Source organism: Camelus dromedarius, chromosome 27 (assembly GCF_036321535.1).
Source record: "Camelus dromedarius isolate mCamDro1 chromosome 27, mCamDro1.pat, whole genome shotgun sequence".
In the NCBI taxonomy this organism is placed as follows: Eukaryota; Metazoa; Chordata; class Mammalia; order Artiodactyla; family Camelidae; genus Camelus; species Camelus dromedarius.
The window spans coordinates 8,237,984-8,298,787 of NC_087462.1; the positions used below are offsets into that span (position 1 = coordinate 8,237,984).

General features: G+C 53.8%; 4 protein-coding genes across 10 annotated transcripts; 1 reads left to right on the forward strand and 3 right to left on the reverse strand.

Moving 5' to 3' along the window:
• Positions 1 to 4,946: 4,946 nt before the first annotated feature.
• PKN1 (protein kinase N1) lies at positions 4,947 to 27,066 on the forward strand. Of its 3 annotated transcripts, none has more exons than XM_064479919.1 (22): positions 4,947 to 5,098; positions 9,619 to 9,922; positions 11,396 to 11,547; positions 13,101 to 13,236; positions 16,076 to 16,221; positions 16,443 to 16,656; positions 17,166 to 17,360; positions 19,203 to 19,312; positions 19,404 to 19,547; positions 21,272 to 21,347; positions 21,430 to 21,571; positions 21,660 to 21,753; positions 23,389 to 23,468; positions 23,544 to 23,619; positions 23,710 to 23,801; positions 24,928 to 25,104; positions 25,276 to 25,338; positions 25,464 to 25,540; positions 25,742 to 25,884; positions 26,145 to 26,252; positions 26,338 to 26,418; positions 26,793 to 27,066. In XM_064479919.1, the coding sequence occupies exons 1-22, from the start codon at positions 5,078 to 5,080 to the stop codon at positions 26,994 to 26,996; spliced, it is 2,835 nt and encodes a 944-aa protein (XP_064335989.1). In that variant the 5' UTR covers positions 4,947 to 5,077; the 3' UTR covers positions 26,997 to 27,066. The 3 variants fall into 3 exon arrangements, with proteins under 3 accessions (XP_064335989.1, XP_064335988.1, XP_064335990.1); XM_064479918.1 differs by lacking the exon at positions 4,947 to 5,098 and adding an exon at positions 8,477 to 8,618; XM_064479920.1 differs by lacking the exons at positions 4,947 to 5,098; positions 9,619 to 9,922 and adding an exon at positions 10,003 to 10,072.
• Positions 27,067 to 27,651: 585 nt separating this feature from the next.
• PTGER1 (prostaglandin E receptor 1) lies at positions 27,652 to 30,638 on the reverse strand. The gene is made up of 3 exons (XM_031437453.2): positions 30,521 to 30,638; positions 28,602 to 29,572; positions 27,652 to 28,002 (listed from the first exon to the last, which is right to left on the reverse strand). The coding sequence occupies exons 2-3, from the start codon at positions 29,550 to 29,552 to the stop codon at positions 27,736 to 27,738; spliced, it is 1,218 nt and encodes a 405-aa protein (XP_031293313.2). The 5' UTR covers positions 29,553 to 29,572; positions 30,521 to 30,638; the 3' UTR covers positions 27,652 to 27,735.
• Positions 30,639 to 32,938: 2,300 nt separating this feature from the next.
• Positions 32,939 to 48,014, reverse strand: GIPC1 (GIPC PDZ domain containing family member 1). 5 transcript variants are annotated; one of them, XM_031437456.2, is made up of 10 exons: positions 43,013 to 43,161; positions 40,756 to 40,810; positions 39,151 to 39,237; positions 36,834 to 37,047; positions 36,093 to 36,413; positions 35,360 to 35,545; positions 35,097 to 35,277; positions 34,254 to 34,366; positions 33,880 to 33,961; positions 32,939 to 33,747 (listed from the first exon to the last, which is right to left on the reverse strand). In XM_031437456.2, exons 5-10 carry the CDS (start codon positions 36,378 to 36,380, stop codon positions 33,596 to 33,598), a joined length of 1,002 nt encoding a protein of 333 aa, XP_031293316.1. In that variant the 5' UTR covers positions 36,381 to 36,413; positions 36,834 to 37,047; positions 39,151 to 39,237; positions 40,756 to 40,810; positions 43,013 to 43,161; the 3' UTR covers positions 32,939 to 33,595. The 5 variants fall into 5 exon arrangements, with proteins under 5 accessions (XP_031293316.1, XP_064335991.1, XP_064335992.1 ...); XM_064479921.1 differs by lacking the exons at positions 36,834 to 37,047; positions 43,013 to 43,161 and adding an exon at positions 47,980 to 48,014; XM_064479922.1 differs by lacking the exons at positions 36,834 to 37,047; positions 43,013 to 43,161 and adding an exon at positions 44,272 to 44,471.
• Positions 48,015 to 52,510: 4,496 nt separating this feature from the next.
• DNAJB1 (DnaJ heat shock protein family (Hsp40) member B1) lies at positions 52,511 to 56,288 on the reverse strand. The gene is made up of 3 exons (XM_031437458.2): positions 55,959 to 56,288; positions 54,193 to 54,773; positions 52,511 to 53,900 (listed from the first exon to the last, which is right to left on the reverse strand). The coding sequence occupies exons 1-3, from the start codon at positions 56,167 to 56,169 to the stop codon at positions 53,670 to 53,672; spliced, it is 1,023 nt and encodes a 340-aa protein (XP_031293318.1). The 5' UTR covers positions 56,170 to 56,288; the 3' UTR covers positions 52,511 to 53,669.
• Between the last annotated feature and the right edge of the window lie 4,516 nt (positions 56,289 to 60,804).

The following is a 60,804-nucleotide window of genomic DNA, read 5'->3' on the forward strand; positions in this document are numbered from 1 at the left end:
GATTCACTTCAGAATTATTTTAAGATATAAAAGATTTTAAAACACCCACTCAAATGGCTAAAAAGGAAAAGCCTCCCAGTACCGAGCCTGGATAGGCTGTGGAGTAACCAGAGTTCTCATCCACTGCTGGCAGGCTTGTAAAATGTGAACACCACTTTGGAAGATAATTTGGCAGTTTGTACTAAGGTAAACCAGGGTATCTCAACCCCAGCCCTCTTGACATTTCGGCTGGATCTTTCTTTGTGGTGGGAACCATCCTGTGCATTGTAGGATGTCATGCAGCATCCTAGGCCTCTAAAAGCCAGTACCCTGCCCCCTAACCCCTCAGTGTCTCCAAAAGGGTCTCCAGACATTGCTAATGTCCCTCCTGGGGGAGGGGATTGAAAAACCATCCCAGATGAGACCTATTGGGTTAAACAGGCACCAACATCATGACGAAGCAGTCCTCCTAGATATAGACTTAAGAATAAACAAAACATTTTTTGACCACAAAAAGATATGAACAGTGAACATTCTTTAGACATAACAGCTCCAAACTGGAAACAACCCAGACGTCCATCTACAAACGAATGGATAAAGAAACTGTGGTCCATTGACACCGTGGAGTACCACTAGAAGTAAAAAGGAATTAACTATTGATACACACGGCATTTTGGATGACTCTCAAAAACAGCGTGTTCCCTGGATATACTAAAAATATATTAAATGTCACTGTATTCTACATGTAAAAAGGGTGAATTGTATGGTGTGTGAATTTTATTTTAATCCAAAACAAAACATGTTGAGCAAAAGAATCCAGACTTTTTTTTTTTTAATCATAAAATGATTCCATGAGGTATGAAGTTCAAGAACAGCAAAATTAATCTTTGGGGATAGAATCTACATGAAGAGGTTACCTGAGAAGGAACACAAGTGAAACTTATGTAGCAAGGGAGTGGGCTGGGTGGTGGCCACAGGGGTTTAGACACATATAAAAATTCATGGAGCTGCACACCAGAAAATTTGTGTACTTTACCATATGTAAGTTGCACCTCAATCAAAATAATGAATAATTAAAAATCAAAGACATAACACATTATCGTTAAAGTGGAAGCCCCCCAAATCCATTCCCATCCACTGCAACAGAAACATCCTAAATAAAAGTAATGACACTAAACATTATTACTGCACCCATATTCTGTGCTTTACAAGAATCAATTCATTTAAGCTCCCCAGCCGCCCTATGCGGTAGGCACCACTGTTATCCCCTTTTACAGATGAAGACACTGAGGCACAGAGCAAGAGAAGAAACTTGCCCAGGGTCTCAGTCTTCATGTGTTGGAGGTACCAGGATTTGAACCCACAGAGCCTGGCCAGCCTCAGCCAGAATGCCAGGCATACTGCAAACACACGCTTCTGTACAGGTCCAAAAACTTGATACACAGTTTCACTTTCTGTTTTTTTAAGTAATTGATAGAAATAATATCAAACTCATTTTTTAGCTTGCTTTTTATCTCCCCTCCACATGATATTTTTGAACTTAATCTTCTTGATACATTTAATTCTTCTGGTGTCAGATGAATCTATTCCCATTTCTTTCAGGGGTGGGGGGGGCCCTACTGATGAAGACTTGGTGTGCAAAGAGCCTTATCTTTTGAGAAACAACCCTCTTTCAGTTCCTCCCCTGCTAAGAATCCAGCAGTAGTTCCCACAGTCCTCAGGGTCAAGTCTGAATTCCACTCCCACCATCTGCAATATCTGGAGCCTTCCCTCTGTTCCAGGTTCATCAGCACTAAAAACCCCAGCCACACTTTATCATGCCGGTTGGCTCATGCATCTGTTCATCCAGCAGCTGTTTCTTGAGTACCTTCTGTCTGCTAGATCCTGTTTTAGGAGCCAGAGACCCAGCAGTGAACAAGACCATGATCCCTGCCCTCCGGGAGCTGACATCTTCCTGGTGAAGTCAGACAGAAAAGAAAATAGTCAAGTCAAATTTATGAAAATTGGCAAGGAAGACAAATCAAACTATGTGACGGGTGGAGTTTGGTAAGGTTGGGTTGGGTCTTGTTTTAGGTGGAGATGCAGCTGGGGAAGACTTTTCCAAGAAGGTGACACTTAAGCCAAGATGGAAATGAAGTGAGAGAGACAGAATGCCAAGATGAGAAGGAAAAGCACTGCAGGCAGTGAGAACAGCTGGTGCAAACGCCCTGAGGTCAGAATAGGCATGTGTGAGGAGCAGTGAGGAGGCCATGCAGCCGGAGTGGAATGAGTCAGGGGATTTGGGTGGGAGATGAGGGCAGAGGAACCAGGGCCTGCCAGGTTCTACCTTACCCACCTCTAGGCCTTTGCCCCTGCTGTTCCTTTCACGAGACACCCTTTTCCACTTTATCTACTTTGCAGTTTCCTAATTTGTCCTTTAATGCCAGCCCTTCTGCCTCCTCTAAAGGGGTCAGCTCTCTCCTCAAGGCACCCACTGGCCTGGGATACCTTTCTCCTGACACCTCACACCACATGTATTCATTCTTTCCATGAAGACTGAGTGAGCTTAGACCAGAATCTGGGAAAATTCAGAGAAGAGTGGTATTTTAAATAAATAAAACAGAGCCATGGGCCAGAGATTACAGGCTTGGAGTTGCTCTGGGAAGGTCTCTCAGAGGAGGGATATTTAAACAGACCTAAATGATCAGCAGAGACCAGCCGAGGGGAGATCTGAGGGAAGGGCATTACAGACCAGGGAACAGCCAGTGCAAAGGCCCTGTGGTTGGAAGTAAGTTGAGGGTATTTGAGGAACAGAGAGAAGGCCAGTGTTGCTAGATTAGGGTGAGGGGACTGAAGAGAGAGGTGGCTAAATAGGTGGGCAGAGACCTAACAGGACCACTTTGTAGACCAGATGAGGGGCAGGTGTTTTTCCTAAGAGTGCCAGAGAGCCAGGAACAGGTTTTCCAGTAGACAAATACGAGGGTGAGCTTGTAATTTAGGGTTTCTAAGGGCCCCATAGAGGATTGGCGAGAGGCCAGAGGAGCTGCAGGGAGGTGCTGGTGCAATTATCATATTTGGATGAGATTATACCATAAGTCCTTGGTCTCCCTGTTTAATGCCTGGAGTGCAACTCTGTTTCCACTGCCACCAAAGTCCCCAGTGGGCATCGATAAATATTCACTGAGTAAATGAATGCCAGAAGGTTGGAGTGAGAATTTGGCAGGGTTCCCCAGCTCCATACGGGGAAGGCAGCCTGGAACCCGGCAGGCAGCATAGGGCCCATCCCTGGATAAGGTGGCCCTGTTCCTGGGCTGACTCAGCCTTGCTTTGCTACATCATCCCCATCTGTAAAATGGGTGGGCTGGAGAATTTGATCATAAACATCCTGACTTCATAATTGGGGTGAGGGGCGTCTCTCTGAGCCTCAGTTTCCTTAACTGTAAATCAAGAGCCAAAGAACTAGCTCAAAGAGTTCTTTACCCCAATGGATAAATATTTGAAGAAATGCCAAGAAGCAGGTGTAGCTTGAGGGAGTGCGCAAGGGGAAGAGGTGGAAGGAGAGGGAAGGTGAAGGCCTCGGACTGTGCAGAGCTTTGTGGACTTTGGGTTTACTCTGGGGAAGGTGGGAGCCAAAGAGGGATCTAGGTAGAGGAGGGATGTGACTTAATTCAGGTGTTCATAGGCGTCCTTGGGCTGTTGTAGGGAAAACAGACTATGAGGCCGAGGGAGGAGCCAAAAGACCTGGGAGGAGGAGACTGCGCTGGTCCAAGTAAACAGTAATGAAGACTGGAGACCTTGGGAGGTTGAGAAGTGGAGGGATTCTGGATTAGGATAATTTCTCCTTCTTCTCTTTCCTTCTCTGTTAACTAGCCGCCGCCCCCCCCCCCAAAGAGTCGCCTAAAGGAAAAAGGGAAACAAAACATCTCGCCCCGGTCTTTGGGACGGTGCAAACCACGCACAGCATCGGGTAACCAAGGTACCTGCAGCCCTCCGCGCTTTGACGGGTCCCAGGAGGGCGCCACAGTGGAGGCGCCACCACGGAGCGCTCCCCGCCCGGCGCCCAAGGGACCGCGGCTTGGCTCAGTCACCGACTTTGAAAGGAAGTGCGGGGTTGACCACGAGATAAAAGCTGTACGCTCCAGAGACTCCGGAGACCCTGGAGAAGATCCTCAAAGGTCTCCACCCTCTGCCTCCGATCTGGCACGAGTCTGCATTTGTAGAGCGCCATCTGCATGCAGCAGCCCCGAAGAGGGGTCCCCATTTTACAGCGGGGAAAACTGAGGCTCAGGCGCCACAGGGCCCACAGCAAGTCCGTGACGGATTTAGGGGTCAAACCCCTTTTCATAACAACGCAAAACATTAAAAATCGCAGCAGCTAACCTTTATTGAGCGCTTACTGTGTTCTCAGCCCTTGGCATGCACTAATTTTATCAACACCTAAGGGGTGGGTGAGTAAAGCCTTCCCGTTTCACAGATGAGGCGCTTCTAGGGTTTGGGGACATGGGGCTCTGGGTTTTGAACCCACGCCTGCTCAGAGTTTGTCTCCAGCCTATGGGGAAGCTCCGGTGCCTTGAATGGGGGATCGTTCTAAGACGCTTGAACTTGCAAACATCAAGGGGGATGAATTGTTTCGGGTTTTTTTTAGAGAGATCCCCGGAGGCTCAAAGGCCTCCACAGCTCCCCGCTTTAACGTGGCTCACTGTTTTCTTCGGGTTCCCGCGCGCTCAAATGGGGGGCCCGTGAGCAGCGGGAAGATCCTGAAAAAGGCAAAGGCGGCGGAAGCAGACGACGTGGTTTCGGCCAAAGAAGGGGGAGTCCGACAGGCAGGACCCCGCAGCCCCGGGGGCCGCCGGGAGCCGCGCCCCCTCGGCCCCGCCCCCTCCCCGGGCGCCGACCTCGGCGGTCACGTGACCCGGCCCGGCAGCCGCTGGGGCCGGAGGGCGCGGCGCGCGGACGCGGCGGCCTGGCCAGGCGGGGCCGAGCGGAGCAGGCCGGAGCGGGCCGTGCGCCGGGGGGGTCGTGCCGCGCCCGCCCCCTCCCCGCCCCGCGCGGGGCGCACGCGCGCTCCTCTCACCGCCCCTCCCTCCGCTCGGGGACCCCTGGCGGGCGGCGCGTGGACATGGCCAGCGACGCTGTGCAGGTAGGCGCACCTGCGTCCGCAGCCGCCCAGCGGCCAGCCGGAGCCGGGAATCCCCCCCCGCGCGCCGCTGGAGCCCCCGGGAACAGGGCAGTCAAGGCGGGGGCCCCCTCAGCCCTGGGTACCCCCTCCCTGGGTCGGCACCGTGGAGCCAGCACAGTCCCCTTCTCGGCAGGTGGAGGTACGCACAGTGGGGGAGCGGGGAGCTCCCGCAGCATCCCCAAGCCCCGCCCTTCCCGGAAAATTAGAAGGGGCGCGGCGGAGGCTCGACTTCGGGTGTCTGTGGCTGGTTGTGCATCCCGGTGCCTGTCGCCCCCGCCACTCACCCCCCACCTCCAGCGTTCGGTTCCAGGCAGGTGCCGCTCCACCTGGGCAGGTGCCTGGCGCGGTGCTCCGGGAGGGGAGGAGGCCTCAACAACAACAAAGCTCCAGCGGGGGGCCTCCCTCCCTCGCCTCCGGACGCTTTACAATGGTCCCGACGCCACCCAGATTGGCACCTGTTGGTGGAAGTGCCCGAGTCACCTCATTAGGTCTGGGGACTGGGGACCCACACAACCAGGTGAAACCTTACTCCAGGTGAAGAGTGTCCAGGTCAACAGGCTGGGGATTCTCTTATACTAGGAATCCTGCCTGGGCATAGATGGCAGGGCTGGGTCACCCCCCTGCACACACACATATACACACAGGCACAGGTGACTGGCAACAATCGGCCTCCCAGCCAGATTCTCTGTGTGCCACCTTGTGGACATCACAGCCCTGGACTCATCTTCCTATCTGTGACAAGCAGGGTCAGGGTGACTTCTGACCTTCTTTGGTTCAGTAACCCAAGTCTGAGACATGTCTTGTACCTCTGGTGTCCCCAATAGTGCCTCATCATCCCTCCATCGTCCTGTGGTTGCTGTGTAACTGGGTTCTCGTCTCCTTCTGCACCTGCCCCCACATCCCCTCTGTGTCTCCCCTGTGACCCCCTGTCCCCCACCCCAGTCCTGCTGATGGCCTGCCAGCCTTGCCGAGGAGCTGGGCGTATCTGGTGTTGCCGATCACACAAGGTCAGACCTTGGGGGCTGGGGAAGGCTGGGGTCCCTGCCTCTACCCCTCAGCCCTGGGAGGGCTGTGTAGGAATCCCCTGGCGCATGCATGCGCTTGGTGTGTAGCAAACATGACCCAGACAGAGGCTGTGATTCCTGGAACGAGGCTGGACCCATGCCCTGGTCCCCTTTCCCATCTCCTGCCTGCTCTCTTCTCTCTTCCCTCTTCCTAGTCATTCCTTTCTCATGGCTGCTTGGGTCTGCTAACCTGTCCTTCTGTCTGTCCCAGTGTGTGCCTGTCTGTTCTGTGTCCGGCAAACGGATGTCCTGTCCAGATTCCGGAAACACCCAAAGCATTGAAATCTCCGGACATGGGGTCTAGGTCCCTGGCCACTCTGGGAAGAGGGGAATTCTGGGAGATGGGCCCTCTCGACTTGGGATCTCTTGCTTCATGGTGGGAGTTGAGGGAGTAGGGATTCTCCAAGGCCAGGCCAGGCTCCTGATTCATGGGTTCATCTTGCTGGCCTTCAGGTGACCCCTGCCCTGGGTAGTAGTGAGTCACCCAAGGGAGAACCCAGGAGGCCGGGCCTCTCTGCTCTGCATATTCTCAAGCCTCAGCTGCCAGAGGAGGTGGGGCTGAGGGAGCCTGCTCCACCTCTCTGCCTGGACTTCCCCCATTTGACCTGGCCCTGCTCCTGGCTGTACCCCTGCTCTGCCTGCTGGGGATGGGGTGGAGCTGGGGGGTGGGTGGTGCCTGGTTGGTAGCAAGTGGTATTAGGTGAGCCTGGATTTAAATTCCAGAGCTGTCACTTCCTCATGGTGTGTGGTAGGCCCAGTGCTTTTGTTTCTCTGAGCCTTGGTTCTGCCATCGGAAAAATGAGGCTAAGAGGGTTTTCATGGTGGGGAAAGGCAGAGACCAGGCCAGCACACTCTGCAGGTGGGGCTGCTGTGAAATCCTTACTGGTGGTCACAGTCAGCAGCTCAGGGTTTGAGTCTCTGTCCTTTAATCCAGGGTTTCTAAGCCTCCACACTATTGACATTTGGGGCTGAATCATTCTTGAGGTGGGGGCTGTCCTGTGCATTGTCGAACCCCGTAGACACCAGTAGCACTGCCAGTTGCCAAAAATGTCTCTGAATGTTGCTGAATGCCCCCCAGAAGTGGCGTGGTGGCGGTGAAACCCCCTCCCCCTTTTGAGAACTGCTGCTGCCATCTGAGCCTCAGTTTCCTCACCTGCAAAGTGGGGCAGAAAAACGGCAGCTGCCCAGGCTAAATGTGAGGGTCAGTCAGTTCGTGGGAATGATGCTTTTGCCCTGAAGTAAATCCTCCCTGGGGGCAGCTGCCTTTGAGGTTGCTCGGGAGCCAGCCATGACTTTCCTCATCTGTGAAATGGCTTCTCACAGTGGCAGCAGATAATGCATGTGGGGGTCTTTATGTCATGCTTGCCACCTAGCCAGCGCTCAGATTCCAGGCACTCCTGTTTGAAATCCCAGTTCTGCCTCCTGCTGGCTGCAGGACCTTGGGCAAGTTATGTCACCACTTCAGGGCTCAGTTTCCTCCTCTTTTTTGGGGGGCGGGGGTAAGGGGGGTAATTAGGTTTATTTATTTGTTTATTTTTCACTTAACGGAGGGACTGGGGATCGAACCCAGGACCTCATGCGTGCTAAGCATGCGCTGTACCACTGAGCTGTCCCCTCCCCCATTCTCAGTTTCCTCCTCTTGAAGATGGGGTGATAATAGCACCTGACTCATGGAGTTGCATTTGTTGACCCGGGGGCAGCTTGTTGTAACCGCCCTTGTTAGTAGGAGTCATACTTGAGCCTTAGCAGGCCGCTGGTATTGGTGGCACTCTCATCGCAACCCTCCAGCGCTGTTTCCTCACCATGTGGGCCTCGGGGAGGTGCCACTGGGCTGGCCAGGGCTTGAGGCCCCTGAGCTGTGGTCAGCAGCAGCCAGAGGCCAAACTTAGCAGAAGCCGGAAGTTGGGACAGGCTGCGTCTGCGGGAAAGAGGCTGGCCTGCCCACGTGAGCACTCATGGGCGTTTACATTCAAGTGTGCACAGGGGTAGGCGTGGGGGTGTGCACACACTTGCCAGCCTGTGTTCCATGCACGTGCCTATAGGTGTATGAGTGTATACACACCCAGGTCCAGCCTGTGTACACCAGGGAGGCTGCTCTTCACGTCCATGGTAGTGGGCTTGTGAGTGTGTGCATGCTGTGTACCCCTTGGGCATTCTCTCGGGACAGGGAGCTGGGGCCATCCCCGGGACACCTCTAGAGAAGCAGGCTCATCCCAGGAGTGGGGGCCAAGAGGAAGGTCCTCTAGATGCCCCCGAGCCCCAGAGCTGGCCTGTCGCGAGAGTTGCTGGGAGCGAGCAGGAAAGAGGAAGTGGCAAGCGAGAGGCCCTGGCCAGGCTGAGGTTCAGGAAGAGGGCGGGGTCCTCAGCCGGGACCCAGGATGGCGGAGGCCGATGCCCCTTTGGACCAGGAGCTGGAGGTGGGGGCTGAGGTCTTGGTGGGGGGTAGGCAGAGGAGGACCCCAGTGGCACAGGCTGGAGGCCCTGCCCTCAGTACCTCTTGGTTTTGGACCTAGAGGAGATGAGATGGTGGCGTTGGAGTTTTTGTTTGAAAGATGAAACTGTTTGGGGCCCATTGGGCTCCCAGCTTAGGGAGATAGAGGAGGAAGAAGACAGGGCTCTGGTCTTCAGGGTCGTGGTTGTAGAGGATGAAAGGAGGGGAGATGGGGACTGTCCCCAGGATATTCTAGCTTGGGGGTACAGCAGAGGTAAGGTGAGGACGGCCCTCAGCACCTCCTTGTGTGAGGGCACAGCAGTGAGGAACAGAGGCCTGCTTTTCGGACCCCAAACTCCCGGTTTGGGGGGACATCAGAGGCCTGTGCTTGATACTTCCTTGTTTAGGGAGCCACAGGGGGAAGATGGAGTCTGCCCTCAGGACCTCCTAATTTTGAGGGAAGGGGTGAGGAGATGGGGGCCTACCCTTGGGACCTCCTAGTTTAGGGGGGCAACAGAGGGGAGAAGGGGGGTCTGCCCTCAGGACCTTATCATTTGAGGGGCAACAGAAGGGGGACGAGTCCTGTCTTTGAGACCCCTTAATTTGAGAGGACAGTAGAAGGGAGATAGAGCCTCTCCTCGGGGACCTGCTAGCTTGGGGGGGCACAGTGGTGGGGCGATGGGGTCTGCCCTCTAGATTCCCACTGTGTAAGGATGGATGAAGGGAGACAGGACTCTACCTATGGCCCCCTAGTCTTAGAGGACAGGGAAGGAAGAAGGCCCTGCCCTTGGGACCTCGCAGTTTGGGGGTGTCAGAAAGCTGGGACAGGGCCTTGTTTCACCTCCCAGTTTGGGGGGCGTGTCAGAGGACACGGAGCAAGCCCTGTGCTGGGAGTTTTCAGTCTGGGAGGAGGCCAGGCCAGGCCTGAGCGAGGTCTGCACTGCAGAGTCCCCCTGGCCCCACTGACCTTGCCCCGTCCCCCGCAGAGCGAGCCGCGCAGCTGGTCCCTGCTGGAGCAGTTGGGCCTGGCGGGCGCGGACCTGGCGGCCCCCGGGGTGCAGCAGCAGCTGGAGCTGGAGCGGGAGCGGCTGCGGCGAGAGATCCGCAAGGAGCTGAAGTTGAAGGAGGGCGCCGAGAACCTGCGGCGGGCCACCACCGACCTGGGCCGCAGCCTGGGCCCCGTGGAGCTGGTGCTGCGGGGCTCCTCACGCCGGCTCGACCTGCTGCACCAGCAGCTTCAGGAGCTGCACGCCCACGTGGTCCTGCCCGACCCTGCAGCTGCCACACACGGTGAGCCAGGCCCCCCCCTCAACCCCGGGATGCGGGACTGCAGGGGTTCCACTGCCCGGGGCGCCCCTGCTGTCTTCCAGAGCAAGGCCAGCCCCATCGCCACTGACCCCTGGGGAGACACACTCGGTCACGACAGCTCCGAGCTGCAAGGTACAGTCAGGCCAAACACCAAAACCAACACCCAGGGAAAGGTACACACGGTCACACCTAGACAACAACAGAGGGCTTATATAGTGTCACACACATTTCTAGGCTCACAGTCACACCACCGCCTGGACAATACCCAAAGACTCTAAAGTTTCTTTAATTTTTATTTATTAAAAAAATTTAAATTTTGGTCAAAAAGCACATAAGATACATCATTTTTAAGTGTAGAGTTCAGTGGTCAGTAGATTCACATTATTGCGCAAGGGGTCTGCAGAACTTCTTCATCTTGCGACCAAAGACCCATACACACGTCACATCAGTAACCAGGGACCCTCACACACAGTCATGCCAGCACTCAGACAACACCCAAGGACCTACACATTATCGTATGAATACCCAGAGGCACTCACACACTCACCACAACACCCAGAGACTTCCATACTGCCACCCAGCACCCGGAGAAACGCACACAGTCACACCAACACAAGGACAACACCCAGAGACTCACACACACTCACGCCAAGCCCCAGAGATTCACACACTCACGGCTGCCCAACCCTTACAGAGGTCCACCAACCCCTCAACAGCCTGAGACTCATGCACACAGTCAGACAAGGCCAAAAGACTCAACATCCTTTACCCCAACACCCATACACCACCTGGGAATGTCAACAACTGGAGACCAACATGGTCACATCAACACTTAGAGATAGAGCTCACCCAACACCCAAGATCTCATACAGTCACATCTGCACCCAGAGTCCATAGAGAGTCACATAGAGCCATGCCAGCATCCAGACACGCATGTCTGGCTGTACCAACACCCAGGCGCTTGGACACAGTTGTACCAGTGCCGGGAGATCTGAACACCCGACAGTCGGGAGCACATGCATCGTCACCCCAGCACCCAGAATCTCACACAGGCATTCTGACACCTCATACTCACGGGTGTACCAGCACCTAGGGAGACTCACACTCACTCAGTTACACCAGCACCCGCAGGTCACAGGTGTAACCACAGCCACAGCCACAGATGCCCACACAGCTGTGTAAGTAGCGGACTTCCGGCCAAAGGTGTATCCAGTCACACCAACACCAAGGACTCGAGCACACCTGGGTGCTTGCAGGACTCTTGCTCTTTCATGCTCGTCCTGCCCCAGCCCTGAGGGGTTTCCCTGGGAGGGCTTGGGTGGTTGGGCCCTCTGGGCCCTGGCCCCCGGCTTTTCCTCCCCCTGGCCCTGGGGATGGATCCCTCAGCTGGGGCAGAGCCTCCTGGGCAGAGGGAGGTGAGGGCCCTGATGACTCTGTCCTACTCACCCCGTCCAGATGCCCCCCAGTCCCCCGGTGCAGGCGGCCCGGCCTGCTCGGCCACCAACCTGAGCCGCGTGGCCGGCCTGGAGAAGCAGCTGGCCATCGAGCTGAAGGTGAAGCAGGGGGCAGAAAACATGATCCAGACGTACAGCAATGGCAGCACCAAGGTGGGGGCAATGCGAGTGCACGTGTCACTGCGTGCACATCCCAGGCTTGGGGGTGGGGGTAGTCCGTGGGACAGAGGGCTGGGGACAGGGGCTGGTGGGTGACTGCAGCAGAACTAGGGTGTGGGCAGCTCGTGGGGTGTGTGGGAAACAGGGTGACTGTGGGTGATGTCAGACGGACACACGGCAGAGACTGTCCCCCCCAGTCTCTCAGTTACCCCCAGAGACTCAAGGGCATCCACAGTCAGGGCAACACGCAGCCTTTCACTGCTGGTGGCGTCTCTCTGACACATGTACACGTGGTCAACCCTGATGCACACACACCATCATCCTCACATCTAGAGGCACACCCACGGTCATGACAACATCTGGAGACACACAGAGTCATATGAGCACCTAGAGCACTGTCATAACATCTGGAGACACAGCAGTAACAACACTCAGAGACACGTGGAGGGTAACCACTGCGGCCACCTCTAGACACACAGAGACACACACCATCATACAACACCCAGGGCACACAGCACAGGCCAACAGTACACCCAGACACACAGACACACAATTACATATACACCCAGAGACCAGACAGACACTCCCCCCAGTTCTGCCAACACCCAGAGATGCTTACATCAACAAGCACATTCAGACCTACAGCTGGAGACCCCTACTCACTGTTGAGGGAGCACCCATGCTTGTGTGCACACACAGGTGTGAGTGTTACGTGGGAGGGCACAGACAATGCAGATTTTTTTTACCTTTTATCGAGGTGTAACATACAGACGTAAAGGGTGGAAGACGTAAGAGTACAGCCTGATGAATTTTTATCTGCATACACACCACCTCACCAGAATTCAGAACATTTCCAGTCACCCAGAAAGCGCCCTCCTGCCCTCTTCGGTCGAGCCCCAGGTTTCTTTCACCACAGATTAGCAGTTCCTGGTTTCAGCACCAAGTAGATGGAAAAAATCTACCACCAGCTTCCGGGGCTTGTATACACACATGGGGTCCTTGGCCAGGCTTAGTCGTCGCTGGGTATTGAGCTGCACACGCAAACATCTGGACCCCCACTTACTGCAGACTTCCTCACCCACCCACCCAGTCCCCCTTGGACTCACCCACGTGGCTACAGGCAGGGCGACACCCACCACGGGGAACACTCACCCACACGTACGCCACTCTGACAGCTGACACAAATACAGGGCCTGCTGGTGCCAGGCACGGCTCTGAGCCCTACACACAGATTAGCTCCTTTAATCCTCAGCCCAGTGGTGGGTGTTGCTAATATTACTCCCACTCCTGCTGATGGGGAAACAGGCCCAGAGCGGTTGAGTGGCTTGCCCGAAGTCACGCAGCTGTTAGGTGGCAGAGCCAGGATTCAAATGCCATGGGCTGCGTCTTCCCTCTACACCTGGGAACACAAAGACACACCTGCAGTCACACCCACACGTGAGCGCTCTGTCACATGGCCGCCCTGGGCCTGCACGGTGTGGACGGCAGGACTGGTGGTCAGCCCCCGTCAGCCCAGCCTTCTCCTCACGGCCCCTTTCTGCCTCCAGGACCGGAAGCTGCTGCTGACGGCCCAGCAGATGCTGCAGGATAGTAAGACCAAGATTGACATCATCCGCATGCAGCTCCGCCGGGCACTGCAGGCCTGCCAGCTGGAGAGCCAGGCGGCCCCGGATGAGGCCCAAGGTGAGTCCTTGCCCTGAAACAGCCCGGCCTGCACTCCACCTTGCAGAGTTCAGTTCCCAGCCCCGTGAAGGGTCCCATTCTGAGGCAGGGAGTTGGGTACTGTGACTCATGATGTGACTAGAACCCCATTCCTGACCTCCGGGCCTCAGTTTCCTCTTTTGTCCCACTCAAGATTTGCACGTGGGCCAAATCTGCTACTGCCTTTTTTTTTTTTCCCCTGCAAATAAATTTTTATTGGCACCCAGCCATGTTCATTCATTTACCAGCATCTGAGGCTGCTTTTGCACTGTGACAGCAGAGCTGAGTAGTAGCAACAGGGCCCGTGTGGTCTGCAAAGCCAAAGACATTTACCTTTTGGCTCTTTATGGGAAAAATGTACGCACTGCTGGACAAGGAGGTTGCCTGGTCACCCCTGTGGTGTAGCACTGTGGGTTCCACAGCATGTGTGTGACTCTGCATGTGTCCCAGTGATGATTGCCTGGGGGGGTGTCAGCCCGATTGTCAGCCTGAATTTGTGACAGGGTCTTGATGTATTGTGTGCAGGGGTGAGTGTGTCTGGGCTACTGATGTGTGTGTCAGTACTAATGTGATGCCGACTGTGGGGACCGGAGGTTGCAGGCATGCCCTGTAACTGTAATACTTTGTGTCACCGTGAGAGAGAGAGGTGTCAGCTGTTGGTGGGTGTTAGTGCACTTGGCTGCTATACCACAATACCACAGACTGGGGGCGCAGACCTTTTAAACAACAGACATTTATTTCTTACAGCTCTAGGAGCTAGGAAGTCCCCAAGATCAAGATGCCAGTCGATCTGGCCTCTGATGAGAGCCCTCTTCTGGGTTTGCAGACAGCTGCCTTCTTGCTGTGTCCTCACTGGCCAAGGGGGCAAGGGAGATCTCTGGGGTCCCTTTTATAAGGACACTGATCTCATTTGTGAAGCGTCCGCCCTCATGACCTAATCACCTCCCAGAGGCCCCACCTCCTAATACCATCATCTTGGGGGTGGGGTTTCAACATCTGAATTTTGCAGGGACACTAGCATGTAGCTGATAGCAATGGGGCCTGTAACTCAGATGACAGTGTATGTGTCACTGTAGGAGGGAGGTGTCAGTGTGACTGTGTGATTGTACCCTGAATGCCTATGTGGGCTCCTCAGTGACAGTGTGTGAAGGTATGATCACATTCTTGTGCCCCTGGGTGACACTGTAACCTTTGGTGACTGCTTGATTTTGTCCCTGTAAGTGTAAAAGTCTTAGTGAGTGGGCACATGTGACAGAAGGCCCGGTGAGTACCACACAGCTGTGGGTGCCTGTGACTCTGACCGAATGCCAGAGTCTGAGTCTGGGTCATTATACAGGACAGCAAGACTGTCCTTGGGATCTCTAGCTATGGATAAGGGTGACTGTAACCTTGTGTCTCTGGGTGACAGGTTTCCTACACCTGTGTGATGATGTATCCTTGTACCTGTCCCTGGGCCATTAGGTGACCGTGGCTGTGTCCTGTGTTGGGGTATGGCTGCATCCCTGTGACTTCATACTGGGTGTGGTGGCCAGCCTGTTTCTCTGTGACACTGGGTCTCTGTGTCTATGGGTATTATTGATGCTGCCCTGCCTGTATGGCAGTGTGATGGCATTTCCTTACCGTCCCTATGCCTTACCCATGTGGCAGTGTGATGGTGTTCCTGTCATTCTTCCTGGGCTGGAGTTAAAGCCCTGGGAGTTTTGCCACCATGTGACTGTGTCCCGTAAGAGTTTGTGTTTCATGACTGTTTCCCTCTGCCCTTGTGACAGTGTCCATTTGCTGGGGGTTGACAAGGCATCTATCTATTTGATATCGGCCTCACCCCCGTGACAGTGTCCCTCTGTGGCAGTGTGATGGCATCTTTGTGAAAGTGTCTGTTTCTCTGCCTGTGGGTAGGTATGTTCCAGTGCCTACACTGGTGACAAAGTGATAATGCCACTGTCACCTTATGAGTGACAGTGTCCCTGTTCCCCCAACTGCATTGTATTTCATGGTGTGGGTGGTCACCATTCATTTACACAGACCCCTACTAGAGGAAATGAGGTTGTTTCCAATCTTTTGCTCTTTGAAAGAAAGCTGTGAATAATTGTGAACATATGTCAAGTGCAGAGGTGTGTCTGTGGAATAAAGCCTCTGAACTGGAATTGCCAAATCGAAGGGTAAATACATGGGGGAGGGTAGAGCTCAGTGGTAGAGAGTGTGTTTAACATGCAGGAGGTCCTGGGTTCAGTCCCCAGTACCTCCATGAAATAAATAAATAAACCTAATTACCTCCTCCCCCTCAAAAAAAAACAAAAAAAACCAAAACGAAAACAAAAAAGTTTTTTTTAAAAAGGGTAAATACAATTGTAATTCTGATCGAAATGGCCGAAGTGCCTCCATTGGAAAGCAACTTGTATTCCCATCAGCAATGAATAAAAGTTACTATTTTTATTAAGTGTCTCTGTGTCTGCGTGACTATATCCTTGTGGCTCTCCAACTGCCATGGTGTTCCTGTGACAGTCCCTGGGGATGAAGTGGGACCCTGAAAACGTATCTGTCCCTAAGCCTGTGTTAACAGTGTGCCCTGGGTGACAGTTTACATCCCTGGGTCCATCCATGTGCGTCACGGTGTCTGGGCAAAAGAGTGACAGCATCAAGGTGGAAGTGTGGCTGTCTGCCCGTGGGTGACGGTGTGGCTGTGTCGCCGTGACCCCCTGCCTTGGGAGAAACTCATGCATGTTGGTGGTGGTCTGTCTGTGGACAGTGCTGCGAGTCTGGAACCGGGCTGGTTGGCCCGAGGCCCAGGGTGGCCTCACTGCCTCGTGTCCCACGCCCACAGGGGGTCCGGACCTGGGGGCCGTGGAGCTGCGCATTGAGGAGCTGCGGCACCACTTCCGAGTCGAGCACGCGGTGGCCGAGGGCGCCAAGAACGTGCTGCGCCTGCTCAGCGCCGCCAAGGCCCCGGACCGCAAGGCGGTCAGCGAGGTGAGGGGCGGGGCGTCCACCCGGAGGGGTGGCTCTTCCCCGAGAGGCGAGCTTCCTTTTCTGGGATCCCAGGGGTGGGACCCAGGTGGTTTGAGGGCTTGGGCTTCGAGCGAGGAGCCGCAGGTAGGAGTAAGCCCGTCCAGGGGAGGGCCCTGGGTCTGCCCTCGGGGAGGGGCATGCCCGATCCCGCCCCCAGCCCGGCCAGGCTCCTCCCACCGCAGGCTCAGGAGAAGCTGACAGAGTCCAACCAGAAGCTGGGGCTGCTTCGGGAGGCGCTGGAGCGGAGGCTGGGGGAGCTGCCCGCCGACCATCCGAAGGGCCGGCTGCTGCGAGAGGAACTTGCTGCGGCCTCGTCCGCTGCCTTCAGTGCCCGCCTGGCCGGGCCCTTCCCCGCCACACACTACAGCACCCTGTGCAAGCCCGCACCGCTCACAGGTAGGTCCCGACGTCCCCACCTGGACCTCACTCTCACAGTTCTGAGCTCCTGACCCCTCCGAGTCCCACAGCCCCTCGACCGCCAACCCTGATCTTCACTCTCTCCAACCCTGGACTTACATCCCACTATTCTCTCCCTTCCCCATTTACCCTAACCCTCTAGCCCTGGGCCACCTTTCCCCAGGCCAGACAGCCCCATGAACACTGGACTTCCTGCCCCACCTTGCCCTCTGGTTCTGGACTCTTGCCCCATCTCCCCGTCCTCACTTTCCCCACCCCTCCCCAAATGGCCCTTTTTTCTCCAGCCAGAGTCCCCCAGCTCGGTCTCACAGTCTTTCTCAGACCCCTCAGCCCTGAACCTCTGATCCCTCAGCCCCAAGCCAGCCAGCTCCACCCTCCTTAGATCCCTCAGCCGCTACCTCCCCAGACCAGCCCTCCTATAGACCCCAGCCCTTGTCAGACCTCTGATCTGATGTGACTCCACAACCATGAGCCTGCCCCTCCCTCAGGGACCCTGGAAGTACGTGTGGTGGGCTGCAGGAACCTTCCAGAGACCATCCCCTGGAACCCCTCACCCTCGGCAGGGGGGCCTGGGACCCCCGACAGCCGTACCCCATTCCTGAGCCGCCCAGCCCGGGGCCTTTACAGCCGAAGTGGAAGCCTCAGTGGCCGGAGCAGCCTCAAAGCGGAGGCCGAGAACACCAGTGAGTGAGCTTCAAGGGCCGGGAGGGATGTCATGGTGTGGGGGGTCCTGGGATGTCCCACGCTTGTAACATTCTAAAAAGCTAGTGCCTCACACCTATTAGGACGGGTACTGTAAAGCAAAACAAAACAGAAGAAAACAAAACAACAGGTGTTACAGAGGACATGGAGAAATTGGAACCCTCCTGCACTTTTGGTGGGGATGTAAAATGTGGAAAATAGTATGGCAGGTCCTCAAATAATTAAACAGAGAATTACCATATGATCCAGCAATCCCACTTTTGAGTAAATACCCAAAAGAGTGGAAAGCAGGGTCTCAAAGAGATAGTGGTACACCCATGTTCATAGCAGTGCTATTCACAATGGTCAAAAGGTAGAAGCAGCCCAGTGTCTATTGACAGATGACTGGATAAGCAAAATGTGGTCCATGCATGCCGTGGAATAATATTCAGCCTTAAAAAGGAAGGAGATTCTGACACATGTCACAACACGGATGAACTTGAGGACATATATGCCAAGTGAAATCAGCCAGTTACAAAAAGACAAGTAGTATATGATTCCACTTATATGAGGGAACTAGAGTGGTCTGCTTAGTAGTGATGGAAAGAATGGTGGTTGCTAGGGGCTGGGCGGGGAGGGAGACTGAGAGTTACTGTTTAATGCTAACAGAGCTTCAGTTTGGGAAGATGAAAAGAGTTCTGGAGATGGATGCACAACAGTGTGAATATACTTCAGACCACTGAGCTGGCCACTTAAAAATGATTACGATGGTAAATTTTATGTTATGTGAATTTTACCACAATGTGAAAAAAAAAAGCACTAATACGTGCATTAAAAAAGAATGAATAAAAGAAGAGTAACAGTAGAGTAACCACCTATGTTACCACCACCCAGGTCAAGAAATAGAATTCCCTGGAAGCCCCCTCATGCCCCCTCCTCAATTCCAGCCCCTTCCTCTGTCCTCGAGGTAGCTACTCTCCTGACTTTGATGGTTATCATTTCCTCACTTTTCTTTGTAGTTTTAGCACCCACATACACATTTCAAAACAATATAGTTTAACTTGCCTGTGTTTGAACTTCATATATGTGGAATCACACAGAACGTATTCCATGGTCATGGCTTATTTCCTCCAACTTTGTCTGGGAGACTTGTCCATATCGTTGCATGAAACTATCATTCGTTCATTCATTTTTACTCCTCTGGGATAGTTCATTGTCTTGGGCTGAGCCATATCAAATTGCTGTCTTTTTTTTTTTTAGGTAAAAAATAGTTGAACATCAGCAATTTCACGGTTTAGCTGATAACACTATCTTACCATGTATATATTAATTTTGTTTTGTTTTTTTCTGGGGGGGAGAGGTAATTAGGTTTATTTATTTATTTGTTTGTTAATTTTTAATGGAGGTACTGGGGATTGAACCCAGGGCCTTGTGCACGCTAAGCACACACTCTACCTCTGAGCTATACTCTCTGCCACTTTGTATATATTAATTCTCCTGTTCACAGACAGTGAGATGTTTCTAGTTTAGGGCATTATAGAAGCATTATATTTATGCATCTCCTGATGTACACTTGCCTGCATTTTTCTAGGGTGAGCACTTAGGAATATATTGCTAGAACTTGCATTTAGAGTAAAAGTGAATTTGGATCCCCCACCTCACACCATACACAAAAATCAACTGAAGGTGGGTTAAAGGCTTTAACGTGAAAGGCAGAACTGTAGAGCTGGGTCAGACAGCACAGTAGACTGTGATGGGTGAAGAGAGGACTTCTTTAATAAGATACGAGCGGTTACCCCCACCAACCCAAATTTCCTGACACCCCACCCCCACCCCTATTCCAGGTGAGGTTAGCACGGTGCTCAAGCTGGATAACACCGTGGTGGGGCAGACCTCCTGGAAGCCATGTGGCCCCCACGCCTGGGACCAGAGCTTCACCCTGGAGCTGGAGAGGGTGAGCTGGATTGAGGGACAACCAGGCTGGCAGGAGGAAGGGCTTGGGGCCTCAGGCATCCCCAGTGATGGCCCTCTTCCTCTCCCCTGAGGCTCGGGAACTGGAGTTGGCTGTTTTCTGGCGGGACCAGCGGGGCCTGTGTGCCCTCAAATTCTTGAAGCTGGAGGATTTCTTGGACAACGAGAGGCACGAGGTGCAGCTGGACATGGAACCACAGGGCTGCCTGGTGGCCGAGGTACAGCCTGACCCCCACCCTCAGAAAATGCTTTTTGTGTCTCCTGCTCCTGGTTTTCTAGAAGGAGAAAACATATTTTCTATTGGTCTCTGAACATTGATAGAAAAGTACATATCATTAGTTACATCAATGCCAACTTAAGCTGGGATTGGTTTTGTTCTGGCACAAGATAGAAAAAAAAAAAAAAAAGAAGAAGAAGAAATAACAAAATTTTGTTCAAGCCAAAAAAGAAAAGCAAAACCCGGCAACATGTCATGGAGATTGGTACCTGGGCCACAATTGGGTAGAGAGAGTCCTTCTGCAGCGATGTTAGTGTTAGGGTCCAGATCAGGGTCGCCCCTCCCTCCCCTGGCACTATAGTCATTCTGGGTTGCAGGGCCCGTCCTGTGCACTGTAGGATGCTGAGCAAAATCCCTGGCCTCCAGCCACAGGATGCCAGTAGCAAGGTCCCCTCCCCCAAGTTGTGACAACCAGTCTCCAAACGTTGCCAGTGTCCTCTGGTTGAGAGCCCACGATCTAAATAACATTGCTAGCTGACCCCTGTCACGTGGCCGGGCCCTGTCCTAAGTACTGTGCTGGCATTAAGTGTTTAATCCTCACAGTGACCCAGTGCAAGTGGGACGGTTATTGGTCACATCTAACAGAGGAGGAAACCGAGGCCCCCTCATTTAACCAAAATCATCCTCACAAATTATTTAAGTTTGCCCCTAACATATAAATGTGACCTATTTTATGTATATATGCATGTGCGTGTGTGTGCGTGTGTCTCCCCGTGTCTAAATACCCAGGCGGAAGTTCCTATATGATCTCATAACCAAGGACCCCTGAAGGAAAGGAGCAGAGTAGGGCTGACTTCCAACGGCAGAGCCATGAAATTAAATTGTTCTTCCATTAGGAAGACCATCCAGAACCCACGTGGAGGATGGTGGTGGGTGGCCCTCGGGCAGATTCTGAGGCAGTCCTGCCTGCCTTCAAGGTTTACTTCTAACATTCTATTTTGTTCTTGTTCCTCCCCCGAAGTGCCATCCAATAGAACTTCCTGCAGTTCTGCCGTCGATGAGCCGATAATAGTTGAGTTCTGTTGTAGATGGAAGTGTTCCATAGCCGTGCCATCCTGTGTACTAGCTGCTAGCCACTCGAACCACCACACAGTTTGGTGACATTAGCACCTTCTAGAAGATTCCTTGGAATTGGGAGAATCCAGCTAGACCAGTGGTATCCCCCCGTGGGTGGGCAGCAGCGTCCCCTGGAGGGCTTGGTGAAACACGAGCTGCTGGGCCCCATCCCCGGTGTTTCTGATTCAGAGGGTCCAGTGGTGGAGGGGGGGATGCGATTGAAAACCTACATTTCCAGCAGGTGCCCAGGTGATGCTGACGCTATTGGGCTGGGACCACATTTTGGGGAATTGGGACACTAGACAAAGTGTAGGACCTGTTTGCTAGAGTTGTACGTACGTCTTGTTGGATCAGACCCGCTGCCCACCCCTGGAGAGGGGCCTGCTTGCCTGCTTCTTGTCTTTCCGAGATGACACTTCAGGAGGTGGCCCTGTTGAAGGATAACTGGGTTTTCTGACCCCTTAACACGTTGCATAGTACTCTGTGGTTGGACGCGATGCCACAGTGATCGGACCCCTGCAACGTTTGCACACCTGTGATCCTGAGGCCCTCCCCACCAAGCTGCCCGGAGGTGGGCAACGGTCCTCACACGCAGGCCCGTCCCCGCAGGTCACCTTCCGCAACCCTGTCATTGAGAGGATACCCCGGCTCCGAAGGCAGAAGAAGATCTTCTCCAAGCAGCAAGGTGAGGGGAGGGACCAGGGCAGGGGAGAGACCAGGGGTCCCGGAAGTGTCCCGGAGGGTGACACCTGCCCCCTTCTCCACAGGGAAGGCGTTTCAGCGCGCTCGGCAGATGAACATTGATGTTGCCACCTGGGTGCGGCTGCTTCGAAGGCTCATCCCCAACGCCTCGGCCACCGGCACCTTCAGCCCCGGGCCTTCTCCAGGACCCGAGGCTCGGTCCTCAGGGTAAGGAGGGAGGACCCTGGGGTTCCGGCTGCCCTGGCTGCTTCCGGGGGTGCTGGGTCTTAGATGCACCCTCCTGCTTGTGCTGCAGCGACGTATCTGTGGAGAAGCTGCACCTCGGGGCTGACTCAGACAGCTCGCCCCAGAAGAGCCCTCTGGGCCCTCCTTCCAGCCCATCAAGTCTGGTGAGCTTCCCCCTTGGCCTGGGCAGTGTCGGGGGACCTCCTTCCCAGCTCAAGACCCAGAGACCACCAGGAACTTCCCTGGGTCACACAGCACATCTCTGCCAGAACCTGGGTCCTATTCTCTATTCTGGATAAAAACGTGAGCTCGGGAGCCACCACCTGGGTGGTCCCTGCTCTACTGCCTCCCAGCTGTGTGACCCACACCAAGCAGCTTCACCTCTCTGTGCTTAGTACACTGTCCTGTAAAACGAGCACGTTTAAGACTCATGTCAATGACATAAGTCAAGATGGTGGTTTTCTCTGGGTGTTAGGGGGCAGCATTGATAGGAGGGGACACAAGAGAGCCTGCCAGGGTGATGGTTACTTTCTGCATTAGATTAAATGAAATGCCTCATAAAATTCAATGAGTTTGATAACAAAAAAAAAAATCCAAAAGTTTAATAACATTGAATGCTGGGGAAAATGCAGGGAAACAGGCAGTCAGTGGGAGGCAAGGGAGTCACTCCGTCTCCTTCAGAGGGTACAGCTGGCTCAGTTAAAGATGGGCAGTGTTGAGGGGTGGGTATAGCTCAGTGGTAGAACACAGGCTTAGCATCACCAGGGTCCTGGGCTCCATCCCCAGTATCTCCATTAAAGATTTTTTTTAAAATGGGCAGTATCTTGACCTGGAAATTCCACTCCTGGACATCTGTGAGGAACATTCACACACATGCACAAAAACACACATGCAGATGTTCACCATGGCAGTTCTGTGTGGGCAAAAAAGTGGAAACAACCTCAAGGTCCATCCTTGGAAGCAGTGCTAAATAAATGACAGGATGGAATAGTACACAGCACTGGAAAATGAGGCTGCTTTCTGTGTGCTGGCGTAGACTGATTTCCAAGACAGATGGTCCACTGGGAGAGGTGAGATTGGAATATGACCAACAATGGGTGCAAGGAAAACAGAGTCTGTGCCTGCACTTTTGCTTGAATGGGCATAGAATACATCCAGGAAGATACTCAGGAAATGAGTAACAGCGGCTGGCTCTGGGGAGGCTGGCTGGGGCAGGAGCAGACCGTGTTTCCTCCTGTACACCTGTTTGCACTGATTGAACCTTTAGAACTGTGTCTATAGTGGAGAGTGATGGACCAGGAGGTAATTTTTTTCCCTCTTAAATTAAAGATTAACTTTGATTCTTTTCAGAGATACATATGCATGTGATATAAAGCGTTAGGTAGTTCCATGGGGCTAGTGCCAATAAAGGGATAAGTAGATAAATGATAAAATATATTTACAGCATAAAATGTGCTGGGAAGAAAATTAAAGCAGAAAAGGGGGACAGGGAGTGTTGGAGGTTCTGTTAGTTAGTTAGTATGGCAGTCAGCTGGCCACCTGTGAAGGTGACATTTGAATAAAGGCCTGAAGGAGGTGAGGGAGGAACCTTACAGGTGTTGGGAAAAGAGAGTTCTTGGTGGCAAGAACAGCCTGTGCAAAGGTCCTGGAGTGGGTACGTGCCTGGTGTGTTCAGGGCACAGTGAATGGAACACTGTGGCTGAAAGGGGATTGAGGGAGGAGGTGAGTGGGAGGAGAGGTGAGGTCAAAGAGGTGACAGGAGCCTTGGTGGCTATTCTGACCTCCTCTCTCCGCCACAGAGTTCCCCGATCCAGGAAAGTACCACCACTCTCGAGCTGCCTTCGCAGACCCAGGAGACCTCAGGCCCCGCCCTGTGCAGGTGATACCCCTCCCCTCTCCGCCACCCACCACCCCTGCCCGCTGTCCCAACCCCACCAGTCTCCTCTTTCCACAGCCCTCTGAGGAAGTCACCCCTGACCCTCGAGGATTTCAAGTTCCTGGCAGTGCTGGGCCGGGGTCACTTTGGGAAGGTGAGGTGGGGGGCAGGGAGTTGGAGGGTCCAGACCCCCAGGGCCTTGGGCTGGCCGCTAAGGCCTCCCCCTACCACCCTGCGGTTCCAGGTGCTGCTCTCTGAATTCCGGCCCAGCGGGGAGCTGTTTGCCATCAAGGCTTTGAAGAAAGGGGACATTGTGGCCCGAGACGAGGTGGAGAGGTGGGGACCCTGCTCAGGCCCTCTGAGCACTTTGGTTTTCTCTTCTGGGAAATGGGAGATAGAGCTGTCCGCTCCTTGCAGCTGCTGTGAGAGTGACTCATAACAGTCTTTCATACTTATTAAACTAGCCCTGACAATAATAATAATGACCCTTAGAAAGCACCCACCATGTGCTTTATATTCAGTAACTCCTTCCTCAGCTCTAAGAGGTAAATACTGTTATTGTCCCCGTTCTGCTGATGGCGCAGAGAGGTGGAGCAAGTTGCCCAAGGTAAGCTGCAGGTCCGCGATTTGAACTTAGGGACTCGAGTTCTGAAGGCTGTGGTATTAATAGTGCCGTTGTACATCCTCTTCTTTGGGTCAGGACCCTGAGTTCAAATCCTAATCTTAAGGAGGTCCCTTCACCATTCAGAACCTCAGCCTCCCATCTATAAAAGAGGAGTAATAATGCCATTCTTGCAGGGTTTCCGGGTGGATTAAATGAGAGGATGCCTATAGAGCATTCTGCAGTGCCTTGCCCCCTGTAGATGCCGAGACTGTCCTCAGTCTTTTTGACACCCTTTTATTAACTAGGAACCCAATTTAGACAGGTAAATAGAGGAATTTATTGCTCTGGATTAGAAAAGGCCAGGGATGGACTACCTTCAGGCATGGCTTTAACCAGGTGCTCAGTTCATGTCTCTCAGTTCTGCTTTCCTCTGTGTGGGCTTTGCTTGCTGTCCCCTCATGGGGGCAGAATGTCCTCCATCCCAATAGTTTAAGGCTCATCTGCCATCTTTAGCCCTTCCTCCTTAATAACTCCAGCAGAAATCCTGAGATTCAGCCCCATTGCCTTGGTTTGCCCTTTCGTGAACCAATTCCTGGTTAGGGAGATTGGGTGCTTCAAAGGGAAGTAACAGCCCCCCAGCGTCTCCCCAAATGGAAGTTGGGGGGCTGTTACTAGGACAATGGATGGATTCTGAGTATCTGTTCAGCAGATTCAGAGATATTAAGCAACTTGCTCAAGGGTGCACAGCCATGTGGGGCCCTTGACAAATATCTGATGATTGCGGACCTCTAGGGCATCGGGGAGTCGGGGTTAGGGAGCTGCCGTGGTCTCTGACCCCCACCTCCTCACCCTGCCCAGCCTGATGTGTGAGAAGCGGATCTTGGCAGCTGTGACCAGTGCAGGACACCCCTTTCTGGTGAACCTGTTTGGCTGTTTCCAGACACCAGAGCACGTGTGCTTCGTGATGGAGTACTCAGCCGGCGGGGACCTGATGCTGCACATCCACAGCGACGTGTTCTCCGAGCCCCGAGCCATGTGAGCCTGCCCCCCCACACACACACACCTCCACCCGCAGGCCCTGCCTCCCCCCAACCCCGGCTCCTGGAACTTGGGGGGACTGGAGGACTTTTGAGGACGTGGGAGCCTTATGTGATCCTCCTCCCTTGCCTGGAGTCCTGGCTCCCTCACACCAGCCTTTCTCCGCAGCTTTTATTCGGCCTGTGTCGTGTTGGGGCTGCAGTTCCTCCATGAACACAAGATTGTCTACAGGTGTGTGTGTGTGTGTGCATGCACATGCTCATGCATGCATGCTCTGCCCACTGGGGGGCCCTCAGGCTTCAGGCAGGGCCCAGATCCCCACTCATCCGTCTCTACATCCCCCCACTCCCTCACAGGGACCTGAAGTTGGACAATTTGCTCCTGGACACCGAGGGCTATGTCAAGATCGCAGACTTTGGCCTCTGCAAGGAGGGTGAGGGGCGGGGCTGGGATCTGAGGGGCTGGCCTCTGGGGTTTAGACAGAAAGGGGAGGGAATAGAGTCCCCAGCCCTACCTGGGTTACCCTGTACTCTGGTCCTACGGCAGGGCTGGCTGGCTGGACCACCTCATGCTGGGCAGGGCTAGAGCTGCCTCCCCTCCCCACCATAACCTCATATGGCTCTGCTGTCCCCAGGGATGGGCTATGGGGACCGGACCAGCACATTCTGCGGGACCCCGGAGTTCCTGGCACCTGAGGTGCTGACGGACACATCGTACACCCGGGCAGTGGACTGGTGGGGGCTGGGCGTGCTGCTCTATGAGATGCTGGTTGGCGAGGTAAAGCAGGCCCAAGGCGGCTCCCTGGTACCGGTGTGTGCCCGGTGGGCGGGGGTTGGGGGGTGATCAAAATTGGTCTCCACCATGTGCTGTCTGGTTGGGGGCAGGTGGCCCTGTCTCCCTGACCTCAGTTTCTGCATCTGTAAATGGGGTACTTACCCTCCCAAGTGAGCCATGTGAAGGCACAGCTGGGGCTCTGGGTGGAGCTGAGTATGGTGCCGCAGAGGGGCCTAATTCACCCCGGCTCTCCCTGTCCGCAGTCCCCGTTCCCAGGGGACGACGAGGAGGAAGTATTTGACAGCATTGTCAATGATGAGGTTCGCTACCCCCGCTTCCTGTCAGCTGAAGCCATTGGCATCATGCGCAGGGTGAGGACTCCCAACTTGGGATGGGCCAGGGGAGTGGCTCTGGGGCCTGCAAGGGGAAAACTGACACGGCACTCCCTTCCCCCAGCTGCTGCGAAGGAATCCAGAGCGGAGGTTGGGGTCCAGCGAGAGGGATGCAGAGGATGTGAAAAAACAGCCTTTCTTCAGGGTGAAGTCCCACCCCCCAGGCCTAGTGGCTTCACCTCCAACATTGTCACCTCTCCTTGATACCTGCCTGCTTCTCCTTCCCCCTCCTTCACCCCCACTGGCCCTCCTACACCCACAGTTGCTCCAGGCTGGCCTGGTCAGGAGCACTGCCTGTGTATGAGCCCAGGATTGCCCGGAAGGGACCCCCAGAGCCTCCCTCCGTCACTCACACTGTGATCCTTCCTGGGTCCCCAGGCCTCCCACTTTCCCCCTCTATCTTGTGACTCCCTTTGTTGACCCCCACAGATCCAGAGCTGGACAGAGAGCAAGGAGCAGACCCCTCCTGCAGTCTGCCCGGAGCCTCCCCTGCTGACCTCCCCTCTCCCTTCCCTGCAGACACTGGGCTGGGATGCCCTGCTGGCCCGGCGCTTGCCGCCGCCTTTCGTACCCACGCTGTCTGGCCGCACTGATGTCAGCAACTTCGACGAGGAATTCACAGGGGAGGCCCCCACGCTGAGCCCACCCCGCGACGCTCGGCCCCTCACCGCCACGGAGCAGGCCGCTTTCCAGGACTTCGACTTCGTGGCCGGGTGCTGCTAGCCCCCTCCCCCCCACCCTTGCCCCGACAGAGCTGTTAGTAGTTTTTAAAGGGCCTTTGGGGTTTTCCCCATCCATGCATCCTCCGTCTCATCTTGTGCACAGTAATGGTAGTGGGGGGCGTGCTTGGAGATGGGTAGAGTTGGGATAGGGGGTGGATGCGATGGGTGGCGAAGGAGTGATGGGGAGATGTCTTGGATTATGGTGAGGGCCATCTGAAGAGGGCCACGTGGTGGTGGGGACTTGGGACTAATACTATGGTGGGGAGCGTAGGCAGGCCGCCATGGGAAGGGGCTCGGAGCTGTGTTGAGGGATGTGGGGAGTTAGAGGCCTGTGGTGGGGCGTAGTTTGGGGGTACGGCCTTGGGATTGTGTTGGGGTAGTCAGGGCCATAGTCAGTGAATGGTTGCGAGAGTCAGTCCTGGCAGCTGCTCAGGCAAGAAGCACCCCTCAACCCCCTCGCTCTGCTCCCAGCAGAGCCCCCGCCCCAGGACTGCGGTCGGGGCGTTGTGCGCATGCTCCTGCGGCTCCGGCACTGCGTCTCTACGCCCCCTCGTGGCAAGTCCAGGAGCCACACCCGAGAGACGCATGGAGCGCCTCTGCCGCCCCCGCGCGGCCATGAGGGTGCTGCATCCCCGACGGGACACACTGCCCTGGGCTTGTCCACAAAAACCTTTATTCCCCGAAGTCTCCACGGTGCGGACCCGAGGCCCGGGGTGGTCTAGTTAAGCCGCCGGGCGCACCTAGAATTGACTGAGGCCACTGTGCCGGGAGCTGCGCAGCGAGCTGGCCTCCCAAACGCTCCTGGTTAGGTCCAGACCCGCGGGACTGCCCTTGGCGCCGGCCCTTGAGGGCAGGAGGCGAAGCAGTTGGCGAAGAACGGCTTGGCGCAGCAGAATGTACACCCAGGGGTCCAAAATCTGGTTCCACGAAGCGAGGCGCACGGCCAAAAACAGCGGCCGCTGCAGGGAGTTGGAGCCCCAACCCGCGATGGCCAGCACCACCAACACCTGCAGGAGAAGAAGGTGTCAGCAGTGGGGTGGTGTAAGGAAGGGGGACCGGCGAAGGGTAAGGGCTGTGATGGATGGGGGCGTGTCTGGAAAGTAAGGTGGCTGTGAGGAGGGACGGAGCGCCACAGTGAGAGTAAACAGGAGTCTAATTGGGAAGGAGCTGTGGAGAGGGAAGAAGCGAGAGAGGCGGGGCTAGAGGGCTTGGCAGAAGCAAAGGCCTTCGGCGGATGTGCGCCCAGGCAAGAAAGAAGTCCTAGGTATCCCAAAGGACAAAGGGGTTAAAGAGAAGAGAAAAGGGGTGGTGTTAGTGGGAGGAGGCTAGGGAATTAAGGCACCTAGACGGGTGGGGTTGGAGGAGAGGCTTGCATGGGTCGGGATGAACTACAGAGACCCCAGGAAGGAGTAGGATAAGGGGACTGGGAGAAGTGGGACATCAGAAAGAGCCAAGGCAAAGCGTGGGTTGGCAGGTGGGGCCTCGAGGGGGCGGAGCCTTGGCTGGGTCAGGGAGAGTACCCAGGTATCGCAGGATGAAAAAGCGTGGGAGGGGCGGAGGAGGGAGCAGGAAGGAACAAGGTTGGAGGGGCGTGTGCGCCCCTCACCAGCAGGGGGCTCCAGCAGAAGCAGGACACCACCATGATGCCCACGAGCTGGCCCACCATCTCCACGTCGTGGGCGCGAGCTCTGCGCGCTGAGCCGCGGCCCAGGGAGCCGCCGGGGACGGCAGAGGCCGAAGCGACGGACGAAGAGGACGAGGCGGAGGCCGAGCGGGGTCCGCGCCCTCCCCAGTGACGGCGGCTGTCAGGGCCGGAGGCCGGGGAGCGCCGTCGAGAGCGGCGGCGCCATCGAGCGCGCAGCAGGGCCAGGCCGCTGAGCGTGTTGCACACAAGCGCGGCGAGCAGCGCGGCTAAGCCGAGGCCGGCGAAGAGGCCAGCGAGCAACGCCTGGCGCCAGCCGCCCCCCGGACCCAGGCCGATGAAGCACCACGTGCCCGGGTACTGCAGCTCGTAGCGGCCCACGCGCGCCAGCGGCAGCAGCGCCACGGCCAAGGCCAAGGCGGCCAGGGCGGCCAGAGCCAGGCGCGCGCGGGCCACCGAGACGCGGGCCGCGTGCAGCAGCGGCCGCGTGACGCCCACGCAGCGCTCCACGGCCATTCCGCAGCCCAGCAACAGCGGACACAGGCCGAAGAAGACCATGCAGCCTCCCAGGAAGTGGCAGGCGCCGCCGGCCGGCGAGCGCCCCGCCGCGTACAGGCGCAGCACCAGCGCGCCCGGGATCACATGGCCAGCCAGGTCGGTGGCCAGCAGGCTGGCGACGAACAGCAGGAAGGTGGCTGCCGAGCGGCGGCGCCGCAGACGGCCCGTTGCCTGCGCCAGCAGCGCCAGCGCCAGCACGTTGGACACGGCGCCCAGCGTCATGGAGAAGATGGGCAGCGCGGGCGACGCGCCCGCCAGGCCCGACGGCGGTCCGGCAGACGCGTTGGGGGCCCCGGGTGCCGTACACGTGGTCGCCTCGCCTGCCAGGCTCAGGTTGAGAGGCCCGCAAGGGCTCATGTCAGGTGCCGGGGGTGGGGCTGGGGAGAGGAGAGGAGGGGATTGTGAGGTCCCACCGCTGGGCGGAGACCAGCCGGTGGTCCCATCTCAGATCATCAGGACCCATTTGACGCCATGGTGTTCTTCTGTGGCCCCTCTGCCCCTGGCAACTCCAGATGACTCTGGCTGTCCCATTCCTGACCCACTTCTCTGCCTCTCACCAGCCCATCTCTTGCTTCTGGCCTCAGTCTGCCCTCATTGCCCCCTTCACTGTCCACCACGGCTCAAGGGCTCCAGCCCCACCTGTCTCTGTCCCCACCTCTGGCCTTACCCACCTGCCTCACACCTTCACCTCCCATCTTGACACCACAGCAAATTCCTGGCCTCTGGCCCCATCTGATACCCACTGACCATCTCTGACCATCACCATGTCACCTTTAACGCAGTCCCATCCTGGATGCTCACAGCCCCACCTCTGCCACCATAGGCACATCTCTCCCCACCACACTGTCTGTTTCCTCATAGCCACATCTCTGTCCCCACAGACCCATCTCTGCCCCCACAGCTTCGTCCCTGTCCCCAGAAACCCATCTCTGTCCCCTTGGCCACATCTCTGTCCCCACAGCCCTTTCCCTGTCCCCAGAGTCCCATCCCTGGACCCCACATTCCCATCTCTGAGCTCTATTGCTGTCTCTCACCCAGGCTCTACCTCTGACCACTGCTGCCTCACCCAGGACACCCATAGTTCCGTTCCTGCCAGCTCCATGTCCCTGCCTTAGAGGCCTCAAGGCTGACCCAGCACCACCCATTCCTTGATACCCCACTGGTGAGGGCTGAGAGGACTGAACTGCCTGCTGGCTCACATGGGAAGGGAGGTTGGACAGACAGATGGGGCTGAGAGTCAAACACAGGACAGACTAAAGAGCCAAGGCCCCATCCTTCCTTGCCTTCCTCCCCCACTAGAAATCCTTGTGCCCCAGCCTTCTTACCCGGCACTGGCTGGGACACAGGGTCCCCATTGCCTGCTGCTTGGCCCCTGCTGCCCCGCTGCGCCGGCTGCCCCGCTGCGCCCCGCTGCGCCCGCGCCCGCTTCGCCCCAGCTCTCCAACAGGCCGCTCCCTCCCTCCCTCCCTCCCTCCCTGGGCGGCTCCTCCGCTCCCTGCCTCCTCCCGCTGCCCGCTCCAGCCTCCAGGGGCTGGTTCATTCAGCACGCTGCCCGCAGGGGGCCTGGGGTGACAGCGACCCCTCTCGCACTCCTGGCAATGGTCAGGGGCCACTCTGGGCCCCAGCTCCCTCATGAGGAAGGGGGGACCTGGGAAGTCGGCCTGGGCCCACATGACCCTCTCCCCCTGGCGGGGTGGGAGCAGCCCCCCCCCCCCCAGGCCTGGGCCTCTCACCCGCCTCATTAATAAAGCGGATAAAATCTAAACACTGGAAAATGTGAGTGTCGCTCAAGGCAGGCTGGGGTGGCTCAGGGGGTGCCGCTTCCCCCACCGGGACTGCCAGGTTGGAGGGCTAGCTCTGGGTAGGGACAGCAGCAGCCACTTGCCCTGCCAGAGCCTTCGTGGGTGGGTCGTGGTGGGCAGTGCCTTGGGTGGATCAGCTTGGGTCAGGCCCAGCCTGCCCAGGAGATCCGCCCATTATTTACACAGGGGCTTAAAGCCCAGGCTAGGGCTGCAGCGAGTCATACCCTGGGAAGAGAGAGGAAGGAGGCTGAAGAGGGGGCAGGGGAACCAGGAGGTCCGGTGACCAGAAGACTCTCTCCTGCATCCTTCTTCAGGACGTGATGAGCGCGTGCATATGCGCGCAGAAGTCCCAAGCCCTCGACAGCCACACCTGAGGACACACAGCTGCAGCCTCACCTCCTGCCCTGAGAAGTAGGGTCACATCCCTGAGGGGCACACGAATACAGTCTCACACCTGAAGATACACAATCATATCCCTTAGCACCCCAAGAACAGCCACCATCACTCCAGTGCAGCGACAGCCACGCCCCTCGGAGCCTTGGGGTCAACCATCGTCACATGGAGACAGTCTCACCCCTAGCACCAGAGGTGCCCAGTTACCGACTCTAACACCCACTTTTCTCAACACCCTGAAATACAGTTCCCTGAGAATGGGACCATCACACCCCTCAGTGCTGGCAAATACAGTCTCACTCAGCACCCTGAGCAAGGCACACGATCCGCTACCGCTGACACAGCCCCTCAGCCACACCCCATATCACCTGCAGATGCCCCCTAATGGTCCAAGACAGGGCCCACAGGTGCACACGCCATACACCTGAGACACAAGAAGTGGCATCCCCTGGACACCCCAAGATCTAGCCACTCAGCACCTCCCCTAGAAACAGCAACACCCAGAGACACACAGCCCTGAACAGCCTGAGATGCGAGCACCGGGCCACACCCTACATGGGTTCTGCCAGTGATATCCACAAACACCCTGGAACCTGAAGGCAGTCGTCAAACCCTGTTCCCCTGCACACAGACCACCAACAAATAGGCCTACCTACTCAACACCAAGACTCACACAGCCACACCCCTTTGCACCCAGAGCTATTAGCACAGACACATGAAGTGTCAGCAGGTGCCCAGGGATGCCCGGAGTAACCCCCGTCCCTGCCCCCAGCCCAGCCGATCCTCCCCACTTCCCCCTCTCAGGGCCCATAACCTGCACGTTGGAAGTGGGGAGCAGGAGCAGGCTGGGCTCAGATCTCCCCTCTCAACTTGCCCCCAAACATTCCTGCGGGGACCTCTGGCCCGGTTCCCCTCGCTCCAATCCTGGCTCTTCCCTCCAGGTCTGGCCAGGGTCCCACCTCCCCCTTTCCTGATCCCGCTCTCAATCCTCAAGGATCAAGTGGGTTGTCAAAACAAGCACGCTGGGTTTATGTCCAGCACAGAGCACGGCGCGCCATAGACGCCGGCAGACCCTGCACATCCAGAGTCAACTGGGGCAGGGTTGCATCAAGGCACTCCCCAAGCCTCAGAGCGTGTCTCCTCCCCAACAGCACTCGTGGGGACAGACCTGAGACTCCATCTTAAGCCCACCCCATCCTGCTTTCCTCATGCCTCCTGGCCCAGGGCTGTCTGCAGTCCTGGGTTGTAATGGGCAATAGCCAACAGCCTCACGCCCACTGTTCACATCAGGCAAGGGGTGGCGGGAAGCCTCTTTCGAGAGAGACCAAGATTTGCACCCTCAATAGGGCTGAGAAGCTCCAGCCTTGCCTGGAAGCCTGGTGGCTTGCAGCCAAGAGCCTCGTCAGGCGGAACGAGTGGGAGGGGGCGGGTGGCTGGGGCCAGCTCCTAATTCAATTTGGAGCCCGAAGAGGATGGATTTCAGCTGCTGCATTCTTTCCCAGCCCCGTCCCACCCTCCTCTCCCACCCCGAAACCACCACACAGGTCCAACAGCAGATAGATTCTTTATGTTCAAGGCGGCAAATTCAGATACAAAAGCCCACCGCCATCATGCCTCCTGCCCCTCGGTCCGGGGCTGGGCTGAGGGAGACACAGGGGGCCAGGGAGGAAGGGAGTTTGGGGGCTTCACAGCAGACTCATGTTTCAAATGCGGAGGTAACAGACTCCACAGTGAGGGGGCTCCTCTGGGGGTGGGGGGTGGTAGAGGGGGAGGGTATTATTGCATTTGCTCAGGGGTAACACCCCCCTGCTGCATTCCCTGCGTCAGGAAACTAGGGAGGTCACGACCCCCAAACAGAATCCGAGGCCCCAGGGAGACAGAGGGACCAGTTTGGCAGCTGATGCGGAAAGTGTTGGGGGTTGGGTGGCCGCCCAATCTGGCTGGTCCCTCCCCGCGCCTGACCCGGCTGAGGTAGGTGGGGAACAGGGCGGAGGTGGGGGGGCTGGGGACCCCGCTGGGAACTGACGAGAGGGTGGTACCGATTGGAGTGGGGCAGAGGCCCGGTCCCCCACCCCAACTGCTCCACATCGTCCTAGGGCTACTGAGCTAGGCCCAAGCTGGACGCTGGGGTCCGGGCTGTGGTGTCCCCACCCCAGAGGTTCCCACCAGGCCTGGCCCAAGTCATCTTGAGGTCCAGCAGGAGGCCTAGTAGCGGCCAACCTTGGCGTCCCCAATGGCCCCCCAGACGTCAAAGACGAACTCGTCCGGGAAGGCAAAGTCACCAAGCCGTTCATCCAGGGCCTCAGCCAGCTCGTCCGGGTTCCTTTTGTCCTTTCCAAGCTCCACCATGGTGGCCGCTGGAGGGTGACGGGGAACAGAATGGAGACACAGATGGCAGAGATACTCAAGAGAGACCCAGCCCCATGGGATCTAGGAGCCCCTTCCCCCAAACTCCCACCCCTCCCCAGACCCAGGTAATCCCCACTCACCCAACTCTGTGTCCCTGATGCCCATGTAACTCTCCAAAAGGTCATCCACCTTCTCAATGGCCTTCTCCTCAAAGGCTGAAGGCTGGGGGGTGGAAGGAGGGACATCAAAATAATGTGAATATAACTGTAAAGTGTATACACTTTCAGTATATAAGCCCACAGTTCATCCTCACCACAACCCTGCAGCTGTCAGTATTATTACCCCCATTTTACAGATGGGAAACTGAGGTCCACTTGCCCAAGACAAGTCCCAGGGCTAGGAGGTGGCAGAGGTAGATTTGCATCCAATGCTCAGAGCCCCTCGGCTAACAGGTGATGCTGCCACCTATGAATTTCACAGGGAAGGGGGGCTGGGGCCTGACTGGAACACTCACCAGATCCTCTACTGTGGCAGGTCCCCGGGATCGGAGCCGGAGGGTCCCACGGCCAGTGCCCAGCTGGGGACCGGAGCCAGGGCGGCCACCCCCTGAACGCATGCTTATCATGTCTGTGGGAGGCAGGGAAGGGGTGAGGGTTGGAGAAGCCCAGTTCCAGCGTGTTCTGGTCAGGAACCCAGAGGGCCCGGCCTCAGGCAACCGTCCACCTTCTCCAAGCTTCAGTAGGCTCTGGGGGAGTTGGGGGCTGCGGTGACCCCAGGAGGGAAGGACTCCTGACTTGGTCTTAGCATGGGTGGAGGAGGCGCAGTCAGGGGCTGGGAATGGAAAAGGCTGGAGGGGGGACTGCAGGGGCCTACTTCTGCTCCCAGGGCCTGAGGGACAGGAAGTGGGTGGGTTCTGGGTCTCCAGCTGCTTTCCCCAAGGCCGAGGGGGTATAGCCACAGACCAGCCCTATCTGCCTGGGGAAGTGTTTTAGAGTCCCCCACCCCCACCCCAGGGGCCTTGGGCCCATTCCTGGGAGTTAATGAAGCCAGGCAGAAAAGTGGGGAGGCTGGCACAGGGCAGCCAAGCCTGGCTTCTGGGAGCTGGGGTGCTGGCCAGGGTTGGGGGCGCTTGGCTGGGCTAATGGCTCCTGGAAGCTGGGTGTGGGGGCAACTTCCTCCTTGCCTCCATCCTCCTCCCAGGCTGGGCAGCCAGCCAGCATCCCCTTCCCAGGGCAGGGTGGAGCGGGCCCTCCCTTTCCACTGTGGCCAGCTGGGCTTGGGGCACCACCTGCTGGTGGCCCTTGGCACTGCAGACTGGACCAAGTCAACAGGGTGACCAAGCCGCACAGCCCCTCACCAAAGGCCTTGCGGGGCTCCGTGAGCTTCAGCGTGAAGGTGCGGCCTCGGGGCAGCTCCTTGAGCAGCCGGGCCACCTCGTAGTGCCGGCAGCCCAGCAGGCTTTGTCCGTTGATAGCCTCGATCATGTCACCCACGCTGATGAGCTGGATGTGGTCGATCACGCTGCCCTCCTTAATTCGCTGTGGGGAGAGGAGCTGTCAGCCCCCGTGCCTCTGCCCTTGGGTCCTTACCCTAAAGATCAGGTGCCCCACCCCCAGGCACCTTGATGAAGGCATAGCCGGCCCCGTTGTCTGTGATAGTGAGCCCCAGCGCCTCCTCTGACTTGAACACCTCCACTTCCTTGCGCTGCCCCTTGACGTGGGCAAAGATGAAGTCCTCCAGCCCGATCTGGCCCCCAAGGAGCTTGTCCATGTCCACTTTGTGGGTGTTGAGGGTGCAGAACATCACCTGCAGGGGTGGGAGACATTCAACCCACATCTCCCTCCTGCGTCCTCTGTTAATCACCACCGGAGGGGGAAGAGAGGAGAGCTGGTAAAGGCCTTAGGGGGTCCCCACCCCAGTGCCTGACCACCCATGGAGCCAGGGCAGGGCCCCCACTAGGATGTCAGCTCTGCTAGGGCTGGACTGCTGTCCTAGCAAAAACTCTGCTGTTTCTAGGGCACAGAGCCTGACACACTGTGGGTGCTCAGAAAATGACTGTGGAATGAATGAAGGGGCACAGATACCCATCCTGCCTACCGAGACCCCTGCATCTACTTCCTGCTCAGTCCCACTGTCACCCTTCTTGTCTCCCTTCCTTTGACCACCAAAGTCCTTGGGGTTGGACCTCCCGATGAATCAAGGAGAAATGAATCTTGCATCTGACCTCCAGCCCCCACAACCCACTGGGGCACAGGCCTCCCACTGCCTGATGGGAATGCAGCATCTGGCTGTGGCCCCCCAGTTCCTCTAGCCCAGCATCACGGACGCCAGTGCCCAGCTCCCCAGTGGGTACCTCGGCAGCTGGCAGCCGGAAGGCCTCAGCGATCTTGCCATACAGCTCCTTGACGTTGGTGAAGCCCTCGATGCGGCCAGTGGGGCTGCCGTGGGCCAGCTGGGTGTGGAACACAAGGCGGGGCCGCAGGGCCGGGGGAGGGGGGGGCAAGCCCATTTGGGGCCCCCCAGCCCCACCTCCGCCCAGGGGCCCCGGCTCCCCCACGCCCAGCCCACCACGGCCTGGCTCAGCCTCTTCATTTTCCACCAGAGGCGGCGCCTTTTTCCGCCGCCCCAGTCCCAGCGGCATGAGCAGCGAGAAGACGGGGCGTGCCCAGGAGATCTGCAGGACAGAAAACTGGGCTCAGGGCCTGGGCCGTGGCCTCAGGCTGCCTCTCCCCTCCAGGTCCAATGAAATATTTAGAAAACAGACTGGCCTCGATTCAAAATCCAGTCCCAGCACTTACATGCCTGCACAGAAGTAATAACAGCAGCTAGTATCTACCACAACCCCATGCTAACTGCTCTGTGATCTGAATCCTAACACCACATCATGGGGACCATAGTATCCTCCCCACAATGCGGTATGTGATGATGTGGATATGCCAGAGTATGTGATCATGCCCATTTAGCAGATGAGAAAACAGTGGCTCATAGAGGTTGTTTCCCTTTATTTTCCTATCGGCTGTACTTATAAGTGCTGTGTACCAAAAATTTCTGATTCTCCTCCTTCAAAACATATAGGCAGATGGCACTTACTGACCTCTTTGTGCCTGGGCAAGCATGTGACTAGTTCTGGCCAATGAGTTGTGAGAGGAAATGACACATGACATTTCTGGGTTGAAGGATTTAATTACTGGAGCAGGTGCCTCTAGAGGTCTACTTCTCCTGGTACGGTGACCAGCCACATCTGATATGGTGGGAGCCCCATCAGGCCTGGCCCTGAGTGACCACGATGAATGGAACTCCCTGCTGAGCTGCAATGGACATGTATCAGGAACAAAAAATAAACCTTTGTTGAGTTTGGCCGCTAAGAGTTCGGGGGATGTTTGTTACTACAACAAAACCTATCCTAACCAATATACTTTTTTCTTTCCTCTCTTTCAATTTCTTTCTTTCCCTCTCTCTTTCTCCCTCCCTCCCTTCAAACAAATATGTTTTGGGGACTTACTATATTTCATGCACCTTCCATAAGACAAGCAAAGTCCCACATTTCCTTACCCACAGTAAATAAAGAGACTGTGATGAGTGGGTAATGGATGAAGAAAACAATCTCACATGGATAAATTCTAAGAGTTTACAAACACACACACATATACACATACACATATGTATACATATGTACGTGTATATATATATGCATGTATGTGTTTAAGTGGATACATATATATACGTGTGTGTGTATATGTTTTCAAAAGCTTTATGAATCATAATTCAAAGCTGTAATTAGTAATTTCAAAAGAGTTTGCTACAAGGTACACCTATGAAGGTGAGAGAAGCGGGGAGGATATAGCTCAGTGGTAGAGTGTATGCTTAACCTGCATGAGGTCCAGGGTTCAATCCCCAGTACCTCCATTAAAAATAAATAAATAAATAAACCTAATTACCTACCCCCCTCAAAACAAAACAAAGCAAAAAGATAGAAAATCTCCATGAATAACTCAAGCATACTATTGAACTCCTGTGCAAAATATATGCTGATAATATTAAAATAGCTTCTGTTATTTAATGATAATAATAAAAAAGGACAAGCAACAAGGTCCTTGACTAGGGCCACCATGAGGAGTTACACAGGAAGTTCACTGTGCAAAAGCACCAGACTCTGGTGCAGTGATGTGTCTGCTGGGAGGAGGTGCTGCCTTTTTCTGATTTACTCCCAGGTGCTACACAGGCTAGCTGGGGCTCTGTCCACGCTGTCCAGAAGCACACAGTCCAGAGAAGATGCACAGTGAGCAAGCAAATGTGTAAATATCTAATATAATTTCTAAGAGTGTATGAAGACAATAAAATGAAATAACTGTTATAGACAAGGTCAAGGAGGGCCTCTCTGAGGAAGTGAAGCTGAACCTGAGGCCTGAATGACAGGAAGAAGTATCCGTAGGTGGATGTGAGGCAAGAACGTTTGGGCAGAGGGAATAGCCAGTGCAAAGGCCCTGAGGTGGGGAAGTGCTTGACATGCTTCAGGAATAGCAAGGAGGCCCGTGTGTTTGGATCAGAGAAAGGGGGTAGCAGGAAGAGGTGACAGGCAGATTGTGCAGGGCCCTGTGGGCCAGAAGGAGGACTTGGGCTTTTGGTCTGAGTGAGGTGGCAGTCATGGGGGATTCTGAGCAGACTCATAGATCAGCTAGAGATCTGTGGCTGGCGTGGAATAAGCAACGGGAGAACAGGCAGAGGGCAGGTAAAAGAGGTGAAGGCGGTCAACTGCGCAGGGCCTTACAGACTCAGAAAGAGTTCAGATTTCACTGTTAAGTTACACATCCTTAAAAAAAAGATGTTTCACAGGGAACTAGACTCAATATCTTGTAGTAACTTGTGGTGAAAAAGAATATGAAAATGAATCTATGTATGTATATATATGACTGAAGCATTATACTGTACACCAGAGATTGACACAACATTGCAAGCTGACTATACTTTGGTAAAAAAAAAAAATATATATATATATATATATAATGTACATATACGTATATATATATACACACACAAATTAAAAAAAATCACACATTCCCAAGTCACAGAAGCTGGCTGCACCCTCCTGTCTGACTCCCAAACCTGAGGTCATAACTTCGATCCTGTCCCCAAAGCAACTCAATGTCCCTGGATCTCAGATGCCTGGTCTGCATGGGGAAAGTCTGTCCACCTGGCCAGCTTGTGGTGAGGATCAAATTATGCCAAATTATATTTTTCTGTGTAAAAGGGACTTCCTGCTAACCCTAACCCTCCCTTTAGACCCCTCTTCCAGGGGGCTGTCCTGGATTCAGTCGAGCCCTTGGGCTTCACCCATCCCCATTCATTCATTCATTCATCTGTTCTCCAATACCTCCTCTAGTGTCACCTGGCCCAGCCCCATCACCACTCACCTAGACTAGTGCAGTTGCCTTCTCTGTGTCTCCTGGCTTCCACCTTTGCCCCCACGGTCTCTTGTTGATACAGCAGCCAGAGTAAGCCTGTAAAACATAAGTCATGTCACATTGGTTCTCTACTCCAACCCTTCCCAGGGCACCTACATCGCTCATTCCCTGTAGCCACATGGCCTCCTCCCTGTTCCTTCAACACACTAGGTAAAGTCCAGCCTCGGGGCCTTTGCACCGGCTGTGCCCTCTGGTATCCACACAACTCTCACTTCTTTCTGGTGGAAAACATATGTCATTCATTCAGCTTGTTTACTGTTTTCTGAAGGGGCAGGGAACTTTGTCTGATTTATTCCTTCCTCTAGTCTTAGTGCAGAGAACAGTGCCTGGCACATAGCAGCTGCTCAATAAATATTTGTGGCATAAATGAATGGATGGGCGAATGATCCTAATATTCACCAGCCCACCAGTCTCTGTGCCCATCTCTGGGGAGACAAAGAAGCACGGGCCGTAGTGCCTGCCCTCAACAGGGTCTTCTTGTCTCCTTCGCAAGAACACAAGCCCCACCTCTGTGGTCCCCCATCCCTCACTTCCCAGCCTCATGCTGGACACAGAGGAGGTGCTTCAGAAGACAGGGAGTGCATCCCTCTCACCTTTTACTGTGGTTTTGTTTCTCACTCCCCTCCTAGTCAATGATACTAAACAACTTTTTGTGATTTATTAACTACTTGGATTTGTCCTTTTGTGAATTGCCTGTTTAAGGCTTTGACCATTTTTTAAAATTGCAGGGTCTGTTTTTAATTGCAGCTCCCATCGTTTTTCTTACTGGTTTGTGGGAACTCTTAATATGTTCTGGGTACTAAAAATAAAATAAATTCTGAAGGAATAAATCATTACTGCTCCGTCAAGTTACTTCACTACACTCAATGATGCTACCAAAAAAAAAGGGGGAAGAGAATAGCTGAATGGTAGAGTTGGCACTTAGCATGCACAAGGTCCTGGGTTCAATCCCCAGCACCTCCGTTAAAACAAACAAACAAACAAACAAACAAACAAACCTAATCCCTCCCACAAATAAAAACAAATAAACAAAAAATCTCAAAAAAAAAACCCCACCAAATCCTCACATCATCGCCTCCCCTGGTTCCCCTTCCACCATCCCCTCATACATCTTAGCAGAATGCTAAGAACATAAATCTGAAACCTGGATTCTCCACTTACTAGCTGTGTGGACTTCAGCAAGTGTCTTAAATTCTCTGAGTTCCAAGGAAATCATGCATGTGTCTGGAAAAGTTCCTGGCACATAATAAGGGTTCTATAAATGCTGGTGATTATTACCACTATTTCCATCCATATCATCCTTCAGTCAGTTGCCAAGATTCAAACTTCCTTCTCTTCCCCAGGGCCCCACATCCTGACCACCAATTCCCAACCTCCTTACTCTGCGTACACTTGATGCCCTGGTTCAGCCTGGCTTTGTGTCGTCACCTAGGGAATGATGGTGGTGAGGGAGGGATGATGGTGGTAAGGAAAGTGGGTGGTGATTAATGAATTTGCCTTCCAGGCCAGAAGAGGCAGAGTGGCGTGGGTTCAAATCCCATTCCTGTCACTTACCAGCTGTGTGGCTGTGAGCAAGTCACTTCACTTGATGGGGCCTCAGTTTCCTCATCTGAAAAACAGGCAGAATTCCTGTCTCTTGGAGTGCTTATGGGAATCCAAAGAGATCACGCAACTAACTCGATTAGCACTTTGCCTAACGTTCGACCTAAGAAAGTTGTTATTATTATTGTCATCATTATTATTGCCTCTTCCCTTGCCCAGAACATCCCAGTCCTCTCTGCATGCTAAGGCCTACTTCAGGCCACCTCCTCCAGGCTGCCTCCCCGGCTTGCCCCAGCCTATTGGAACTGCCCCTGTGGTCCAGACAGCTCAGGCCCATGAAGTTAAAATTACATGTTGCTCTAGCAGAACGCTTGTCTTTCAGTCTTAGGCTGTTATTTAACTTCATGACTCTATTTTAAAATGTAAACCAGATCGCATCACTCTCTGGCCTCAAATCTTACGACATTTTCCCACCTGATGGAGGAAAAACTCTAAACTCCTTCATGTGACCCAAAGACCCCTGCAGAATTGCTGCTTTGGGTGCATCCTGGCCCAGCCACACTATTCCAAGTTTGGTCCAGCCTCAGAGCCTCCTCTGGCTGTGCCCCCTGCCTGATCTTTACAAGGCTGGCTTCTTTTTGTCATTCAGACCTTGGCTCCAAAGTTGCCTCCTCCAAGAGCCCCCTTGCCCATCCCCACGGAACTACCAAGCCATCCTCTCATAGTACTTATCACTCTCTTTAAGTATCTTCTTTATTTACTTGTTAACTTGTCTGTTGCCTGTCTCCCCCTGTTAGAATGGCAGCTCCCCAAGAACAGGGATTTTTGTCTGGTTCACTATTGTATCCTCTGTGCCAAGAAGAGTGCCTGGCACATGGTAGGTGCTCAATACATATGGGTAGCATGAATGAATGTCTTATGCCCCCATTCTGACTATTCGCTGAGCCCTCCTATCCTCAGAACACTCCCACTGTAGAGTTGCTAAGTGCCACCTGCCCACCACATTCCCGGTCTCCCCTCAAACCTGAACACCGGGTGGGAGAAAAGGAGTTTCAGCCCCAGCACAGAGCATGTTGGCGGAATCCCAGCATCCCCACCCATTCTTGCCTGGGAAGGGCCAGAAACTTAATAACCCCACAGCCACACAGAGTTGCAGTGGGGGGAGCAGGAAGGGGAGAAGGGGGGGTCCTGGGAGCTCACATAAGCTGGGGGAGGGGGGCCACCACCCTCAAGCTCCCCTTTTCAGCAGGGTTATTGCTTGGCAGAGGAGGGCGGGAAGCCTCTGATTCAGTCTTGAAAAACCGGCTCCTGGGTGTTACCGGGGAGAACGCCTACTGTCCTCAACCCGGGCTTACCAGGGGGGCCCAGCAGGCACAGGACCCTAGCGTCCTGGCCTTCTGCCCATCTCTCCCGTAGATGTCACTGTCTTCTCAGGACCCAGGTATTCTGGCCTTGGCTTTCCAGCTCAGGGGAGAAGGGACATGGGGGCAGCTTTCTGTTTGAGCACCTGGTGTCTGGTGACCTCTTGGGGGGAAGCAAAGACCAGCAGGTGTGGCCTAGATGGCCTGTCTGGTTGGAGGGGTTGGAGAGGGAGGAGCTAGTCTGAAACACCTGAGCCTTGGAGCCACTGGGCATCTAGTCTAGTGATTGAGACCAGTTCTGGACACCGAGACATGGGTTTGAATCCCAGATCTGCCATTTACTAGCTGTGTGACCTTGGGCAAGTCACTCCACCTCTCTGGGTCTGCTGCTTCACCTCTGAAAGTAGGAGCAGCACCTTCCGTGAGGTGTTTAGACTAAGTGATACACGTGGTAAATATCTGACACGGAAGTGTTCAATAAATGCTAGCCAGGATGATTTTTTTCGTTATTATCATCCGGACCTTAGTCCTCTCCAGGCCCCTCTAGGCCCTGGAGGACCGGGATGTGGCCAGCTCCGGAAAGTTGCCCGGGCAGGGCTCAAAAATACCGACCCCGTGCCTGTCCCCGATGGGACCATAACTGCCCAAAGGTGCAGAGGGCTGGGGTGCGGCTGGAGACCTCGTCCCGGCGGCAGGGGGCGTGTACCCCTGCCCCTCGTAGGAAGGCAGACGACCCGCTGGGAAGGGGCCTGGGGCATCCCCCGGCTCAGCCGAGACCTCCAGTCGCGTCCATGAGGCCGGCCCCACCCTGCAGGATCCTCCGGATCCCCGCGGGTCCGTGATTCCGCGGGTCCACACCCGGGTCCTGCGAGCGGCCGCGATTCACCCTGTCCACGGGGAAAACTCACCTGCGCCGCCACCGCCGCCACCGCCCTGCGCGCGCCCGGCTCGGCCCTCGGCAAACTCTGGCCCGGGCCTCTCCTGCAGCCGCGGCCAGGGGGAGGGGCCAGCGCCGGCGTCCGACCAATCAGGAGCGGCCGCCCAGCGCTCGCGGCCAATCCCGCTCCACGCCGCCCCGCTCCGGGTGGACCAGAAAGAAACATTCCAGAGGGATCCCTGAGCCTCACCCGGCTTCACGGCACTCCCCCGCGCCGCGGGGCATTGGATCTTCCCGCCCCTCCTAAGCCGCGGCGGGCTGTACCACCCCAAGACTGCGGAGGGGGGAGCTGTGGCTGGGCCCCGGCCAATCTCAGGGAAGGAAAGAGGTCAGCGGCCAATGGGAAGCTGGGGCCCCTGGACCACGTGCTGTTGGCCGAGAGTCCGCGTGGGGTGCCCTGGGTGGTGAGGGGCGGGGGACTAGTCGTGGGAGTCAGGTGACCAAGGCTGAGTTTCGGGGAGAGGCTGCAAACTCCCAACGTCCAGAAAAGTGGACCCTTTAGCAGACCCGGCAGGAGGCCAAGGGCTGCCCCCAATCCAGTCCTCCCCGCCCCCAGCCTGCCCCTGCCCCAGCCCGGCCATCCTCGAGGAGGATAAAAAGCTGCATTCATTAGGGGCGGGCGGGGAGTGGGGTCCGAGATGAATAGGAAGGGTCCCGAGTGTCCCTGCGCCCTGGATGTACAATAGACAAGGGCATTCATTCATTCATTCATTCACTCACTCATCAAATATTTACCGTGCCCCTGCTCCGTGCCAGGCTCTATCCTGTCTCTACAGACACATAGACGAGTAAGCTGAATGAATGTGCTCCTGCTAAAGGAAACAGCGCGTGCAAAGACTTGGAGGTCAGACGGAGAGATAAAGCACACTGTAGGAGTACAATATCGCAGGAGCTAGCAAAGCAGTGCGAAAGGGTGCAACGGAGAGGAAGACAGGAGCAAGATGGCCTGTTTGAATATTGGTTGACTAAATTTATTTATTGCGAATATTTATTGAGCACATACTATGTGCTAGATTACAAAGGATACCCAAGCCTCTGCCCTCAGGGAGCTGACCTTTCATGAGTCTGTCTCCTCTATCTGACTGTTCCCCTCACCCCAGTCTGACACAGAGCAGGGTCTCAGTACACGTGTGGATGAAAGAAGTAGGTAATTTCACCATCTCCAGGTTTGGCTTACAACCGGGATTTTTCAGGTGGGAGCAGGTCCAAGAAACAAAGACACAATCATACTTTGCCTAGGCCAGGACACTCAGCTCCCAGGACAGGTGAGATTTCCTTGTTCTAGCAACAAGCCATCCACTCAGGCAGCTGGGGCCGGACCAGGAGTTCGCTGTGTATTCTGGGAATTGTAGTTCTAGGAGACGTCTAACTGCTTGAGCCTCATTGAATGATTAGGTCTTTGTAGCCCCTGCGTAAGCTGCTCCACATTCCAGCCCTGTGAGGGCCTGCAGAGGGACAAAGTGAAAGGGAAGAGTGGGCCCTGGGCTTAACTGATGAGGACTGCCCAGCCGGCCCCACCCAGCTGGCAAACACCAAGACTGCCGCAGCAACAGGCGCAGCTATTGTCCTTCTCTTCCTGTTCTGCTGACCTCTGCCACCCACACTGAGCGATCAGTTGCTTCTGGCTAGGCTAGCGCCCTCGGTGGGACTGTGTCTACTGGCCTGCTTGTGCCTGGCATCTGAGCTGTCTCCTACACACCTGGAGAGGACAGTATGTGGGCCATGGGGACAGCAGAATCCTGAGCAGAATCCACCTGAATCCACCTGTTGACTGATGAGGAAGTGCCCAGGGAGGGGTGAGGGGGTTGCCCAAGGGCACAGAGCAACACTGGACATCTCCTACTTGATTTAATAGCTCAAGAGACATGCCTAAAAACAGGCTAGGAGGCCCAGCTGGTGAGGAGATCAGATTTGAGTGCTACCTCTGCCCCTTTCAGGGTGGGGAGTTCCAGAATGCCAACTAATACATGCAGAAGGAACGGATGAGTTAGAAAATCATCATTTTGCAGCCGCCAGAGGAATGATTGATTGAGGCACTGCCTGTCAATGGGGAAGTGGATATTCAGTCTCAAAGGACCAGATCACAGATAATTTGTACATTTCAGTGGAGGAAAGATCCCTTGGAAAAGGCACAGTGGAGAACCTGGCAGTCACCACCTTAACCAAGTGATCAAAGTTAACATCACCACTGATGGAACAGGCAGTCCTCAGTATGCCCCCTGCTATGCTGTATTACCAAGAAGGACACAAAATCACCTTCGAGGAACTTGGTCCTGCCAAAAGTAACTTGAATCTAATCACAAGGGAAAAACCAGACACATCCTGATGGAGAGATATTCTTTAAAGAAACAAAAACAAGCTGAAGAATTTCTGCCTTTGTCAATAAACCCTATACAGCAAAACAAAACAAAAACAAAAACAAAAAAATGATCTGGACTCTTCAAACAGATCTATGTCATGAAAGGCAAAATCAGTTCTTTACGTAAATGAATGAATGTTCCAAAACACCTATAGCTAACATCATACTTAATTATGCAAATTGAATGACTTCTTCCTTTTATTAAAATTAATTTTACCCATTTCTTTTTGCTATCTTAATGTGGTGGCTAGAAAATTTAAAATCACATATGCATGGTTCTATTGGATAGTGCTGGGTTGTCAAGCCCTTTTCAGTTTCAATAACGATAATGTGTAGACAGAGCTCCCTATGCGCCAGGCACTGTTCTAAGAACTTTAGTAAACCATTCAACTCTCCTAACAACTGTGTGAGGTGGATACAGTGTCAGACATTGCAAACATAGTCTACCACCACTGTGTCAGGTGATGATTCGCTTTGTCCATGTTATTCTTTGTTGGAAGGAAATTTTAAATTTCAGAGTAACAGAACATATACATTTTGTGTTTTGTGCCTGTGAAATTTCATTAAGGAGGCCCTTTCCACCCTTAGATCCCAGAGGTTTTGTTTTTTTAAAAAACCCATTCTGTGTTTTTTCTTTTCCTGTGTCTTTATTCCTTCTCTATTCTACCTCATGTTGTGGGGGAGGATACACTCATATTTCTCCATAATCTGCTCTGCTCACCAGCTCTGTGACCCTGGGTGAGCCCCTTCCCCTATATACCTGCCCAGTTTCCTCTTATGTAAAATGGTGATCATAATAGGACCCACTTCTTAAAGTTCTTATGATTATATTAAGATGAAATGAGCTATTCTGTGTCAAGTGAGCACTCAGTGAACACCAGTTACCATTATTAAACTGTTGAGGGCATAAAGATGAATAAACAGTATTCATAATAGAAACGCGATAGAAATAGATACATATATTAAGCTCTTACTGTGTGCCAGGCCCTGTGCTAGCTGCTTGTCAGGAGTAATTCCACTGGATATTGCCTGTATTCTATAGAGGAGGTGACTGAGGCTCAGAGAGGGGCAGCCACTGGCTCAGAGTTGTACAGCAACTAGTAGGTGTGACGCTTTAGCTCCATCCCAGCACAGGTGATATCTCTCTGCACTTTCCTCAGAGCAGAGCTTGTTCCTGAGATGTGGGGGACAGGTTGGACCCAGGACTAATAGCACTGATGGACACTGTTTTGGCCAGTGATCTTGGAGTTTGATGGCTTGGCTCTTTGTGGCCTGGGGTTGGGCTCCCCCTGTTAGCTTGGCAAGACTAGACTCAGCAGGATGGGCCTGGAGGGAAGGCAGAGGAGATGTCCCTAACTAGGCTGGGTCCTGTGGCCCCAGGTCTCAGCCCCAGTGCCAGCACCTGCCTTTGGCTGCTGGATTTCAGGAGGTCATGAGAGAACCGACTAGTAGTGCTGCTTTCTGGAGGGCCAATGGGCAGTTCTCCTTTCAAAAATACATCTCCAGCCCTTGCCCACCACCTCCTCTGCCCCCACCTGATCCAGCCTCATCACCTTCTGGGCTTGATTTCTCCTGATCTCCCAGCCCCGCCCTGGACCCATCCCTGTCTATTCCCTCCACAGTGGCCAGAGGGCACCTGTGAGCACCCAAGTCAGGTCCCATCCTTTCCCTGCTAAAGACCCCCACCAAGAAGCCATGTGCCCTTCAAATCCTTCCATGAAATATTTCATCTGGAGTCAGGCCTGGCCACATTGCTGTCCAGAATAATCTTTTCCCAAAAAGTTGGACCCCCGGTGAGACAAACTACCTAGATCTTAACTCCAACTTCCAGGCGAAAGCAAATCACCCATGTCCCTCCTGACCCAAACTTTTTCAGCTGGCTTCTCCTCTGCCTCAGGCATGCAGGCCTGCCTCAGCAGGGCCCCAACTCCGGCACTGTCTCATACTGGGCACACCCCACTCTACTCTCTCCTGCTCTCTCTGTTCCAGGCCTCAGGGCCTCATGCTCCTGGCTGGGCTCAGCCTCGCTCCTGGCCTGCCTAGGAGCCTCATCCACGGGGCTGCAGCTCCAATGGCCCATCTGAGCCCTGACAAGCTCCTGTCCCTAGGCCCGCATGCCCAGGGCCTGCCAGACTTCCTCTCTCCAAGTTCTTTGGTCATGGGAAGTACTTTGCCCATTGTAGGTTGAATGGTGGCCCCCCCCAGAAGATATGCCCGTGTCCCTGAACCTATGAGTGTGACCTTATTTGGGGTAAAGGTCTTGCAGAAGTAATTAAATGAAGGATCTCAAGATGAGATCATCCTGGACTAGGGTGGGCCCTCAATCTAACCAGTCTCCTTATAAGAAACAGAAAAGAAGACACCGTGACATAAAGAAGAGATTGGAGTGATACAGCCACGAGCCAAGGGACTGCCAAGGACTGTTGGCAGCCGCCAGAAGCCAGGAGAGGCGTCTGGAACAGATCCTCCCTCATGGCCTAGAGAAGGAACCAACCCTGCCCACACCTTGGATTCGGACTCTGGCCTCCTGAACTGTGAGAATAAATTCCTGTTGTTTTAAGACACCCAGTTTGTCTTACCTTCTTGCGGAAGCCACAGGAAACTGAAACAGAGGTCTGTGTTTTCCGGAAGACTGTGAGCCCCACCCCCACCTCCACCCCCGCCACCACTGCTTTGTCTGCCTCTCGCTGGTCTCCTGGGGCCCAGTGTTGAGCTGGCCCTCAGGAACTGTGCCCAGTGACTAACATGTGAATCGTGAAGTAGGAACAGGACCCTAGGGAAGAGGGGCTCCCCTGGGGCTAGAGAGAATATTCACTTCTTCCAGGTAGGAACTGGAGGAAGTGGGGTGTGGAGAACCCCTTGCCAGGAGGAACCACCAGCAGACCTCAGGGCTGGGTGGTTCTTCCTCTGCACACTCCCTGACATGAGAAGTGACAAGGTAAATACTGCAGGTCTGAATCACTTTGTCAGTCAATTACTCATTCAACAAACACTCACAAGGTCAGTTCTGGGATAAGTGCTGTACTGGGTACTGGTGATGCAGATACTACTAGGACACGGTTGGAGACCTCAAGGAAACTTGAGTTGCTCTGGAGGGGATCCTTCTGGAGTGTTCCCAAGGCTGTCTCTCCTCCCCTCATGACAAAGAGGGAAGTTGTCTGACTGAATAATCCCAGAGTTTGAGAACTCAGAAGAAATCAGACACACTGTCTCCCCCTCTGCCCACCCCCTCCCAGCACCCAAGTGTGGAATCAGCAGACCATGAAAGCATTCTGGTTTGTGGGAGGGAACGCCGCTTTCTGTACTTTAAGGACTAGATTTTAATAGAAAATATAGATGTCTATGATGTCTGTTGTTTGTTTGGGGCTAATTTGAAATGGAAGGTTGGTGTGTTGAAATTTCAAGAGACAGATGATATAGTTCAGGTACTTGAAGTTATACAATAAAATGACGTTCTCCCTCACTTCTCCCCGACAAAGGAAAATTAATACACAGTAAAACTCGCAACGTTTTCAAGCTCCTGCCTCACTCAGGAAGAGCCAAAGTTCTCCAGTGGCCTCCCCACTCCTGCACCACCTGCCTCAACACACCCTGCCTGCGCCTCCCACCCACCTCCTCCTTACTCCGGTCCAGACTCACTGGACTCCTCTGTGTTCCTTAAACTCAGGCACACTCCTGCTTCAGGGCCTTTGCACATGCTGTTCCCGCTGCCTGGAAGGCCCTTTCCTCAGTATTCACAAGACTGTCCCCTTACCTCCTTCAAATTCTTGTTCAAATGTCACCTTCTTAGTGAAGCATTCTCCAACCACATTACTTAAAACTGGACCCAACACTCCCTGCCCACTTGTTTTATTATGTTTCCATCACTCTTGTCACTATCTACCATATTTGATGATTTATTTATTTATTCTTATTTCTTTCTCCCCCCACTCAACTGTCAGCTCTGCTAAGGCAGGAATTTTTGTCAGTTCTGTTCACTGCTGTGTCCCCAGCATCAAGAACAGGACTGGGCACACCATAGGTATTCAATACATGTTTATTGAATGGACGGTACTTATTATGTCTTGGGCACTATGCTGTGTGCTTCAATAATTAACAACTAATGAGAATAACTAATATTTAAGGAGACTTGGGGCAGGTTTTCTCCAAAGTGCATTAGAAATATTTGCTCATGTTAAATGCACACTTGCTAGAAGCCGGGCCTGTGGGAAGTTCTTCTCAGGGGTTAGCTATCTGAGTTCTGGCTCTGGGGGAGTGAGAAGGTGGAAGCGGCTATGATTACCTGTTTCATATGGGGAGAAACTGAGGCTCTGAGAGGAATGCAGTGAGCAGGAATGCAGTGAGCAGACCTTGAACTCCGCACAGCCACCCTCCAGAAGTCAAGTTCTTAAGGCCCTGTTTTTTGGCTTCTCCAATGCCCTTCCTTGCCCGGTTTTCACAACACTTCTATAAAGTCTGTATATTCATTAATCCCATTTTTGAAGGAGGCCAATGGGACTCAGAGAAGTGAAGTCACTTGCTCAAGAACACACAGCAGGAGTGGCAGAGCCAGGAATCAAACCCAGGGTTGCTCAGACCCGGATCCTGATGTTCCACTGCTGCAGCTGAGTGAACAAGTTGTCACAGGACAGTGTGGGAGTGAGCCTGCTTTAGGTACGGCTTCCTCAAGCTGGGTGAGGGCCAGGGCTGGAGCTGAGGGTCTCAGGGGCTTGCCTGGGGATTTGGTTCCTGGAGCTTAGCCGAGAGCACTGACCTGAACTCACCTCAGCCTTTGGGGTTATGAGCTGTGCGCTGAGAAACTTTCACATTAGGATGTAGTGATGATCGCTGATGCAGAGCGTTTGTTCCATGCCAGGCCCTGTTGTGTGTTTATATCTCTGTATCTGTTAGCAAAAATTGCACCTCGGATAAACCTCATTGGCTATGATGCTGCCACTGTGCAAAGCTTTTATCTCTGTATTTGGAAATCCTTACAACCCTAAAAGGACTACTATTATGACTATTTTACAGTTGAAGAAACTGAGGCACAGAGAGGTTAAGTTGCTTGATCAAGGCCACACAGCTAGAAAGTGGTCAAGTTGAGGTTCAAACCTGGAGGTAGGAGCAACAATAGAGGAGGAGGGGCCACCAAACACTGAACTAGATCTTCACACCCAGCTGGGCAGGCTTGGCAGAATGACTGTGTGAAAAAACAGAAATGAGGAAGCTATTTCCATGACATGTGAGAAAAAAAGCAGAGTGTACAGTATGTACCACTGTGTAAAAAAAGAAAAATGTATTCATGCAGCATCTCAGGAAAGGCACAGGAGAAACTGGGAACATTCACTGGGGGTGGACTGGAAAGCAGGGTGGGAGGTAGGATTTTTACTCTGTGCCCTTGAGAATTTGGTTTTGCGATTACACAGCCAAAAATTGAAACTGAAAATTTAGAAATTATGCTATGCTTATATAAGCAGACTTTCTTTGAGGATGCACACACACACACGTTTAATAAAAGGGAAAAATCTCTAACGCCATGGGGTGTGTGCAGCGGTACAGAAGGAAAGGGAGCTGCTGGCCTTGGGGAGGGAGGGGACTGGACTTTCCACCACAGGCAGAATGTAAATTTTGAATTTTATACCGTGTGAATCATGTAAAAATGTGATGCTGCTGGTGCTACCGGCAAAGATGAGGTAGGTCCAAGAGAGGCAGCTCCGCATGCACCGTCGTGGAGGGAACTCTGAAACGGGCTCACACAGGCTGTGCGGGAAAATAAAATAACTGTTAGGGGGAAGGTAAAGAAGTGAGGAGGGAGAGGTCTGCCTGCTGACGCACCAAATGCCTGACACAACCTGGTCCAGTGTGGGCAAAAACCCGCACCTGAGGGGCAGGCTTTCTGCCCACTAGGGTCCTTTTTGTCTTTTTCACTGTTAACATTCTCCTCCAGAGTCACACTGCCCCGCCCACCACCCTGGGCAGGTTATTTCTGGAAGTTCCCAGAACTGTTAGGCTTTGCACACATTTGTGCTGGTGGCCCTTGGGTATGAAGTTCACAGGGACCTGCTACATAATAAAGGAGACTGCGGTGGGGTGGGTAGCAGCCCTGGGTGTCTCTGACCCCAGCTGAACCCAGGGCCATTTCTGCAGTAAATGTTATCTTGGAACCTGAGGCAGCTAACAGATCTTGTGATAAGGTCCCTTTTGGCTGATACTCCAGGGGTCACCTCCCAACTAGGATGGCCCCTCTGGGCTCAGTGTGGCTGCTCTTCTAAGAAGAGACCCAAATACTAGATTTGGGTGAAAAGCCCTGTTAAATCTGTGCTAGCCAAGAGTCACCACTAGCCAGGTGTGGTTGTTGAAATGTGGCTGGAGAGACCAAGCAACTTAATTTTTTGTATTGAATCTAAAAGAATTTCCATTTTAAAAAGACATACGACATTTCCATCACTGCGGGAAGTGCTCTTGGACAGCACTACCCTTAGACTGTTTTCAGTGGTTAAACTGTTCAGTGGGAAAGGAAAGCCACTCCTACGTTGACTTTAAATGTGTGCTACATTTTCACTTCCAGACGTTTTGTAGCAAAACAGTGATTAACACTGTTTTGGGGCTGTGTAACTACTTACCTTATAATAAAACCAGTTCCTTAAAGCAAGTTACAAAGTAAAAGCAGTTTCCCTGGCCTGCAAATAAAGGGAGGGCAGGAACTAGGTCTCCAGGGCAGGGCTAGTTCTGGGCTGGAATCCTGCTCTGGTTTGGAAAGGGCCGGTCTGACACAGCCTGTACTAGTAGAAAGAAAGAGGTAGGGGGATTATGAGGGCAGAGTATACACCTCTTGGCCCCAGCAACCAGACCTTGGAAGACCAGGAGGGATCTGCTTAACTTTGGCCACAACTTTCACAAAGAAACAAGCTCTGAGTCCACTGGGCTCTTTGGGTGCCTGGATCCAGAGTCCAGTGAGTTGGATGTTCTCCACCCCACATCCAGCTCAGGGAGACTTCCCTCTCCCTTACAGAGGACTCCTGCCTCCTTACCACCCCTCCCTTCCACCCCACCCCTACTGCCTCTGGAAGGATGCCTAGACCCCACCCCAGCCCATCAGTAGAGCCCTCAAACAGAGTCGCAGGACTCCCCTGAGGTTTATCATCAGTCTTTAATGCTGTCACGCTGCACATTGACAAGTCACACGCTTTGGTCTTGTGTTGGCAGTGGCAACTTACAACGAGTCTAAAGGTCTGAGCACCAGACTGGCCTGCAGGAAACAGACATTTGTTCCAGCACCCCCTACCCCCCACTGGGTTCCTTCTGAATTCCACCATGGCCCTATACAGAGAGCAGCAGCTGCCGTGGACTGGTTTCATTTGAGTGCACACCAACTTTACACGGAATTATAAAAACATATTTACAGACGTTCCACAGTGCTCCTGTAATCAGAAGCAAAGACCCTTTTATCAAAAGGGATTATATCTGGGGCTGTGCAAAATTCAAAAGGATCAAATCCCTTTGAAAGAGTCCAGAGTCCGTTAAACAAAAAATTACCTGGGCCACTGGTAAATCCCAGGTATGCCAAAAGGTTGCCTCACTGAAAAGGATGGTGAGCGTGCTCAGCCTCAGAGACAGAGATTGAGAGGGCCCTATGCTCCAGCCAGGGCCCCTGACCCCTGAGGGAGAGGCAGCTGCACAAGTTACTCACTCACTGGAGGCCGGCTCCCTTGGTCCTGCTGGAACATGAGAGGTATTGCTTGTGGGAGCCAGCCAGACAGTTCTGCAAAATACCCTAGGTTCTCAATTTGAGATGGCAAAAGAGAAAACAGGATTCTTCAGGGGAAGAGCAAGATGTGGGAGACAAATACAGAATATAACATGAACTGATCACACAACAGAAACTGTGTGTACAAGGTCTGGTAATCAAGAAGGCAGATCGACACAACCTAACATCCGCAAGCAAAGGGGCTACAGAGAGATCGAGTCCAGCCGCAGGCCTACCTCTCCCACTGGGCATGGCCTGGAGGTGGAGGACTTGGCCCATCCTGGAGGGCTGCAGGACCCAGCGGGCCAGACTGGACTGCCTTTACCTGCTGTCCCCACCACCTGCCACCCTATCGCTCGAAAAACCACTTAAGTCTAGTGCACGACTTTGAAAGATTGTAATATATTCTCTGGAAAACATTCAGCAGTATGAAAGCCCTCCCTGGGCCCTCCCGCGCTCTCGCGGGTCCACAACTGGTGGAACAGTCCGGAAATCCTTGAGCTCTGGAAAGGTCCCTGGTCAGTCCTTGGGGAACACAGGTGTCTATATCGGAAGAACCTGCTCAAGAACGGTTCTTGACGTCTGGGGAATCCTGTCAGGGAAGATCACTTCAAACTCAATAATGAGGTCCCCCCGTTTCTCGGGCGTTTTGGGGAGAGGGAGGCCTTCTCCAGGAACTTTTCGCCGCATGCCAGGCCTGATGACATCTTTGAACACAACGGGTATGGTCCTGCCGTCCAGAGTGGGGACATTCACTGTACAGCCACACAGAGCCTTGGAAAGCAAAGGGACAACATTAGAGACAGAGTTGCTTAGGAAGCTCAAATCCTGCCCACAGGCTGCTTAGTGTAGGGTAAATGCCATCAGGTCTTTATAGCTAACACCCTGCCCCCAAGGTCTACCCAGGTCACCTGCACAGAAACTCAGAAAGAACGGACCCCTGGACAGTCTTATTGCTACTGCTTGGCACACACAAAGTGCTCAGAAACACCTGTCAAATATTGAACTGCTTCAAAAACCAGCCTCGCCTTCCACAGATGCTACACTACCTTGCCTGGTGCCTTACCTCCCGAAGAGTGATCCTGGCTGGGTAAATGACATCAGAGCCATCTCTCTTAAAGATATTGTGTGGCTTGTCCTTTAAAACAAAGACAATGTCGGCCGGAATGTTGTTGGAGGTCTGGTCTCCTTCCTTGGGGAAGGTGATTTTGGTCCCTTCTTTCCACCCCCGCTTCACTTCGATGGTCAAGATTTTGTCTTCGTTGCGAATGCTCTTTCCATCGGGGTTCAGCCGCTTATGAGAGATTTTCATCTTCTTGGTACAGCCGCTATAGATCTCCTCAAGTGAGACCCTAAGGTCGTGGGTGACGGGGGGATCTTGCTTCTTTCGGGTGGGCTCTTGGGCAGGGCGGGAGCGGCCAAAGTTCACATTGGTGAAGCCACCCATGCCCATGGGGAAGCCAGAGAACGGGTCATCAATGTCCATGCCTTCCTCCCCGTTGCGCTGCCCAAAAAAGGTGTCAAAGGGATTTCGGCCACCGAAGAACTCAGCAAACATGGCATGAGGGTCTCCATGGAATGTGTAGCTGAAAGAAGTACCGTTAGCACCACCGCTGCTCCCACCACTGGGGCCACCACCTTTCAGGCCTGAAAAGCAAAAGTAGAGAAATCATATGGCTGGCCAGGAGCTTCTCTCTAGTTTTCCTTAAGGGAGAAACAAAACAAAACCCTTGGGAGCCACTGAGGAGTAATTTTTTTTAGCCTGTTAGAGGGGAGCAAAAACGACCCTCAAGGTTTTACCTCCCAGGTGGAGCAGCAGAAACAAAACCCCCACCCCCCTAGCCAGTTCACTGTGGCATGACCGTGGTGAAGGGCTCAAGCTCTGAGATGGCTATCTGCTGGCACCACCCAGGTCCTCACATTTGAGTGACCCATCCTTCCTGCAATGTGATGAGAAGTACAAAGAAATCACTAAGATAACCTATGAAAAAAGCATGACCCAGGGTCAGTTTTCACTAAGTGTTTACTCTTAAATACTTCAGAGCTAGAGGTGTGTCGGGAGACTACACATGAAGGCGAAAGAGTAAATGGAGATTTTCAAATTCTCACACGCTGACACTAATTGCCACCATTCTTATATAATAAGTCACTTCTTTCTTCGGACCAAGCCCAGAAGCCAGCCTGAGTCATCAACGGGCAACTGGACAACAAGAAAGCTTCTTTTTTTTCCCCTGAAGCGGGCTACCCGGGGGAGGCTGGGCAGAGGCGGGCCCCACTGCTCCCTGCACCTTGACGGCCGACTACGTGCCTGGCACGGGGCTAGGTAAGCACTTTACAGGATTACCTCACTCCACCCTCAGGGAGGCCCGGGAGACCGCCCGGCGATAATTGGCACTCTCATTTGCAGGCTCACCACACGCAGCTTGTGCCCCGCGCTCTGCCAGAGTCCCCGCCCTGAGCCCCGGGGAGGCAGAGCCTCCCACCTCGCCCAGGTGAGCCCAGGGCCCGCAGGGCCGCAGCGCCATCAGCCAAGCTAGACCTCCGAACCCCTCTCCTTTCGCACCCGCACCCCTCGACCGATCGGGGACGTGGGTGGAGGCGCCGCCCCAGACATACTAGAAGCTTCTGGGCGAGCTGCGCGGCCAGGGCTCCTCCTCCCATCGGGAGGCCGCCAATCCGAGGGCGGAGGCGCGTGTGGCCAGTACGCGGCGGCTACTCGCCCCCCAGTGCTGGGTCGCCCCCACCTGGGATGCCGCAGCTGGGGCGCCGTGCCTCGGTTTCTCCGCCTGTCAAACGGCGGGGGCGCGCCCCCGGCCGCGCGCGCGCACTCACCTTCCTCCCCGTAGCGGTCGAAGATCTCGCGCTTGCGCGGGTCGCTGAGCACGTCGTAGGCCTCGGCGATCTCCTTGAACTTCTCCTCGGCGCCGGGCTCCTTGTTCTTGTCCGGGTGGTAACGCAGCGCCTGGCGGCGATAAGCCCTCTTGATCTCCTCGTCCGACGCACCGCGGGCCAGGCCCAACGTCTGGTAATAGTCCTTGCCCATTGCCCCCGCCTACAACCCGCCGCCCAGATGTCGCCGTACCCCGGCTCCGCCGCCGCCCCGTCCCGGACTCTATATACCCGTCCGGCGGAAGCTTCCAGAGCCCGCCAGCCCCCTCCAGAACCTTCCGCCCCGCCCCCCATGCGGTAGCGACCAATTGCCGCCGCCCAGGCTGCGACGCGCGACATCCGGGGCGGGGCCGTGTGACCAACGGCCACCCGCGAGCGGCCACGCCCCTTCCCGCTCCTACCTCGGCAACGCCTCCCCGCGGCGCGCGCTCCAGGAGACGGAGGCTCCGCCCGCCCCTCACAGAAGCCAATAGCGACCTTGTTTCACTGCTCCGGATACTCTGGCCTGTCGCGCACCCCGCCTCCTGCCTGGGTCAACAGGCTACGACGCGCTGCTTCGGGAAGGGGTGTGGCTACGGAAGGCCCCGCCCCTTCCCTAGCGGATGAAGAATGAAAACGTTCCCGCCTGCATCGCACCGGGCTCAGGAATTAGTTCCTGCCGGTTTGACTCTAGGCCAGGTGCCTAATCTCTCTCTTCCCCACATATCCCCTGCTTCTAGGAGTAAGAGTACCCACCCGCCCTCTTCTGCTAGTTGTGGGGAGAATACAGTTGGGAGCCCCAGGACTGTCCCTGTAAAGTGAGGGACCATACTGGACCCTGGAAAGAGCGGTGAGGACCCGGGACCAAAGGTCACCTCCCTGGAGAGGTATCGGTCCAGCCCCACAAGCCTTTCACTTTTCTGTTTTGTCAAGAACACCTGCCACTGAAATCTGAAATTATCTTGTTCCATGGTTTTCATGCTAAATGCCCCCTCTTTCCCAAACTGCCATCACTACGAGGGCAGGGACTGACTCCTGTCAGTGCTGGGTCTCTAGTGCCAGGAATGATGCCTGGAACCGACGCTTGGAAAATGTTCCTGTTTTTAATGCTCGTGCTTCTTTTTCTGTCCCCACTACCTTTATGATTTTGGGGAGACATGGGCGTGTCATACATCTCCCAGGGCTTCTCTTTCCTCATCTGTGGGCAACATGAATTTTTGGCTCTGAGAGTCTGGGGTGTCTGTGGTCAAGGACAGGGCTGTTAGGGAAAGGAGGCTCAGAAAGGGGTACCACTTGAGAAGGGAAGAGGGGGTAGGTGTTGGTGGCCTGCGGAGAGGAGAGGTTCCTGGAAGAACTGCTTGGGAGTTCTGGGTGGGTGGTGTGACAGGGGCTCTGGAGCCAGACGGCCAGTTTTCTTTCTTGATTCCAACACTTCCTGGCTGTGTGATCTTGGGCTGGTTATTGAGCCTTCCAGGGCCTTAGCTTCCTCATCTGTACAATGTGGGTAGTAGTTGCACCTGCCTCACAGGGCTGTGGGGTTGATGTGAGTCAACATTTGTGAAGTGCCCAGGACAGGCCTGGCCTAGAGGAAGTGCTATCAAAGGGGTGATAACCATCTGGTTGAATGGTGGGCTGTTGAACTACCCCCTTCCTGGCAGCCCTCACAGAAAAAAGCTTCCGGTAAAACCCACCCTTGCCCGAGCTGGAATTCCTAAGATGACCATGGCCTGCTGCTGCTGCCCAGCAGAGGTATTCCATCCGTCTCTGCCTGGCCACTCACGGACCCCAGGGTGACCATGTCGTAAGGACTCTAGATTAGGACACACACCAGCCCACCTGGGAGGATGAGTCTGGGCTGGGTGCCCAGGAGCACAGCACAACAGGAGTCCTAAACCAATCATGGTGGATGGGGGGAAGAGTTTGATTTTTAAGTTACACAGATAGATAGCGGGAGAGTCATCATGGGGAAAACCCCAGAGCTTGTAGACTTCCTCACACTTATGAATTTAATTTAGTTACAAATGTGGCGGCCTCCAAAGGTCTTCACATAGCTCTGGCTGGGCCAAAAACATCATGCAAGGAGTGTCCTTGTGTTTGGAGACAACTTTAGGGCTGGGGACTCTCCCTTCCTTGAGTAAGCCTGGGCCATGTTCGAGTTTTAATTGTTTAACCCCCTCACACCCTCCCCCGCCCCGAAAAAAAGAAAAACCCTCAACATCTCTTTTTATGGCTATGATTCTTTGACCTGGACACTTACTAGGCATTTTGGAATGTTACTGGAAAAGTGGTCTCCACAGAAGCCTGAGCAGAGGTTTAGGCTCTCAACTCAGGGAAGATGTGATGGGTAGTTTTATGCATTGATTTGGCTAGGCAGTAATACCCAATTATTCAATTAAACACTTACCTAAGTGTAGCTGTGAAGGTATTTGTGGATGTGCTTAGGTTAACACCTATAATCAGTTGACTTTTAACTACAGGAGATAATCTTCAATATGGCAGGTGGGCCTCATCCAATCAGTTGAAAGACTTGAAAAGCAAACACTGAAAGGCCTTAAAAATAAATACAGAGGTTTCCCTGAGGATGAAGCAGCAGTCCCAGCCTGTTGGTCGGTCCTACAGATTTCAGACCTGCCTGGCCAGCCCCCACAATTGTGTAAGCCAATGCCTTGAAATAAGTCTCTTAATACACAGATATGCTCACAAACACATATATCCTATTGGTTCTGTTTTTTTGGTAGAACCCTGACTAATATAAGGATGGAGCAGGTAAGTCTGGAGTCAGTTGGCCTCAGTTGAAATCCTGGACCCACTATTTACTTATTTACTGCCTGCGTGGTCTTGCACAACTTGCTTTACTGCTCTAATTGCTAGGTATGTCCTCCATAAAATGAGGATAAGAGTAGATCTTATGTCCCAGGTTTGCTATGTGGATGAAACTTGAGAGGGACCAGGAAATGAACATTATAATAACAGCTAACACTGACATGGCCCTACTATGTGCCAAGCTGGTTCCAAGCACTCAATTTGTATTAACTCATTTAATCTTGACAATAATCTCTATCAGGTTGGCCTATCATTGCCTCCATTTTACAGGGAGGGAAACTGAGGCTGTGAGAGTTCATGTGACTAGCCTGAGGTCACCTAGTGAGTAAAATGCTGAGGTGTAAAGTGTTCAGCACACTGAGTATTTATGGTAAGTGCTCAGTGTGTTTAAGATGTGATTCAGATGATGATAAAGCCTTAATTAAAAGAAAAAGCATCACCACTCTTTTCAACTCTTCATCAAATAAATAAATAAATCTTCCAAAGCATTCCAGTCATTCAAACCAACAATCTTCCTCATGTGAAATAAAAACCTATGTTCACATGAAAACCCGTGAGTGAACATTTATTAAGACTTTGTCATTACTAACAACCATTAAAACCTATATGTCCTTGGGAGGAAGGTATAGCTCAAGTGGTAGAGTGTGTGCTTAGCATGCAGGAGGTCCTGGGTTCAATAAATAAATAAACCAAATACCTCCCCCACCAAATATGCCCCTTAGTGGGTGAATGGATAAACAAACTGTGATCTGGCCACACGATGGAATACTATTCAGCCATAAAAATGAATCAAGCTACTGACTCGGGAAACAATGCAGATGAACCTCAAACGCATTATGTGATGAAAGAAGCCAGACTCAAAATGCTATTATCTGTGTAATTGCATGTTAAAGGACCTTCTGGAAAAGGCAAAAGTACTGATGCAGAAAATGAATCAATGGTTACCAGGGGCTGGGGTCTGCTACAAAGGGATACTGGGGGTTTTGGGGGATGATGGAAATGTCCTATATCTTGACTGTGGCTGTGGTTACACAACTTGTTTTTATTTGGTACTGTACACTAAGAAAATTAAAACTCAATAAAAAGAAAGAAAAAAATCCCGTGAATTTAAAAATTAAAAAGTTAGCTAGGATAGGGCTCAGGAAACCTCTCTGAGGCTCCTGACACAGCGGAAAGTTGCTAACCAGCCTTGGCTTGTCTGCTGTAGGCTTTACCTTGCCTCACCCAGCTCTGAACCAGCTTGATCACACCCGAAAACAAGCCAAGCCAGGTTCCTGGAAAAATCAAGATCCTATCTTACTCGCACGTGGGAAATCCCAAAAAAGCTTGTGAAACGGACACAACTGGATCTTCCACATCCAAATGACTGTGGGTTCCCCCAAGTCTGAGACCCAAGGAGGCCCTGCTCATCCTTCAACACTGCCACAGAACAAGACCTTTCTGGAATTTTCCCTTTGGAAACTACCTTAAGGGGCTTGTTACATTTGGCGCAGCAAACACCAAATGTATTTACTTGTCACCATTATGAATCAGCCACTGTGCTGGGGACTCTAGCTGTCCCTATTGACAGGTACATTCAGAGCCATGATACAGTGTCATGAAAGGTTTGAACAAAGTGGCCAGTCTTCATTCCCAGGGTGATTCTGATTTCTGCCGACAGCCTGGTTACTGGGAGCCAGATGAGGCCAACAAGGGGTCCCCACGCCTGTAATACCCATCAAAAACAAAGAGGAATTCTCTGCAGGCTGGATCCTGCCTTTCTATGAGTTTCTTGTAAGTGAGGAGGAGGGGTGGAAATTATTTGTATGCCCTGGCTGGCACACAGCATACTAGGCTTGTAAAAGATTTGGTGCCTGTTGAGTGAGCTCAGGGCTCAGGAAAGCAGTCTCAAAAGGGGAATTCCAGAATGTTCCCAGTCTGTAGAAATGTGTGTGGAATTTCTCAAAAAAAACAAAAAAACACGGGGGGAGGAGGGTATAGCTCAGTG

Coding starts and splice junctions, on each gene's coding strand:
- PKN1 (XM_064479918.1), top strand. CDS start 8,580: ATGGCGGAGGCCGATGCCCCTTTGGACCAGGAGCTGGAG. Junction 16,657..17,165: donor CAAGCCCGCACCGCTCACAG/GTAGGTCCCGAC, acceptor CCCCTCCCTCAG/GGACCCTGGAAGTACGTGTG. Junction 26,419..26,792: donor AAAAACAGCCTTTCTTCAGG/GTGAAGTCCCAC, acceptor CCTTCCCTGCAG/ACACTGGGCTGGGATGCCCT.
- DNAJB1 (XM_031437458.2), bottom strand. CDS start 56,169: ATGGGCAAGGACTATTACCAGACGTTGGGCCTGGCCCGCGGTGCGTCG. Junction 54,774..55,958: donor CGACCGCTACGGGGAGGAAG/GTGAGTGCGCGC, acceptor TTTGCTTTTCAG/GCCTGAAAGGTGGTGGCCCC. Junction 53,901..54,192: donor CCAGGATCACTCTTCGGGAG/GTAAGGCACCAG, acceptor TTGCTTTCCAAG/GCTCTGTGTGGCTGTACAGT.
- GIPC1 (XM_064479921.1), bottom strand. CDS start 36,380: ATGCCGCTGGGACTGGGGCGGCGGAAAAAGGCGCCGCCTCTGGTGGAA. Junction 35,546..36,092: donor TCCGGCTGCCAGCTGCCGAG/GTACCCACTGGG, acceptor CCACCCCTGCAG/GTGATGTTCTGCACCCTCAA. Junction 33,962..34,253: donor CTGCCACAGTAGAGGATCTG/GTGAGTGTTCCA, acceptor TCCACCCCCCAG/CCTTCAGCCTTTGAGGAGAA.
- PTGER1 (XM_031437453.2), bottom strand. CDS start 29,552: ATGAGCCCTTGCGGGCCTCTCAACCTGAGCCTGGCAGGCGAGGCGACC. Junction 28,003..28,601: donor TCTGCTGGAGCCCCCTGCTG/GTGAGGGGCGCA, acceptor CTTCTCCTGCAG/GTGTTGGTGGTGCTGGCCAT.